This window comes from Salmo salar, unplaced genomic scaffold (genome assembly GCF_905237065.1).
Source record: "Salmo salar unplaced genomic scaffold, Ssal_v3.1, whole genome shotgun sequence".
NCBI lineage: Eukaryota > Metazoa > Chordata > Actinopteri > Salmoniformes > Salmonidae > Salmo > Salmo salar.
The window spans coordinates 381-72,469 of record NW_025549899.1 but is presented as its reverse complement, the minus strand read 5'-3'; the positions used below and the strand labels follow the sequence as shown (position 1 = coordinate 72,469).

Here is a 72,089-nt window from a genome sequence, read left to right as displayed (position 1 = left end):
CTTTTTTGGGCAGGAGAGTCAGAGCCGCCCGACGGCAGCTCATCGGCAACTCTCCTACCCCGACGCATTCACGCAACACGCAAAAGAAGTCCTGTCCAATTATTCCCCAGAATTTTTTATAAAACTCCACTGGGAGTCCATCGACCCCGGTGCACGACCGGGGGACATCTGGGTTACGGCCTCTGCCAGTTCATGGGACAACAGAGGAACGTCGAAATCGTCCCCTCTGTGCCAGAGAGAGTTTAGGGAGTCCTGTGAACAAGACCTGAGCACACAAAGGATCACACTCTTCTGCCCTATACAATTCAGTATAAAACTCCACAGTCCGCTCCCGCATCTCACCCACCACAGAGGTCACCCGCCCATCAGACAGCCGTAGACAATGCATACCTTTGGTTTCACTGCTCTGTCTTTCCAAACCAAAGAAGAAGGAGCTGGGAGCATCCATCTCATTGAGCATGGAGAATCTAGCTCTTACAAGTGCTCCCTTTGCTTTAACCTGGAAAAAACTGCCCAGGTCCCTGCGTAATTCAGCTAAATTAGCCTGGAGGCCTACATTGCCTTGCCCCACCATCTCTACCTCCATCTCACTAATACACCGCTCTAGTTCCCCCAATACTCTCCTAGCCTCTGAGGATGAGAGAGCTGTGTATTGTTGACAGAAAAGCCGAATTTGGACTTTCCCCACATCCCACCATTGGCTCAGAGACTCATACTCCTCTATTTGCTGCCTCCACCTTTCCCAGAAGGTCTGGAAACCTGCGCAAAAAGTGGCATCTTGTAAGAGCTTTACATTGAATTTCCAATAGGATGCCTGCCGGGGCCCTGGTGAAATAGACAGCCGAGCCATGGTTATGTGATGATCGGGAAACCCCACCGGGAGAATGGTAGCGCCCAACAGCCTATTGCTCCGATTCCTAGACATATAAAACCGATCAAGTCGGGCTGCACCCACCCTAGCCCCAAAAACCTTCACCCATGTGTACTGTCTTGTGTTCGGATGTTTAGTTCTCCAAACATCCACTAAGTCGAACTGATTAATAATGTCCCTTAACACTCCCACTGACACTGAATGAGGCTCTTCCCCATTTCTGTCTTTTGTAAAATCCATTGTGAAGTTCCAGTCCCCTCCGACCACCAGTGTCTCCTCAGGCGCTACCTGTGAGAGTTCCTGTCTAAGACTCCCAAATAGAACCCCTTTTTCTCTCCCTGTGTTAGGCGCATACACATTTATAAAGACAAAACCCATGTTGTTAATTTCTGCTTTAACAACAAGGAGCCTACCCCTACACACCTCCTTTGAGGAGCACATTTTTACAGACAGACCCGGTGCAAAAGGACTGCCACTCCTGCACTAAGATTTGTCCCATGGCTCAACACACTTGCCCCTTTCCACCAGAGCCCCCAATCGACTTCATTCAACACATCACTATGTGTCTCCTGCAGAAACAACACCTGTACTTTTTTTTGTTTTACATATTCACCCAACACACTCCTCTTTCCCGCATCTCTGGCGCCATTTATATTGAGCGAGCCTACCCGTAGAGTCTCCATAAGAAGTGGGAGAAAAGCCAGCAGAGAAAAAAGACCAATAGCAAAGCTCAAAAACCCCAGTGTCAGAAAGAAAGTATACATCTAAACAGTGTCTGAAGGTAAACCCTTACGCACTGTTGTGACCCACTTCCTCAACCTAAACCGTTTCCTAGGTGAGAGGACACCATGCCCCTCATTTTTCATAGCATGTTGTACTGATCGTACAAACTTTCTTGAATCAGGGAAAAAAGCCTCAAGATTAACTTTTTTCCCCTTGGTCTCATTCAGGAACTTTGTCAGTTCTCTCAACGTGTACTTAGACCCCTCTGCTTGACTGGCTGTCAGCTCCGGGCCTATTGAAGAGGAGTCTGAAAAAATATCTCCTCATCCTCTTCCTCAGACTCACTTTCCTCCTCATCTCTATCTCCCACCCTGACCACCTGCTCTTCCTCTCTGGTCATGGCATCCCCCACAGCAACAGGCAAAATTTCCATTATGCCTTTAACCACACCCTTTTTCCTTTTCCGCTTGGCACCCTCCTCCTCCCCCCTAGTCTCTTACACTTCCCCACTATACTCTCCTCATCCACTAGCATAACCTGACTAGACCTAGCATCCTCTACACCACCCTCCATAGCATGACTAGGCCCAGCATCATTTACACCATCCTCCAGCCTCAGCTACCCCACCATCTCTAGCCTGACTAGGCTTAGCCTTCACTACCCCACCATCTCTAGCCTGACTAGACCCAGCCTCCGCTACACCACCATCTCTAGCCTGACTAGACCCAGCCTCCACTACACCACCATCTCTAGTCTGACTAGACCCAGCCTCCCTCTACCCCACCATCTCTTGCCTTACTAGACCCAGCCTCAGCTACCCCACCATCCCTGGTATGACTAGGCCCAGCCTCTGCTGTCTGCATCTCATTTCCCCCTGCACTTTGACCTCGATTTCCCCCACCGGCGCTTGTACCCTCACTTTGTCTATGGCCTTTATGTGGGCACGCAAAGCTCTTATGCCCCAAATCCCCACACTCAAAACACCGTAGACTGTCTGTGCTGGCAAACCCTGCATAGAGCCCCTCCCCATGCCTCACTTTAAAATGCACATTTAGCTGTTGCTCATTGTTGTTCAGAAACATAAACACTTGCCTCCGGAACGAAACAACGTGCTTAACAGCAGCTGCCTGAAAACCTGCCGACAGTACACGAAACCCGCTAGCAAACTTACCAAAACGACTCAGCTCTTTCCTGATTTGATAGTCCGTAATAAACGGAGGTAAATTTGCAACAACTACTCTTGTCGAAGGGGTGGAAAGAGGTAAAACTGGCACCAACACATCCCTTACAAATATTCCGCTAGCAATTAGCCTACCAACCAAATTTTCTCTTTTCATGAACACCACCACTGCTTTGTTCATTCTAGAAGCAGAATGTATAAATTCAGCTCCTACCTGTTCGTCGACCGCGAGCAGAACCTCCTCCACCTTAACTCCATTCTCAGGAACACACCTGAATCCATGCCGTATCGACAGCGTCTCCTCCGCGCTAGGCTGAGAAGCCATCGCGCATACCACACCTTGCAAACCCCAGAAACCTTACTCTGTCCTCTTCCACCTTAACTCTGAAAAAAACGGTGGATACCGCTAAAACAAATATTGCATTAACCCTCCACCATAGAAAATAAAATGTAAGAAAAAGATCAAGAAAAGAGTCTAGAAAGTTAGGACAGAGTCCTCCGCACCAAACACTCAAACTCCAAAAAACTCCCAGCATGCACACACACAGAGAGAGAGAGAGAGAGAGAGAGAGAGAGAGAGAGAGAGAGAGAGAGAGAGAGAGAGAGAGAGAGAGAGAGAGAGAGAGAGAGAGAGATTAACAATGTTGTCTCTCTCCCTTAACTACAGACATTGGTCAATTGGTTATGTGGAGTATATGACTATGTCTGGATTGGTCTGACTGACTCTGTTACTGAGGGGACCTGGAAATGGGTGGACGACACACCACTGACCACAAAGTAAGACATTCATGAATTCTGTGTCACTATGACGTCACTGTCTGGAGTAGTAGGTTCAGAGTGGACAGTCTGATTCTATGTGTTGTTTCTCCTACAGGTATTGGAACAGTGGACAGTCTGATTCTATGTATTGTTTCTCCTCCAGGTATTGGAACAGTGGACAGTCTGATTCTATGTGTTGTTTCTCCTACAGGTATTGGAACAGTGGACAGTCTGATTCTATGTGTTGTTTCTCCTACAGGTATTGGAACAGTGGACAGTCTGATTATATGTGTTGTTTCTCCTACAGGTATTGGAACAGTGGACAGCCTGATTCTATGTGTTGTTTCTTCTACAGGTATTGGATCAGTGGACAGTCTGATTCTATGTGTTGTTTCTCCTACAGGTATTGGGACAGTGGAGAGCCTAATGGTGGCGTGGCTGACAACTGTGTGTATTTCTACTCCTGGACATCAGACAAAGGAGAATGGTGGGACTATTACTGTTCCTATAAATACAGATGGATCTGTGAGAAATAGGATTCATCCTCGGTACTCTGAACTGCTAAATAGGATTATGCTAAGTACTATCAATCGTAAACTTTTTTCTGCTTATTCAATTTACCTTGTCAAGTACATACAATATATAACAATACAAATGTATAATACATTATAATAAAAATAACAAAACATATGCAATAACAATACAATGAACTGATAACAGAAGGACTGTTCTCTTTATTGTCGTAGTAATTCACCACTAAGGACTCAAAGTAAAAGGAAATGAATCCTGAGTTGACTGTTCAGCTACTGTAGGTTATTCTCCCATATGGCTGAGTTGACTGTTCAGCTACTGTAGGTTATTCTCCATATGGCTGAGTTGACTGTTCAGCTACTGTAGGTTATTCTCCATATGGCTGAGTTGACTGTTCAGCTACTGTAGGTTATTCTCCATATGGCTGAGTTGACTGTTCAGCTACTGTAGGTTATTCTCCATATGGCTGAGTTGACTGTTCAGCTACTGTAGGTTATTCTCCATATGGCTGAGTTGACTGTTCAGCTACTGTAGGTTATTCTCCATATGGCTGAGTTGACTGTTCAGCTACTGTAGGTTATTCTCCATATGGCTGAGTTGACTGTTCAGCTACTGTAGGTTATTCTCCCATACGGCTGAGTTGACTGTTCAGCTACTGTAGGTTATTCTCCATACGGCTGAGTTGACTGTTCAGCTACATGCTAGTGTAGGTTATTCTCCCATATGGCTGAGTTGACTGTTCAGCTACTGTAGGTTATTCTCCCATATGGCTGAGTTGACTGTTCAGCTACTGTAGGTTATTCTCCATATGGCTGAGTTGACTGTTCAGCTACTGTAGGTATTTCTCCATATGGCTGAGTTGACTGTTCAACTACTGTAGGTTATTCTCCATACGGCTGAGTTGACTGTTCAGCTACATGCTACTGTAGGTTATTCTCCATATGGCTGAGTTGACTGTTCAGCTACTGTAGGTTATTCTCCATATGGCTGAGTTGACTGTTCAACTACTGTAGGTTATTCTCCATATGGCTGGGTTGACTGTTCAGCTACTGTAGGTTATTCTCCATATGGCTGAGTTGACTGTTCAGCTACATGCTACTGTAGGTTATACTCCATATGGCTGAGTTGACTGTTCAGCTACATGCTACTGTAGGTTATTCTCCATATGGCTGAGTTGACTGTTCGGCTACATGCTACTGTAGGTTACTCTCCCATACGGCTGAGTTGACTGTTCAGCTACTGTAGGTTATTCTCCATATGGCTGAGTTGACTGTTCAGCCACTGTAGGTTATTCTCCATACGGCTGAGTTGACAGTTCAGCTTCTGTAGGTTATTCTCCCATATGGCTGAGTTGACTGTTCAGCTACATGCTACTGTACGTTATTCTCCCATATGGCTGAGTTGACTGTTCAGCTACATCCTAATGTAGGTATTTCTCCATATGGCTGAGTTGACTGTTCAGATACTGTAGGTTATTCTCCATACGGCTGAGTTGACTGTTCAGCTACTGTAGGTTATTCTCCCATATGGCTGAGTTGACTGTTCAGCTACATGCTACTGTAGGTTATTCTCCCATACGGCTGAGTTAACTGTTCAGCTACATGCTACTGTAGGTTATTCTCCCATGTGGCTGAGTTGACTGTTCAGCTACATGCTACTGTAGGTTATTCTCTATATGGCTGAGTTGACTGTTCAGCTACATGCTACTGTAGGTTATTCTCCATATGGCTGAGCTGACTGTTCAGCTACTGTAGGTTATTCTCCATATGGCTGAGTTGACTGTTCAGCTACTGTAGGTTATTCTCCCCATATGGCTGAGTTGACTGTTCAGCTACATGCTACTGTAGGTTATTCTCCCATATGGCTGAGTTGTCTGTTCAGCTACTCTAGATTATTGTCCCATATGTCTGAGTTGACTGTTCAGCTACATGCTACTGTAGGTTATTCTCCATATGGCTGAGCTGACTGTTCAGCTACTGTAGTTTACTCTCCCATATGGCTGAGTTGACTGTTCAGCTACTGTAGTTTACTCTCCCATATCGCTGAGTTGACTGTTCAGCTACTGTAGTTTATTCTCCCACATGGCTGAGTTGACTGTTCAGCTACATGCTACTGTAGGTTATTCTCCCATACGGCTGAGTTGACTGTTCAGCTACATGCTACTGTAGGTTATTCTCCCATGTGGCTGAGTTGACTGTTCAGCTACATGCTACTGTAGGTTATTCTCTATATGGCTGAGTTGACTGTTCAGCTACATGTTACTGTAGGTTATTCTCCATATGGCTGAGCTGACTGTTCAGCTACTGTAGGTTATTCTCCCATATGGCTGAGTTGACTGTTCAGCTACATGCTACTGTAGGTTATTCTCCCATATGGCTGAGTTGTCTGTTCAGCTACTCTAGGTTATTGTCCCATATGTCTGAGTTGACTGTTCAGCTACATGCTACTGTAGGTTATTCTCCATATGGCTGAGCTGACTGTTCAGCTACTGTAGTTTACTCTCCCATATGGCTGAGTTGACTGTTCAGCTACTGTAGGTTACTCTCTCATTCTACTGTAAATCACTCTCTCATTCTACTGTAGGTTACTCTCCCATGCTACTGTAGGTTACTCTCCCACGCTACTGTAGGTTACTCTCCCATGCTACTGTAGGTTACTCTCCCAAGCTACTGTAGGTTTCTCTCCCATGCTACTAGAGGTTACTCTCCCATGCTACAGTAGGTTAATATCTGGATTGTATCATAACTCTTGTCTGGTGTGGGATGTGCAGTTCCGGAGTGCAGAGAATAACTTGTACTGATGTGGATTGGAGCAAACAAACCATCTACATAGTGGTGATGTGTACGTTTTAGATTATATTATTACTATTATTTTACTAAGGTTGTATATGTTTTACATTATATTATTACTATCATTTTATTAAGGTTGTGTTCGTTTCACATTATATTATTACTATTATTTTATTAAGGTTGTGTATGTTTTACATTATATTATTACTATTATTTTATTAAGGTTGTGTATGTTTTACATTATATTATTACTATTATTTTATTAAGGTTGTGTATGTTTTACATTATATTATTACTATCATTTCATTAAGGTTGTGTATGTTTTACATTATATTATTACTATTATTTTATTAAGGTTGTGTACGTTTTACATTATATTATTACTATTATTTTATTAAGGTTGTGTATGTTTTACATTATATTATTACTATCATTTTATTAAGGTTGTGTATGTTTTACATTATATTATTACTATTATTTTATTAAGGTTGTATATGTTTTACATTATATTATTACTATCATTTTATTAAGGTTGTGTATGTTTTTGTAGTAAAGGAATATAACGTTCCAGATTAAATGTATCTTTGGAGACAGTGAAGTGTGTGTGGCTTTTACTTTTTAAGTCTTTTGCTTGAATAAAAACCACGCTTACAAATGAATGATGATAACAACCCTTTGCTACTCCATGTCTTAAAGTAAAGTGTTATAAGTCACTGTGGGTGTGAGGGAGCAGTAATAAAATGCTGTTTTATAACCCCTACTTTGCTGTTGTTTCTTTTCACTGGGGTTTTGTCAACTACATTACCCATGTTTATTCTTTGTTCTGTCTTCTAAGCACGGTCCTCTTCACTGACTTTCATGATTCTTAATTCAAGGTGAGTGGTATTAAAGTGACAATGCTTTCTCCTATTATTGTATTACGCATGTGTTACAGGTCCCAGGTGGTGGGGAATAATAAAATGTTATTTGTCACAAGTGCCGAATACAACAGGTGATAACAGCTAGTCTGGGGATATGACTGATAACAGCTAGTCTGGGGATATGACTGATAACAGCTAGTCTGGGGATATGACTGATAACAGCTAGTCTGGGGATATGACTGATAACAGCTAGTCTAAGGATATGACTGATAACAGCTAGTCTGGGGATATGACTGATAACAGCTAGTCTGGGGATATGACTGATAACAGCTAGTCTGGGGATATGACTGATAACAGCTAGTCTGGGGATATGACTGATAACAGCTAGTCTAAGGATATGACTGATAACAGCTAGTCTGGGGATATGACTGATAACAGCTAGTCTGGGGATATGACTGATAACAGCTAGTCTGGGGATATGACTGATAACAGCTAGTCTGGGGATATGACTGATAACAGCTAGTCTGGGGATATGACTGATAACAGCTAGTCTGGGGATATAACTGATAACAGCTAGTCTAAGGATATGACTGATAACAGCTAGTCTGGGGATATGACTGATAACAGCTAGTCTGGGGATATGACCGATAACAGCTAGTCTGGGGATATGACTGATAACAGCTAGTCTGGGGATATGACTGATAACAGCTAGTCTGGGGATATGACTGATAACAGCTAGTCTGGGGATATGACTGATAACAGCTAGTCTAAGGATATGACTGATAACAGCTAGTCTGGGGATATGACTGATAACAGCTAGTCTAGGGATATGACAGATAACAGCTAGTCTGGGGATATGACTGATAACAGCTAGTCTGGGGATATGACTGATAACAGCTAGTCTGGGGATATGACTGATAACAGCTAGTCTGGGGATATGACTGATAACAGCTAGTCTGGGGATATGACTGATAACAGCTAGTCTAAGGGATATGACTGATAACAGCTAGTCTGGGGATATGACTGATAACAGCTAGTCTGGGGATATGACTGATAACAGCTAGTCTGGGGATATGACTGATAACAGCTAGTCTGGGGATATGACTGATAACAGCTAGTCTGGGGATATGACTGATAACAGCTAGTCTAAGGGATATGACTGATAACAGCTAGTCAAAGGGATATGACTGATAACAGCTAGTCTAAGGGATATGACTGATAACAGCTAGTCAAAGGGATATGACCGAGACATGGATGGTAACTAAGAACACACACATTTTCAACCTCTCACTACCTCTTTCTCCTTTTCACACACACACACACACACACACACAGAGAGAGAGAGAAACTCCCATATCTATTAGGTGTGTGTCACCACAGCTGCAAGAATTGTGACCCAGAACGGGACAACCAGTGGAACACAAACACCATCGCAACCTATATTTATCTGTTTCCTTTCATACTTCAACTATTTGCACATTGTTACAACACTGTACCTAGTCAATAATATAACTTTTGAAACGCCTATATTCTTTTGTGAGTGTAATGTTTACTAATGTTGTCTGTTGTTCATTTCACATTCCTCTTGCTTTGGCATTGTAAACGTGTTTCCCATGCCAATAAATCCTTTGAATGTAATTTAATTGAGAGAGAGAGATGGAGAGGAATAAGGTTTTTATTTTACCTTTATTTATCTAGGCAAATTAGTTAAGAACAAATTCTTATTTTCAATGACAGGCTAGGAACAGTGGGTTAACTGGATTGTTCAGGGGCAGAACAACAGATTGTTCCTTGTCAGCTCGGGGATTTGAACTTGCAAACTTTCGGTTACTAGCCCAACGCTCTAACCACTAGGCTACACTGCCGTTGTAATGTAACAAAATGTGGAAAAAGTCAAGGGTCTAAATACTTTCTGAATTCAATGTGTGATGGTGAACCGGAGTCCTGAGGAGGTGAACCGGAGTCCTGAGGAGGTGAACCGGAGTCCTGAGGTGGGGAACCGGAGTCCTGAGGTGGTGTCCTGAGGTGGTGAACCGGCGTCCTGAGGTGGTGAACCGGTGAACCGGCGTCCTGAGGAGGTGAACCGGAGTCCTGAGGTGGTGAACCGGCGTCCTGAGGAGGTGAACCGGCGTCCTGCGGTGGTGAACCGGCGTCCTGAGGTGGTGAACCGGCGTCCTGAGGTGGTGAACCGGTGAACCGGCGTCCTGAGGAGGTGAACCGGCGTCCTGAGGAGGTGAACCGGAGTCCTGAGGTGGTGAACCGGCGTCCTGAGGAGGTGAACCGGAGTCCTGAGGTGGTGAACCGGCATCCTGAGGAGGTGAACCGGAGTCCTGAGGAGGTGAACCGGCGTCCTGAGGTCAATATAAAGTGATACAAATGGTAATGTAAAACATCCAGAGGTGTTGGGGTCAATGGGAGTCAGATGGGCGGGGCACACAGGGAATTCACTCCAATGTCACAGGACTCCCCCGACACACCCCTTATTACTGGTGAAGGAAGGGAGGAATTACACACAGGACTCCCCCAGACACACCCTTATTACTGGTGAATGAAGGGAGGAATTACACACAGGACTCCCCAGACACACCCCTTATTACTGGTGAAGGAAGGGAGGAATTACACACAGGACTCCTCAGACACGCCCCTTATTACTGGTGAAGGAAGGGAGGAATTACACACAGGACTCCTCAGACACACCCCTTATTACTGGTGAAGGAAGGGAGGAATTACACACAGGACTCCTCAGACACACCCCTTATTACTGGTGAAGGAAGGGAGGAATTACACACAGGACTCCTCAGACACAGCCCTTATTACTGGTGAAGGAAGGGAGGAATTACACACAGGACTCCTCAGACACACCCCTTATTACTGGTGAAGGAAGGGAGGAATTACACACAGGACTCCCCAGACACACCCCCTTATTACTGGTGAAGGAAGGGAGGAATTACACACAGGACTCCTCAGACACACCCCTTATTACTGGTGAAGGAAGGGAGGAATTACACACAGGACTCCTCAGACACACCCCTTATTACTGGTGAAGGAAGGGAGGAATTACACACAGGACTCCTCAGACACACCCCTTATTCCTGGTGAATGAAGGGAGGAATTACACACAGGACTCCTCAGACACAGCCCTTGAGAAGTGTAGTACTCTAATCCGAGCCAGGTCTCATGCAAATGATCAACATGCAAGTTACAGTAAGTCGTTTTCCTTTTTCCCAGTAAGTAGCACGTGACACGCTGACTCTCACACATAGCTGTTGTTACACTCATTCACACTTCTGTTCTTAGTGACACCATACTTTCCTCTGATAAACAGGAAGTTGGTAGAGTAGTGTGCAATGCAGTTAGTGTCTCTCCACTTGTTCTGATGTCGATAGAGGATGAGGAAGAGGATATGAGAAGTGAGAGTAATTGTAGACCTTAGGCCCTCTCTGAAAAAAGACAGAGACATCTCTGATTAAATATTATCTCTGGTGTCCATGTCACTCAGGAGACAGTAGTTAATATTGTGAGTGCGCCGTCTTGCATTGAGCTATCTACTGTTCATCTTGCTGCTGGTGTCAACATCATATCAGAGTGTCAGTTTAAACCTCTGCTTACAGTTTAACAGGAAGTGAACCGCCAAAGTTTCAAATGGTGTGAATGTTATCGCCATTGAAAAACCTCTGAGATAGATGCAGACATACATTCTAATACATATCTCTGAATAACTCTCCTCACTGAGACAGTAGAGATTAAAATAACTATACATGGCCATCGATGGTGTGCAAGGTGAAATGTCTTAAACTACTAAGAGTATGAAACTTTAGACTTCTCTGCTGTTTATGTCCTACAGCTATCATGTTGTAGCAGTATGAAGAGTTAGACTAGACTTCTCTGCTGTTTATGTCCTGCAGCTATCACATTGTAGCAGTATGAAGAGTTAGACCTAACTTCTCTGCTGTTTATGTCCTGCAGCTATCACGTTGTACCAGTATGAAGAGTTAGACCTAACTTCTCTGCTGTTTATGTCCTGCAGCTATCACATTGTAGCAGTATGAAGAGTTAGACTAGACTTCTCTGCTGTTTATGTCCTGCAGCTATCACGTTGTACCAGTATGAAGAGTTAGACCTAACTTCTCTGCTGTTTATGTCCTGCAGCTATCATGTTGTAGCAGTGTGAAGCGCACGTGTGCACATGCTCAGTCATTTTTTGCAATACACCGTCTTGCATCTTGTCACGCCATGACCATAGACAGCCCTTGGTTCTCTATGGTGTAGTAGGTCAGGGCGTGACAGCGACGGTCAACGGTCCGGAACCTCTAGAGACCGTCAACAGTCCGGAACCTCCAGCGACGGTCAACGTTCCGGAACCTCCAGTGACAGTCAACAGGCCGGAGGCTTCTTCTGCGACGGTGCCCAGTCCAGGCACGGCGCCCGGTCCCGCTCCATGGCAGGAGCCTTCCTCTACACCGGTGCCCAGTCCAGGCACGGCGTCCAGTCCCGCTCCAAAGCCGGAGCCTTCCTCTGCGCCGGTGCCCAGTCCAGGCACGGCGTCCAACCCAGCTCCATGGCCAGAGCCATCCTTTGCGCCGGTGCCCAGTCCAGGCACGGCGTTCAGCCCGCGCGATGGCCGGATCCAGGGTCTGAGCGGGGCTACGACCTGCACCGGAGCCGCCACCGACACTAATCACCCCTTTCCCTCCCCATTTGGTTTCAGGTTTTGTGGCCGGAGTCCGCACCTTTGGGGGTACTGTCACGCCCTGACCATAGAGAGCCCTTGGTTCTCTATGGTGTAGTAGGTCAGGGTGTGACTAGGGGTGTTTTAGTCTATATTTTCTATGTTGGTGTTTTTTTATTGTTCCCAGTTAGAGGCAGCTGGTAATCGTTGCCTCTAATTGGGGATCATATTTAGGTAGCAGTTTTCCCACCTGTGTTTGTGGGATATTGTTTGTTTTTGTATGTGCTTGTGACACTACGACTTCACGTTCTTTGTAAGTTTTGTTTCTAGTTTCACTGAAATAAAGATTTGGAACCCAACACACGCTGTGCCTTGGTCCACTCATTTTGAAGAACGTGACACATCTAGCTATCTGGAGACAGTAAATGTAGACCTCAGACCCTGTCTGAGAGAGATAGAGACACCTCTGAATAACTATTCTCTCTGGTGTCAATGTCACACAGGACACAGCATAGTGTATAAAACTCTACATGGTCATTGATGGCCGACCACAGAGTGCAAGACTTAATGCAGCATTTCCTAAACTCAGTCCTGGGAACCCCAGGAGGTGCATGTTTTAGTTTTTTCCATAACAATACACAGCTGATACAAATAATTAACTCTTCATCATCAAGCTGTGATTAGTAGAATCCACTAAATATACGAACTAATCTGCACTGTGGTAAACTAAACTAACATAAACTAAATATACAAACTAATCTTCACTGTGGGAAACAAACATGGTTCTCAGAAAATAAGTCTGGAGTCACATGGTGGTGGTTAGTGTCATACTATTGGTTAGACAGTTTCCCCTTTAATGAGGTTGACAGTTAAAACTGTCTCTTACATTAGACTGAGTCACACAGAGGCTCCAGCTGTGCAGAGAACAGACACAAACCTACAACTGAGATAACAGCAGACTTTACAGCAGTAGAAGTTACAACAGTAGAAGTTACAACAGTAGAAGTTACAGCAGTAGAAGTTACAGCAGTAGAAGATACAGCAGTAGAAGTTACAACAGTAGAAGTTACAACAGTAGAAGTTACTGCATTTGAACACACGTGTGTAAAGATGTCAGAGGAAATCTATGAAAACAGCGATGGATTTAGAGGCAAAAAAATAAATGAAATAGAGACCATGGATTTTAATGATCAAATATACAACAACGAAAGACCCATCATGCCCTGCAAGAAGGATGGAGTTGGTGATCAACATTCAGGTAACAGTTTATCCTGGTATAGTGCTTGACACTGACACACACTTACACCCCAACACACACATGCACACACACACACACATGCACCCGCACACACACACAACTTTTTTGCACTACATTTCCTACACTGACTATATGCATACACACTGGATTCTACAACAGGCTCACATGTACTGACACTGACACCACACACAACATAAATACAGACATTTCTCATTTACATAAATATTCACACCCAAGTCAATACATGTTAGAATCACGTTTGGCAGCGATTACAACTGTGAGTCTCTGGGTAAGTTGAATCTCTAAGAGCTTTTTCTTTTCAAATTTCTTCAAGCTCTGTCAAATTGGTTGTTGATCATTGCTTGGCAACCATTTTGAAGTCTTACCATAGATTTGCAAGCAGATTTAGATCACAACTGTAACTCTGCAAACTCCAGTGTAGATTTGGTCTTGTGTTGTTGGTTGTCTGGTGGAAAGCAGACTGAACCAAGTTTTCTTCTAGGATTTTTCCTGTACTGAGCTCCATTCTATAAAACATTTTATCCTGAAAAACTCCCCATTCCTTAACAATTACAAGCATACCGATAACATGATGCAGCCACCACTATGATTGAAAGAAGTACTCAGTAATGTGTTGTGTTGGATTGCCCCCCCTGTATTCAGTACAAAAAGTGAATTGCTTTGCCACATTTCTTTGCAGTATTACTTAAGTGCCTTGTTGCAAACAAGATGCATGTTTTGGAATATTTTTTATTCTGTACAAGCTTCCTTCTTTTCACTCTGTCAAGTAGGTTAGTATTGTGGAGTAACTACAATGTTGATCCATCCTCAGATATCACCCTTCTGTATCTGTGGTGAAATGTGGCAGAGCTAGAGCGATGTTTGTCAGACCATGAGACATCCTGAAAATCGGTCTTCTCTCAAAATCTTACGTAGCATCTGAACGGTTTGGCCTACAAACTATTATAACCACTCTATTGAAAGATGAGACTCTCACAAACGGGATGGGGTTCTCCATTTAGGACGTCCACAAGCCTCACACCACTCTGAAGGTCCCTGGTACCAGTAAAAAGAAAGTGAATGGAAGTATATATGGAGATAGTTTAGTGCCTAAAATAAGGGGATAAATATATGTAAAAAAAATTACATGTTTCCTGATCTTTCTAATATCTCTCAGATTTAGGGCACTTCAGAACAAACATCCTTTTGATATTTTTTGGGGACTATCTGTTGTTCCATGTCGTGAACCTGTTATTCAATGTGTTTCCATTGGCTAATAGCGTAAATGCCAAATTCAATGCTTCATGTAATAATTTTTTTCACATTTGTTTTATACATTAATGGGTCTTAAAATTATAAATCAAATAGCTAAATAATCCTTGGTATCTTAAAACAATTCCATATGTTGGCTCAGACCCTCCCCTCCCCGGCTCAGACTCTAGAGGGTTAAACACTATAATTGCAAGCAGAGGATTCATTGCAACTTATTATGTGACTTGTAAGCAAATGACTTATTATAAATGAGCTTATTTAGGTTGAAGTGGTTGAATACTTATTGAATCAAAACATTTCAGTTTTTCATTTTATATATAAAACCTTATATGGTATAACAGGTCAGTATATAAATATTATGTTATATATAAATATTATATAAACATATATATAAACATAATTCCTCTTTGACATATGGGGTATTGTGTGCAGGCCAGTGATAAAACATCATTTAAAAGTCAGTCAGTAACAACAAAATGTGGAAAAAGGCACTTTTCTGATGGCACTAGCTACCTCTATTACCTCGTACCCCTACACATCAGCTTGGTACTGGTACTCCCTGTACATAGCTACCTCTATTACCTCGTACCCCTACACATCAGCTTGGTACTGGTACTCCCTGTACATAGCTACCTCTATTACCTCGTACCCCTACACATCAGCTTGGTACTGGTACTCCCTGTACATAGCTACCTCTATTACCTCGCTTACACATCACTTGGTACTGTTACTCCCTGTACATAGCTACCTCTATTACCTCGTACCCCTACACATCAGCTTGGTACTGGTACTCCCTGTACATAGCTACCTCTATTACCTCGTACCCTACACATCAGCTTGGTACTGGTACTCCTGTACATAGCTACCACTATTACCTCGTACCCCTACACATCGGTAGGTACTCCCTGTACATAGCTACCTCTATTACCTCGTACCCCTTCACATCTGCTTGGTACTGGTACTCCCTGTACATAGCTACCTCTATTACCTCATACCCCTACACATCAGCTTGGTCCTGGTACTCCCTGTATATACAGTGCATTCAGAAAGTATTCACACCCCCTTGACTTTTTCCAAATTTTGTTACGTTACAGCATTATTCTAAAATGTATTTAACCTGTTATGGATAGGGGGCAGTATTTTCACGGCCGGATAAAAACGTACCCGATGTAATCTGTTTATTACTCCTGCCCAGAAACTAGAATATGCATATAATTGTTTGATTTGGATAGAAAACACCCTAAAGTTTTAAAACTGTTTGAATGGTGTCTGTGAGTATAACAGAACTCATATGGCAGGCCAAAACCTGAGAAGATTCTGTACAGGAAGTACCCTGTCTGACCATTTCTTGGCTTTCTTTGTCATCTCTATCGAAAATAGAGGATCTCTGCTGTAACTTGACACTTTCTAAGGCTCCCATAGGCTCTCAGAAGGCGCCAGAACGTTGAATGATGACTCTGCAGTCCCAGGCTGAAAAACAGTAGCGCATTTGGATAGTCGTCGATCTGAGAACAATGAGACGGGCGTGCACGTGAAGAGTCCATTTTACATTTTCAGTCTTTGAACGAAAACGACGTCTCCCGGTCAGAATAATATCGCTATTTTATGAGAAAAATCGCATAAAAATTGATTTTAAACAGCGTTTGACATGCTTCGAAGTACGGTAATGGAATATTTTGAATTTTTTTGTCACGATATGCGCCGGCGCGTCACCCTTCGTTACCCTTCGGATAGTGTCTTGAACGCACAAACAAAACGCCGCTATTTGGATATAACTATGGATTATTTGGAACCAAACTGTCACATAATCCATCGTGCTGTTGAAAGGAGGACCAAGGCGCAGCGGGAATATGGATGCTCATATTTTAATTTAAAAAAAGGAGTAAAGCATCCACTGAAAAAACAATAAACAAAACAATGAACAGTACTCACGATACGACAGTGTAGCAGGCTAAACCAAAAAAGCAGTGCTCACAACAATTCCCCACAAACACACAGACAAACACACCCAACTAATATAGGAGTTCCAATCAAAGGCAACACCACACAGCTGCCTTCAATTGGAAGTCCACCCCAATTACCTCTACATAGAAACACCCAACCTAGACAGAACAAAGAAAACACAACTTCTTCTGCCACGCCCCTGACCAACACTTATACACCTACTCCACCTGCTGGTCAGGACGTGACATTACCCCCCCCCTAAAGGTGCAGACCCCGAATGCACCTTCAAAAGAAAAAAATACAGAACACCCAAAACAACCCGTAAATTTCCCCTAACTACAGGGAGGGAAGGGAGGGTGGCTGCCGTCAACGACGGCACTGTGCTACATCCCCCTCCCCAACCCACCTATGTTGGAGGCGGCTCAGGTTCTGGCCGTTGCAGGCAGTCAGGACAGTCCGGCAGCTCGGGGCGGTCCGGCCGCTCCGGCGGCTCGGGGCGGTCCGGCCGCTCCGGAGGTTCGGGGCGGTCGGGCCGCTCTGGCGACTGTTGACTGGCGGGCAGCTCTGGCGACTGTTGACTGGCGGGCAGCTCTGGCGACTGTTGACTGGCGGGCAGCTCTGGCGACTGTTGACTGGTGGGCAGCTCTGACGACTGTTGACTGGCGGGCAGCTCTGGCGACTGTTGACTGGCGGGCAGCTCTGGCGACTGTTGACTGGCGGGCAGCTCTGGTGACTGTTGACTGGCGAGGCTGGGTTTACGCACTTGAAGCCTGGTGCGTGGTGCTGGTACTGGGCGTACCAGATTGGGAACACGCACCTCAAGGCTAGTGCGTGTAACGGGAAACACTGAGTCGCACTGGCAGTCTTAAGCGCAGGGTTGGCATCTCCGGTGCTGGCTCGATGCCTACTTTCCCCTGGCACGTGCGGGGTGCTGGTATTGAGCCTACTGGCCTAAAAATACCAGGCCCTACCATGGCACCTACCCCAAAGCACGGGACCTGTCCAGTCTGTTTACTTTTAACAAGGGTACGGGGCGCTGGCCTGGGTTTCCAATCTTGCCCCGTCACACAGCCCTTGTGCCCCCCCCTAAAAAATTCTTGGGGGTGCCTCTCGGTCTCCCTTACCCGTCGTGTTCCCCAGTCCTCGCCAGAATTCTTCCGCTGCTTGGTCCTGTGTTGGTGGGAAATTCTGTCACATAATCCATTGTGCTGTTGAAAGGAGGACCAAGGCGCAGCGGGAATATGGATGCTCATATTTAAATTTTTTTTTAAAGGAGTAAAGCATCCACTGAAAAAACAATAAACAAAACAATGAACAGTACTCACGATACGACAGTGTAGCAGGCTAAACCAAAAAAAGCAGTGCTCACAACAATTCCCCACAAACACACAGACAAACACACCCAACTAATATAGGACTTCCAATCAAAGGCAACACCACATAGCTGCCTTCAATTGGAAGTCCACCCCAATTACCTCTACATAGAAACACCCAACCTAGACAGAACAAAGAAAACACAACTTTTCTGCCACGCCCTGACCAACACTTATACACCTACTCCACCTGCTGGTCAGGACGTGACACAAACCAACATTTGTTGTTGAAGTAGAAGTCCTGGGAGTGCATTCTGATGAAGAACAGCAAAGGTAATCCAATTTTTCTTGTAGTAAATCTGAGTTTGGTGAGCACCAAACTTGGTGGGTGTCAAATTAGCTAGCCCGTGATGGCGAGCTATCTACCCAGAATATTGCAAAATGTGCTTTCACCGAAAAGCTATTTTAAAATCGGACACCGCGATTGCATAAAGGAGTTCTGTATCTATAATTCTTAAAATAATTGTTATGTTTTTTGTGAACGTTTATCGTGAGTAATTTAGTAAATTCACCGGAAGTGTTCGGTGGGAATGCTAGTTCTGAACGTCACATGCTAATGTAAAAGCTGGTTTTTGAAATAAATATGAACTTCATTGAACAAAACATGCATGTATTGTATAACATAATGTCCTAGGGTTGTCATCTGATGAAGATCATCAAAGGTTAGTGCTGCATTTAGCTGTGGTTTTGTTTTTTGTGACATTATATGCTAGCTTGACAAATGGGTATCAGATTATTTCTGGCTGGATACTCTCCTGACATAATCTAATGTTTTGCTTTTGTTGTAAAGCCTTTTTGAAATCGGACAGTGTGGTTAGATAAAGGAGAGTCTTGTCTTTAAAATGGTGTAAAATAGTCATATGTATGGAATCTTCTCAGGTTTTGGCCTGCCATTTGAGTTCTGTTATACTCAGACACCATTCAAACAGTTTTAGAAACTTTAGGGTGTTTTCTATCCAAAGCCAATAAATATATGCATGGGTTTTCATTGAGAATCTAGAATTTTAAGGCAGTTGCTTGCAGTTCCTATCGCTTCCACTGGATGTCAACAGTCTTTAAAAATTTGTTGATGTTTTTCCTTTGTGTAATGAAGAAGTAGCCCTGTTCAGAAAGAGGGTCGAGTGAAGTGTACTGTTTGATAGAGGCGCGTGACCTGAAAAACACTCTCCACTTTGTTTTCCTCCGGTATTGAACGCAGTTTATCCCGTCTTAAATTTTATCGATTATTTACGTAAAAAATAACTAAAGTTGTATTAGGAAAGTTGTTTGAAGTGCTGGGACAAAGATTACAGGTAACTTATGAGAGATTTTGTAGTCATATTGCGCAAGTTGTTACCGGTGTTTCTCCTGGATCAAACGTGGACATTTTGGATATATAACGACGGAATTAATCAAACAAAAGGACCATTTGTGATGTTTATGGGACATATTGGAGTGCCAACAGAAGAAGCTTGTCATTTTTACATTTACGTCATTTAGCAGACGCTCTTATCCAGAGCGACTTACAAATTGGTGCATTCACCTTAAGATATCCAGTGGAACAACCACTTTACAATAGTACATCTATATGTTTTTTTTGGGGGGCGGGGGGTTAGAAGGATTACTATATCCTATCCCAGGTATTCCTTAAAGAGGTGGGTTTTCAGGTGTCTACGGAAGGTGGTGATTGACTCCGCTGTCCTGGCGTCGTGAGGGGAGCTTGTTCCACCATTGGGGTGCCAGAGCAGCGAACAGTTTTGACTGGGCTGAGCGGGAACTGTGCTTCCGCAGCATTAGGGGGGCCAGCAGGCCAGAGGTGGATGAACGCAGTGCCCTTGTTTGGGTGTAGGGCCTGATTAGAGCCTGAAGGTACGGAGGTGCCGTTCCCCTCACAGCTCCGTAGGCAAGCACCATGGTCTTGTAGCAGATGCGAGCTTCAACTGGAAGCCAGTGGAGTGTGCGGAGGAGCGAGGTGACGTGAGAGAACTTGAGAAGGTTGAACACCAGACGGGCTGCGGCGTTCTGGATGAGTTGTAGGGGTTTGATGGCACAGGCAGGGAGCCCCGCCAACAGGGATTTGCAGTAATCCAGACGGGAGATGACAAGTGCCTGGATTAGGACCTGCGCCGCTTCCTGTGTAAGGCAGGGTCGTACTCTGCGAATGTTGTATAGCATGAACCTACAGGATCGGGTCACCGCCTTGATGTTAGCGGAGAACGACAGGGTGTTGTCCAGGGTCACGCCGAGGCTCTTAGCACTCTGGGAGGAGGACACAATGGAGTTGTCCACTGTGATGGCGAGATAAAGGCAAGGCATTAATTATATGTTATTTCTGAGTTTTGTGTCGCGCCTGGCGGGATGAAATATGATTGTCAGTGTTTGTTTGATGGGGTGCTGTCCTCCGATTATAGCATGGTTTGCTTTCGCCGTAAAGCCATGTTGAAATCTGACACGGTGGCTAGAAAAACAAGAAGTTCAGCTTTAATTTGGTGTGTGCACTTGAAAGTTAAATATTTTTAATATTTTTTTTTGAATTTGGCGCTCTGCCATTTCACCGGATGTTGTCAAATCGATCCCGTTAACAACCCTCCAGACGAGCTTCAATGCCATACAACTCTCCTTCCGTGGCCTCCAACTGCTCCTAAATACAAGTAACAACTAAATGCATGCTTTTCAACCGATCGCTGCCTGCACCTGCCCGCCTGTCCAGCATCACTACTCTGGACGGTTCTGACTTAGAATATATGGACAACTACAAATACCTGGGTGTCTGGTTAGACTGTAAACTCTCCTTCCAGACTTACATCAAACATCTCCAATCCAAAGTTAAATCTAGAATTGGCTTCCTATTTCGCAACAAAGCATCCTTCACTCATGCTGCCAAACATACCCTCGTAAAACTGACCATCCTACCGATCCTCGACTTCGGCGATGTCATTTACAAAATAGCCTCCAATACCCTACTCAACAAACTGGATGCAGTCTATCACAGTGCCATCCGTTTTGTCACCAAAGCCCCATATACTACCCACCACTGCGACCTGTACGCTCTCGTTGGCTGGCCCTCGCTTCATAATCTCCGCCAAGCCCACTGGCTCCAGGTCATCTACAAGACCCTGCTTAGGTAAAGTCCCCCTTCTCTCCGCTCACTGGTCACCATAGCAGCACCCACCTGTAGCACGCACTCCAGCAGGTATATCTCTCTGGTCACCCCCAAAGCCAATTCCTCCTTTGGCCGTCTCTCCTTCCAGTTCTTTGCTGCCAATGACTGGAACGAACTACAACAATCTCTGAAGCTGGAAACACTTATCTCCCTCACTAGCTTTAAGCACCAGCTGTCAGAGCAGCTCACAGATCACTGCACCTGTACGTAGCCCATCTATAATTTAGCCCAAACAACTACCACTTCCCCTACTGTATTTATTTATTTTGCTCCTTTGCACCCCATTATCTCTATTTCTACTTTGCACTTTCTTCTACTACAAATTTACCATTCCAGTGTTTTACTTGCAATATTGTATTTACTTTGCCACCATGGCCTTTTTTTGCCTTTACCTCCCTTATCTCACCTCATTTGCTCACATTGTATATAGAGTTATTTTTCTACTGTATTATTGACTGTATGTCAATAATAAGGTGAAATAAAAAATAAAATAAAAAGACGGGCGAGGAGCTGTCCGTTGTGAGCGTTGGAATCAAGGGGTGAATCGAGTGGAACAGTGTCCAAGCCCGACTGTTAACGACACCACAGTCCAGGAAACTCTCTTCGGCGCCTGAGTCAGTGAGAGCAGGCAGAGGGAAAAGCCAGGCTCTGCAACACGAGGGCGCCGTCAAGCAGGGGTCTGGGGGGAGATGGGCCGGCGATTTGGCTCAACAGTATATCCCCCACTACTGCTGAGCACCACTTTTGCTGGACGCAGGGAACAAGTGGAGACAAAGTGACCAACCTGGCCACAGAACAGGCAGCTTCTAGTGCTGATTTGCCGCTGCCTCTCCTCTGGAGAGAGACGGGCCCGGCCGAGCTACACGGAGGCAGCCAGTCAGGAAGGAAATCTTGACCCGTTCACTACCATAAGAGTTGGGCTGTTGCTCGAATAGTGAACATTGTACCAAAAAGGCTCTGTGTCTAGATTGATCAAGACAATTTTTATGGATGAGGGAAAAAAACAATTGAATCCATTTTAGAATAAGGCGTAACAAAATGTAGAAAAAGTCAAGAGGTCTGAAAACTTTCCAAATGCACTGTAGCCATGTTATTTTGACTTGTTATTCTTCTTAGTTTTTTCACTGTGTATTTATTTATTGTGTCGCTATTTTAAATGTTGTATCTTCAACTCGGCATTGTTGGAAAAGGACCCGTAATTCAGCATTTTACTATTAGCATACACCTGTTGTTTACGAAGCAAATGACAAATGAAATTAGATTTTGATTGAAATAGGTGTTGGCAGTCATTTGGGTACCTGGACTCTGCATTATGTTCAAGCCAATAATCTGTTGGAGGTTCTGGAACTCAGTTCTGGTGTTCTGTCCCAGTCATTTGGGTACCTGGACTCTGCATTATGTTCAAGCCAATAATCTGTTGGAGGTTCTGGAACTCAGTTCTGGTGTTCTGTCCCAGTCATTTGGGTACCTGGACTCTGCATTATGTTCAAGCCAATAATCTGTTAGAGGTTCTGGAACTCAGTTCTGGTGGTCTGTTCCATGCGTTTTTCAAAGAGAAACTGGACACATATGTAGACACCAACTACAACGCTGATAAAGAGCAAGTTCTTATGGTAATAATTTGTGCTTCAGTGTTTTGTCAGTGGTGGAAGAGATACTCTGGAGCTGCTGCAGTATGTCTGGGGTTGCTGTGTGTTCTCCTACTGGCTGGGATCATAGGCCTGTTACTCTACCGTGAGTTTGATATGTTCTCACTCAAACATTCTTCATCATCAGTGGTGTAACAACCAGGGTTGAATTACATTTACATTCCAGTCAATTCAATTCAGAAAGTAAGCCAACTTTCAATTCCACATTTTCATGATTTGAAAAGCATTGAAGATAATTGGAATTCAATTAGAATTCCAGTTTATTTCCTGAATTGACTGGAATTGAATGCAACTGACCCCAACCTTGGTAATGTCTGATTAACTTTTCCACTGTTACCTTGTTCAATGATCTCATTATGTCAGAGAGAAACCAATTGACCAGTTACAACACCCTGACCAGAGAGAGACCAGCTACAGACCAGTTACAACACCCTGACCAAAGAGAGAGACCAGCTACAGACCAGTTACAACACCCTGATCAAAGAGAGAGACCAGCTACAGACCAGATACAACACCCTGACCAGAGAGATAGACCAGCTACAGACCAGATACAACACCCTGACCAAAGAGAGAGACCAGCTACAGACCAGATACAACACCCTGACCAAAGAGAGAGACCAGCTACAGAAAGAGACAGAACGTCTGAAACAATCTTTAGTTGAGAAAGGTGAGTCAAATAGTCTCATGACTGTTCTGTTTGACAGTCTCTGTATCAGTTCACGTCACTTACAGACAGGAATTTAACTTAAATTAAATGAAAAATGATGCTTCCAAACCATCCATTAGTTAGTGTCTTCCTTGATACTTAATTAAATGTTGTATTAAAGTGACTAAAGCAAGAAATGTTCAACTTATAGTGTGTCCTCAAGGATGGAAGAAGCTTGGTAACAGTTGTTACTACGTCTCTACTGAGTCCAAATCCTGGGAGGAGAGCAGACAGGACTGCAGAAATAGAGGAGCAGACCTGGTGGTCATCAACAGCCAAGAACAACAGGTGTGTGACAAAGAGAGAGGGTGACAGCGAGAGAGAGTGAGTGAGTGAGTGAGTGAGTGAGTGAGTGAGTGAGTGAGTGAGTGAGTGAGTGAGTGAGTGAGTGAGTGAGTGAGTGAGTGAGTGAGTGAGTGAGTGAGAGACAAAAAGAGAGTGAGACAGGGATGCAGTTTAAGCCCCACCCTCTTCATCATATATATCAACGAATTGACGAGGGCACTAGAGCAGTCTGCAGCCCCGGTCCTCACCATACTAGAATCTGAAGTCAAATGTCTACTGTTTGCTCATGATCTGGTGCTTCTGTCCCCAACCAAGGAGGGCCTACAGCAGCACCTAGATCTTCTGCACAGATTCTGTCAGACCTGGGCCCTGACAATAAATCTCAGTAAGACCATGAATACAAATTCCATCTAGACACCGTTGCCCTAGAGCACACAAGAAACTATACATACCTTGGTCTAAACATCAGCGCCACAGGTAACTTCCACAAAGCTGTGAACGATCTGAGAGACAAGGCAAGAACGGCCTTCTATGCCATCAAAAGGAACATAAAATTGACATACCAATTAGGATCTGGATTTTTTTTTAATCAGTTATAGAACCTATTGCCCTTTATGGTTGTGAGGTCTGGTGTCCGCTCATCAACCAAGAATTCACCAAATGCGACAAACATCAAATTGAGACTCTGCATACATCATTCTTTAAAAAAATATCCTCTGTGTACAACGTAAAACACCAAATAATGCATGCAGAGCAGAAAAAATCCAGAAAAGAGTCATTGAATTCTACAATCACCTAAAAGGAAGCGATTCCCAAACCTTCCATAACCAAGCCATCACATACAGAGAGATGAACCTGGAGAAGAGTCCCCTAAGCATGCTGGTCCTGGGGCTCTGTTTACAAACACAAACAGACCCCGCAAAGCCCCAGGACAGCAACACGATTACACCCAACCAAATCATGAGAAAACAAAAAGATAATTACTTGGCACATTGGAAAGAATTAACAAACAAACTGAGCAAACTACAATGTTATTTGGCCCTAAACAGAGAGACACAGTGGCAGAATACCTGACCACTGACTGACCCAAACTCAAGGAAAGCATAGCCTTGCTATTGAGACAGGCCGACGTAGGCAGACCTGGCTCTCAAGAGAAGACAGGCTATGTGCACACTGCCCACAAAATGAGGTGGAAACTGAGATTCACTTCCTAACCTCCTGCCCAATGTATGAACCTATTAGAGACACATATTTCCCTCAGATTACACAGATCCACAAAGAATTTGAAAACAAACCCAATTTTGATAAACTCCCATATCTACTGGGTGAAATTCCAGTGTGTCATCACAGCAGCAAGATTTGTGACCTGTTGCCACAAGAAAAGGGCAACCAGTGAAGAACAAAAACAATGTTTATGTTTATTTATTTTCCCTTTTGTACTTTAACTACGTGCAAATGATATGACATTTGAAATGTCTTTATTGTATTGGAACTTTTCTAAGTGTAATGTTTACTGTTCATTTGTATTGTTAATTTCACCATTGTTAATTATCTAGTTCACTTGCTTTGGCAATGTTAATATATTTTTCACAATAAAGCTCTTAAATTGAAATGAAATGAATTGAGAGTTAGAGACAGAGAGAGACAGAGAGAGAGAGACACATAGTAATGGCTATGTATTAACAATGTTGAATCTCTTCCACAATTACAGACATTAGTCAATTGGTTATGCGGGGTAAAGAAATATGTCTGGATTGGTCTGACTGACTCTGTTTCTGAGGGGACCTGGAAATGGGTGGACGACACACCACTGACCACACAGTAAGACATTCATGAATTCTGTGTCACTATGACATCACTGTCTGGAGTAGTAGGTTCAGAGTGGACAGCCTGATTCTATGTGTTGTTTCTCCTACAGGTATTGGAACAGTGGACAGCCTGATTCTATGTGTTGTTTCTCCTACAGGTATTGGAACAGTGGACAGTCTGATTCTATGTGTTGTTTCTCCTACAGGTATTGGAACAGTGGACAGTCTGATTATATGTGTTGTTTCTTCTACAGGTATTGGAACAGTGGACAGTCTGATTCTATGTGTTGTTTCTCCTACAGGTATTGGAACAGTGGACAGACTGATCCTATGTGTTGTTTCTTCTACAGGTATTGGAACAGTGGACAGTCTGATTCTATGTGTTGTTTCTCCTACAGGTATTGGAACAGTGGACAGCCTGATTCTATGTGTTGTTTCGCCTACAGGTATTGGAACAGTGGACAGCCTGATTCTATGTGTTGTTTCTTCTACAGGTATTGGAACAGTAGACAGCCTGATTCTATGTGTTGTTTCTCCTACAGGTATTGGAACAGTGGACAGTCTGATTCTATGTGTTGTTTCTCCTACAGGTATTGGAACAGTGGACAGTCTGATTATATGTGTTGTTTCTTCTACAGGTATTGGAACAGTGGACAGTGATTCTATGTGTTGTTTCTCCTACAGGTATTGGAACAGTGGACAGCCTAATGGTGAAGGAGCAGAGAACTGTGTGTATTTCTACTCCAGGTCATCAGACACAGGCGCTTGGTGGGACTATGACTGTTACTATGAATACAGATGGATCTGTGAGAAGTAGGATTCATCCTCGGTACTCTCAACTGCTAAATAGGATTATGATAAGTACTAACAATCATGAACTATTTTCTGCTTATTCAACTAAAATGTTCAAGTACATATATAGCAATATATAGCAATACACATGTATTATACATAATAATACAATAACAAAACATATGCAATAACAATACAATGAACTGATAACAGAAGGACTGTTCTCTTTATTGTCGTAGTAATTCACCACTAAGGACTCAAAGTAAAAGGAAATGAATCCTGAGTTGACTGTTCAACTACTGTAGGTTATTCTCCCATATGGCTGAGTTGACTGTTCAGCTACTGTAGGTTATTCTTCATATGGCTGAGTTGACTGTTCAGCTACTGTAGGTTATTCTCCATATAGCTGAGTTGACTGTTCAGCTACTGTAGGTTATTCTCCATACGGCTGAGTTGACTGTTCAGCTACTATAGGTTATTCTCCCATATGGCTGAGTTGACTGTTCAGCTACTGTAGGTTATTCTCCCATATGGCTGAGTTGACTGTTCAGCTACATGCTACTGTAGGTTATTCTCCATATGGCTGAGTTGTCTGTTCAGCTACATGTTACTGTAGGTTATTCTCCATATGGCTGAGTTGACTGTTCAGCTACTGTAGGTTATTCTCCCATATGGCTGAGTTGACTGTTCAGCTACATGCTACTGTAGGTTATTCTCCATATGGCTGAGTTGTCTGTTCAGCTACTGTAGGTTATTCTCCCATATGGCTGAGTTGACTGTTCAGCTACATGTTACTGTAGGTTATTCTCCATATGGCTGAGTTGACTGTTCAGCTACTGTAGGTTATTCTCCCATATGGCTGAGTTGACTGTTCAGCTACATGCTACTGTAGGTTATTCTCCCATATGGCTGAGTTGACTGTTCAGCTACGCTGTAGGTTATTCTCCCATATGGCTGAGTTGACTGTTCAGCTACTGTAGGTTATTCTCCCATATGGCTGAGTTGACTGTTCAGCTACACTGTAGGTTATTCTCCATATGGCTGAGTTGACTGTTCAGCTACTGTAGGTTATTCTCCATATGGCTGAGTTGACTGTTCAGCTACTGTAGGTTATTCTCCATACGGCTGAGTTGACTGGTCAGCTACATGCTACTGTAGGTTATTCTCCATACGGCTGTGTTGACTGTTCAGCTACAGTAGGTTACTCCACCATATGGCTGAGTTGACTGTTCAGCTACATGCTACTGTAGGTTATTCTCCATTTGGCTCAGTTGACTGTTCAGCTACTGTAGGTTACTCTCTCATGCTACTGTAGGTTACTCTCACATGCTACTGTAGGTTACTCTCCCAAGCTACTGTAGGTTACTCTCCCATGCTACTGTAGGTTACTCTCCCTGTAGGTTACTCTCCCATGCTACTGTAGGTTACTCTCCCTGTAGGTTACTCTCCCATGCTACTGTAGGTTACTCTCCCTGTAGGTTACTCTCCCATGCTACTGTAGGTTACTCTCCCATGCTACTGTAGGTTACTCTCCCATGCTACTGTAGGTTACTCTCCCATGCTACAGTAGGTTACACTCCCATGCTACAGTAGGTTACACTCCCATGCTACTGTAGGTTACTCTCCCATGTTACAGTAGGTCACTCTCCCATGTTACCTTAGGTTACTCTCCCATGCTACCGTAGGTTACTCTCCCTGTAGGTTACTCTCCCATGCTACTGTAGGTTACTCTCCCTGTAGGTTACTCTCCCATGCTACTGTAGGTTACTCTCCCTGTAGGTTACACTCTCATTCTACTGTAGGTTACTCTCCCATGCTACTGTAGGTTACTCTCCCACGCTACTGTAGGTTACTCTCCCATGCTACTGTAGGTTACTCTCCCAAGCTACTGTAGGTTTCTCTCCCATGCTACTAGAGGTTACTCTCCCATGCTACAGTAGGTTAATATCTGGATTGTATCATAACTCTTGTCTGGTGTGGGATGTGCAGTTCCGGAGTGCAGAGAATAACTTGTACTGATGTGGATTGGAGCAAACAAACCATCTACATAGTGGTGATGTGTACGTTTTAGATTATATTATTACTATTATTTTACTAAGGTTGTGTATGTTTTACATTATATTATTACTATCATTTTATTAAGGTTGTGTTCGTTTCACATTATATTATTACTATTATTTTATTAAGGTTGTGTATGTTTTACATTATATTATTACTATCATTTTATTAAGGTTGTGTATGTTTTACATTATATTATTACTATCATTTTATTAAGGTTGTGTATGTTTCACATTATATTATTACTATTATTTTATTAAGGTTGTGTATGTTTTTGTAGTAAAGGAATATAACGTTCCAGATTAAATGTATCTTTGGAGAAAGTGAAGTGTGTGTGGCTTTTACTTTTTAAGTATTTTGCTTGAATAAAAACCACGCTTACAAATGAATGATGATAACAACCCTTTGCTACTCCATGTGTTAAAGTAAAGTGTTATAAGTCACTGTGGGTGTGAGGTAGCAGTAATAAAATGCTGTTTTATAACCCCTACTTTGCTGTTGTTTCTTTTCACTGGGGTTTTGTCAACTACATTACCCATGTTTATTCTTTGTTCTGTCTTCTAAGCACGGTCCTCTTCACTGACTTTCATGATTCTTAATTCAAGGTGAGTGGTATTAAAGTGACAATGCTTTCTCCTATTATTGTATTACGCATGTGTTACAGGTCCCAGGTGGTGGGGAATAATTAAATGTTATTTGTCACAAGTGCCGAATACAACAGGTGATAACAGCTAGTCTGGGGATATGACTGATAACAGCTAGTCTGGGGATATGACTGATAACAGCTAGTCTGGGGATATGACTGATAACAGCTAGTCTAAGGATATGACTGATACCAGCTAGTCTGGGGATATGACTGATAACAGCTAGTCTGGGGATATGACTGATAACAGCTAGTCTGGGGATATGACTGATAATAGCTAGTCTGGGGATATGACTGATAACAGCTAGTCTGGGGATATGACTGATAACAGCTAGTCTGGGGATATGACTGATAACAGCTAGTCTGGGGATATGACTGATAACAGCTAGTCTGGGGATATGACTGATAACAGCTAGTCTGGGGATATGACTGATAACAGCTAGTCTGGGGATATGACTGATAACAGCTAGTCTGGGGATATGACTGATAACAGCTAGTCTGGGGATATGACTGATAACAGCTAGTCTGGGGATATGACTGATAACAGCTAGTCTGGGGATATGACTGATAACAGCTAGTCTGGGGATATGACTGATAACAGCTAGTCTGGGGATATGACTGATAACAGCTAGTCTGGGGATATGACTGATAACAGCTAGTCTGGGGATATGACTGATAACAGCTAGTCTGGGGATATGACTGATAACAGCTAGTCTGGGGATATGACTGATAACAGCTAGTCTGGGGATATGACTGATAACAGCTAGTCTGGGGATATGACTGATAATAGCTAGTCTGGGGATATGACTGATAACAGCTAGTCTGGGGATATGACTGATAACAGCTAGTCTGGGGATATGACTGATAACATCTAGTCTGGGGATATGACTGATAACAGCTAGTCTGGGGATATGACAGATAACAGCTAGTCTGGGAATATGACTGATAACAGCTAGTCTGGGGATATGACTGATAACAGCTAGTCTGGGGATATGACTGATAACAGCTAGTCTGGGGATATGACTGATAACAGCTAGTCAAAGGGATATGACTGATAACAGCTAGTCAAAGGGATATGACTGATAACAGCTAGTCTGGGGATATGACTGATAACAGCTAGTCTGGGGATATGACTGATAACAGCTAGTCTGGGGATATGACTGATAACAGCTAGTCTGGGGATATGACTGATAACAGCTAGTCAAAGGGATATGACCGAGACATGGATGGTAACTAAGAACACACACATTTTCAACCTCTCACTACCTCTTTCTCCTTTTCTCACACACACACACACACACACACACACACACACACACACACACACACACACACACACACACACACACACACACACACACACACACACACACACAGAGAGAGAGAAACTCCCATATCTATTAGGTGTGTGTCACCACAACTGCAAGAATTGTGACCCAGAACGGGACAACCAGTGGAACACAAACACCATCGCAACCTATTTTTATCTGTTTCCTTTCATACTTCAACTACTTGCACATTGTTACAACACAGTACCTAGTCAATAATATAACTTTTGAAACGTCTATGTTCTTTTACAACTTTTGTGAGTGTAATGTTTACTAATGTTTCAGTTGTTCATTTCCCTTTAGTTTTTTTACATTCCACTTGCTTTGGCAATGTAAACATGTGTTTCCCATGCCAATCAATCCCTTTGAATGTAATTTAATTAAGAGAGAGAAAGAGATGGAGAGGAATAAGGTAACAAAATGTGGAAAAAGTCAAGGGGTCTGAATACTTTCTGAAATCACTGTGTGATGGTGAACCGGAGTCCTGAGGAGGTGAACCGGAGTCCTGAGGAGGTGAACCGGAGTCCTGAGGAGGTGAACCGGAGTCCTGAGGAGGTGAACCGGAGTCCTGAGGAGGTGAACCGGAGTCCTGAGGTCAATACAATTTGATACAAATGGTAATGTCAAACATCCAGAGGTGTTGGGGTCAATGGGAGTCAGATGGGCGGGGCATACAGGGAATTCACTCCAATGTCACAGGACTCCTCAGACACACCCCGTATTACTGGTGAAGGAAGGGTGGAATTACACACAGGACTCCTCAGACACACCCCTTATTACTGGTGAAGGAAGGGATGAATTACACACAGGACTCCTCAGACACACCCCTTATTACTGGTGAAGGAAGGGATGAATTACACACAGGACTCCCCAGACACACCCCTTATTACTGGTGAAGGAAGGTAGGAATTACACACAGGACTCCTCAGACACACCCCTTATTACTGGTGAAGGAAGGGATGAATTACACACAGGACTCCCCAGACACACCCCTTATTACTGGTGAATGAAGGGAGGAATTACACACAGGACTCCCCAGACACACCCCTTATTACTGGTGAAGGAAGGTAGGAATTACACACAGGACTCCCCAGACACACCCCTTATTACTGGTGAAGAAACAGGGGAATTACACACAGGACTCCTCAGACACACCCCTTATTACTGGTGAAGGAAGGGAGGAATTACACACAGGACTCCCCAGACACACCCCTTATTACTGGTGAATGAAGGGAGGAATTACACACAGGACTCCTCAGACACTCCCCTTATTACTGGTGAAGGAAGGGAGGAATTACACACAGGACTCCCCAGACACACCCCTTATTACTGGTGAAGGAAGGGAGGAATTACACACAGGACTCCTCAGACACACCCCTTAGTACTGGTGAAGGAAGGGAGGAATTACACACAGGACTCCCCAGACACACCCCTTATTACTGGTGAAGGAAGGGAGGAATTACACACAGGACTCCCCAGACACACCCCTTATTACTGGTGAAGGAAGGTAGGAATTACACACAGGACTCCCCAGACACACCCCTTATTACTGGTGAAGGAAGGTAGGAATTACACACAGGACTCCCCCAGACACACCCCTTATTACTGGTGAAGGAAGGTAGGAATTACACACAGGACTCCCCAGACACACCCCTTATTACTGGTGAAGGAAGGGAGGAATTACACACAGGACTCCCCAGACACACCCCTTATTACTGGTGAAGGAAGGTAGGAATTACACACAGGACTCCCCAGACACACCCCTTATTACTGGTGAAGGAAGGGAGGAATTACAAACAGGACTCCCCAGACACACCCCTTGAGAAGTGTAGTACTCTAATCCGAGCCAGGTCTTATGCAAATGATCAAACATGCAATGTACAGTAAGTGGTTTGCCTTTTTTCCAGTTAGAAACATGTGTCACGCGAACTCTCACACAGAGCTGCTGTTACACCCATCACACTTCTGTACTTAGTGACACCATACTGTCCTCTGATAAACAGAGAGTTGGTAGTGTTTTGCTTGTTTTGATGTAAATAGAGAATGAGGAAGAGGGAAGGAGAAGTGAGAGTAATTGTAGACCTTAGGCCCTCTCTGACACAGCTAGACAGAGTGGGGGGGAGATACAGAGAGAGACACAGCTAGACAGAGTGGGGGGAGAGATACAGAGAGAGACACAGCTAGACAGAGTGGGGGGGAGAGATACAGAGAGAGACACAGCTAGACAGAGTGGGGGGAGAGAGATACAGAGAGACACAGCTAGACAGAGTGGGGGGGGGTGGAGAGATACAGAGAGTGACACAGCTAGACAGAGTGGGGGGAGAGATACAGAGAGAGACACAGCTAGACAGAGTGGGGGGGGAAGATACAGAGAGACACAGCTAGACAGAGTGGGGGGGAGATACAGAGAGAGACACAGCTAGACAGAGTGGGGGGAGGGAGAGAGGGAGATACAGAGAGAAACACAGATAGACAGAGTGGGGGGGGAGATACAGAAAGAGACACAGCAGACAGAGTGGGGGGGGGAGAGGGAGATACAGAAAGAGACACAGCTAGACAGATATGGAGAGAGAGACATTTAGACCCCCCTCCCTCTCTCCCTCCCCGGAAGAGGAAAGGAGAAGTGTGAGTAAACATCTCTGAATAACTATTCTCTCTAGTGTCCATGTCACACAGGACACAGCATAGTGTATAAAACTCTACATGGTCATTGATGGCCGACCACAGAGTGCAAGACTTAATGCAGCATTTCCTAAACTCAGTCCTGGGAACCCCAAGAGGTGCTCGTTTTAGTTCTTGCCACAACACTACAAAGATAATAATTAACTCTTCATCATCAAGCTGTGATTAGTAGAATCCGCTGTGTAGTGATACGTAACCTCTCAGAACTACAGTCATGCTCTGTGATGTGTGTGTGAATTCACAGGGTCCCATTTTACTCCATGTAAATATATTGTCACGTCAATGCTTTAATCACATGGTAAAACATATCTACACTGTGGTAAACTAAACTAATATAAACTAAATATACAAACTAATCTATACTGTGGTAAACAAACATGGTTTTCAGAAAATAAGTCTGTGGTCACATGGTGGTTGTTAGTGTCATACTATTGGTTAGACAGTTTCCCCTTTAATGAGGTTGACAGTTAAAACTGTCTCTTACATTAGACTGAGTCACACAGAGGCTCCAGCTGTGCAGAGAACAGACACAAACCTACAACTGAGTTAACAGCAGACTTTACAGCAGTAGAAGTTACAACAGTAGAAGTTACAGCAGTAGAAGTTACAGTAGTAGAAGTTACAGTAGTAGAAGTTACAGCAGTAGAAGTTACAGTAGTAGAAGTTACAGCAGTAGAAGTTACAGTAGTAGAAGTTACAACAGTAGAAGTTACAACAGTAGAAGTTACAGCAGTAGAAGTTACAACAGTAGAAGTTACAACAGTAGAAGTTACTGCATTTGAACACACGTGTGTAAAGATGTCAGAGGAAATCTATGAAAACAGCGATGGATTTAGAGGCAAAAAAATAAATAAAATAGAGACCATGGATTTTAATGATCAAATATACAACAACGAAAGACCCATCATGCCCTGCAAGAAGGATGGAGTTGGTGATCAACATTCAGGTAACAGTTTATCCTGGTATAGTGCTAGACACTGACACACACACACACACACACACACACACACACACACACACACACACACACACACACACACACACACACACACACACACACACACACACACACACGCACACACATATAAATACAGACATTTCTCATTTAAATTAATATTCACACCCCTGAGTCAATACATGTTAGAATCCCTTTTGGCAGCGATTACAGCTGTGAGACTCTGGGTGAGTCTCTAAGAGCTTTGTACACCTGGACAATATTTGCCAGTTATTCTTTTCAAAATTCTTCAAGCTCTGTCAAATTGGTTGTTGATCATTGCTTGGCAACCATTTTGAAGTCTTATCATAGATTTGCAAGCAGATTTAGATCACAACTGTAACTCTGCAAACTCCAGTGTAGATTTGGCCTTGTGTTGTAGGTTGTCTGGTGGAAAGCAGACTGAACCAGGTTTTCTTCTAGGATTTTTCCTGTGCTTAGCTCCGTTGTAGAATTTTTTTATCCTGAAAAACTCCCCAGTCCTTAACAATTACAAGCATACCGATAACATGATGCAGCCACCACTATGATTGAAAATATTGAGAGGTACTCAGTAATGTGTTGTGTTGGATTGCCCCCCTGTATTCAGTACAAAAAGTGAATTGCTTAGCCACATTTTTTTGCAGTATTACGTTAGTGCCTTGTTGCAAACAAGATGCATGTTTTGGAATATTTTTTATTCTGTACAAGCTTCCTTCTTTTCACTCTGTCAAGTAGGTTAGTATTGCGGAGTAACTACAATGTTGATCCATCCTCAGATATCACCCTTCCGTATATGTGGTGAAATGTGGCAGAGAAGGAGCGATGTTTGTCAGACCATGAGACATCCTGAAAATCGGTCTTCTCTCAAAATCTTACGTAGCGTCCGAACGGTTTGGCCTACAAACTATTATAACCCCTCTATTGAAAGATGAGACTCTCACAAACGTGATGGGGTTCTCCATTTAGGACGTCTACAAGCCTCACAAGACTCTGAAGGTCCCCAGTACCAGTTTAAAACATTTATGGATGTATATATGGAGATAGTTTAGTGCCTAAAATAAAGGGATAAATACATGTAAAAAATATTAGTAAAATGTTTCCTGATCTTTCTAATATCTCTCAGATATAGGACAGACACTTCAGAACAAACTTCCTTTTGATATTTTGGGAGACTATCTGTTGTTCCATGTAGTGAATCTGTTATTCAATGTGTTTCTATTGGCTAATAGCAGTAATGACTATCTGTTATTCCGTGTGTTTCTATTGGCTAATAGCAATAATGACTATCTGTTATTCCGTGTGTTTCTATTGGCTAATAGCAGTAATGACTATCTGTTGTTCAATGTGTTTCTATTGGCTAATAGCAGTAATCTGTTATTCAATGTGTTTCTATTGGCTAATAGCAGTAATGACTATCTGTTATTCAGTGTGTTTCTATTGGCTAATAGCAGTAATGACTATCTGTTATTCAATGTGTTTCTATTGGCTAATAGCAGTAATCTGTTATTCAATGTGTTTCTATTGGCTAATAGCAGTAATGACTATCTGTTATTCAGTGTGTTTCTATTGGCTAATAGCAGTAATGACTATCTGTTATTCAATGTGTTTCTATTGGCTAATAGCAGTAATCTGTTATTCAATGTGTTTCTATTGGCTAATAGCAGTAATGACTATCTGTTATTCAATGTGTTTCTATGGGCTAATAGCAGTAATCTGTTATTCAATGTGTTTCTATTGGCTAATAGCAGTAATGACTATCTGTTATTCAATGTGTTTCTATTGGCTAATAGCAGTAATGACTATCGGTTATTCAGTGTGTTTCTATTGGCTAATAGCAGTAATGACTATCTGTTATTCAATGTGTTTCTATTGGCTAATAGCAGTAATGACTATCTGTTATTCAATGTGTTCCTATTGGCTAATAGCAGTAATGACTATCTGTTATTCAATGTGTTTCTATTGGCTAATAGCAGTAATGACTATCTGTTATTCAGTGTGTTTCTATTGGCTAATAGCAGTAATGACTATCTGTTGTTCAATGTGTTCCTATTGGCTAATAGCAGTAATGACTATCTGTTATTCAGTGTGTTTCTATTGGCTAATAGCAGTAATGACTATCTGTTATTCAATGTGTTTCTATTGGCTAATAGCAGTAATCTGTTATTCAATGTGTTTCTATGGGCTAATAGCAGTAATGACTATCTGTTATTCAATGTGTTTCTATTGGCTAATAGCAGTAAGGACTATCTGTTATTCAATGTGTTTCTATTGGCTAATAGCAGTAATGACTATCTGTTGTTCAGTGTGTTTCTATTGGCTAATAGCAGTAATGACTATCTGTTATTCAATGTGTTTCTATTGGCTAATAGCAGTAATCTGTTATTCAATGTGTTTCTATGGGCTAATAGCAGTAATCTGTTATTCAATGTGTTTCTATGGGCTAATAGCAGTAATGACAATCTGTTCCATGTAGTGAATACAGTGTCATGCAAAAGTATTCATCCCCCTTGGCGTTTTACCTATTTTGTTGCATTACAACCTGTAATTGAAATAGATTTTTATTTGGATTTCATGTAATGGACACATACAAAATAGTCGAAATTGGTGAAGTGAAATGAAAAAATGACTTATAAAAATGGAAAAGTGGTGTGTGCATATGTATTCACCCCCTTTGCAATGAAGCCCCTAAATAAGATCTGGTGCAACCAATTACCTTCAGAAGTCACATAATTAGTTAAATAAAGTCCACCTGTGTGCAATCTAAGTGCCAATTAATCTTTCACGTGATCTCAGTATATATACACCTGTTCTGAAAGGCCCCAGAGTCTGCAACACCACTAAGCAAGGGGCACCACCAAGCAAGCGGCACCATGAAGACCAAGGAGCTCCCCAAACAGATCAGGGACAAAATTGTGGAGAAATACAGATAAAAAATATCCGAAACTTTAAACATCCCGCGGAGCACTATTTAATCCAATATTACAAAATGGAAAGAATATGGCACCACGGACCAGGCAAGGAGGGCATTAATCAGAAAGGCAACAAAGAGACCAAAGATAACCTTGAAGGAGCTACAAAGCTCCACAGCGGAGATTAGAGTATCTGTCCATAGGACTACTTCAAGCCGTACACTCCACAGAGCAGGGCTTTAAGGAAGAGTGGCCAGGAAAAAGCCATTGCTTAAAGAAACAAATAAGCAAACACGTTTGGTGTTCGCCAAAAGGCATGTGGGAGACTCCCTAAACATATGGAAGAAGGTACTCTGGTCAGATGAGACTAAAATTTAGCTTTTTGACCAACAGGGAAAACGCTATGTCTGGCGCAAACCCAACTTCTCTTATCACCCCGAGAACACTACCCCACAGTGAAGCATGGTGGTGGCAGCATCATGCTGTGGGGAGGTTTTTCATCGGCAGGGCCTGGGCTACTGGTCAGAATTGAATTATGGATGACGCTAAATACAGGGAAATTCTTGAGGGAAACCTTTTTCAGTCTTCCAAAGATTTGAGATTGGGACGGAGGTTCACGTTCCAGCAGGACATTGACCCTAAGCATACTGCTAAAGCATAAATGTTTAATATCCATAATTTTTATGATTATTTATTTGAATTGCGCGCCCTCCAAATTCACGGGATGTTGTCGACAGGTGTCCCGCTAGCGAGAGGCCTAGCCTTAAGAAGTTTAAACAATAAAAAATATTTAGCATCTACAAAGTGATAGGCATGTTGTGTAAATCAAATGATACAAACCCCCCAAAAATCTATTTTAAGGTTGTAAGGCTGCTAAATAGGAAAAATGCCAAGGGGCGGTGAATACTTTCGCAAGCCACTGTATGTTATTCAATCCGTTTCTATTGGCTAATAGCAGAAATGCCAAATTGAATGTTTCATCCAATAATTTTTTGAAATTATTTACTTAAAATTCTAAACCAAATAACTAAATATGACCATCTTAAAACAATTCCATATGTTAGTTTAGAACCCCCCACCCAGCTTAGACAGGGCTCAGACTCTAGATGGTTAAACACTATAATTATTTTGGTTTGCCATAACAAAGTGGTTGAATACTTATTAAAACAAGACATTTCATATTTACATTTTTTATATATGTATATAACAAACATAATTCCTCTTTGACATTATGGGGTATTGTGTGCAGGTCAGTAACAAAACATCATTTAAAATTCAGTCAGTAACTACAAAATGTGGAACAATGCACTTTTCTGAAGGCACTAGCTACCTCTATTACCTCGTACCCCTACACATCAGCTTGGTACTGGTACTCCCTGTACATAGCTACCTCTATTACCTCGTACCCCTACACATCAGCTTGGTACTGGTACTCCCTGTACATAGCTACCTCTATTACCTCGTACCCCTACACATCAGCTTGGTACTGGTACTCCCTGTACATAGCTACCTCTATTACCTCGTACCCCTTCACATCAGCTTGGTACTGGTACTCCCTGTACATAGCTACCTCTATTACCTCGTACCCCTACACATCAGCTTGGTACTGGTACTCCCTGTACATAGCTACCACTATTACCTCGTACCTCTACACATCAGCTTGGTACTGGTACTCCCTGTACATAGCTACCACTATTACCTCGTACCCCTACACATCAGCTTGGTACTGGTACTCCCTGTACATAGCTAACTCTATTACCTCGTACCCCTACACATCGGTAGGTACTCCCAGTATATAAAGTGTGTTCGGAAAGTATTTTTCCATAATTTGTTACATTACAGCCTTATTCTAAAATGTATTAAATAAAACATTTTCCTCATCAATCTACACAAAATACCCCATAACAAAGCAAAAACAGGTTTTTAGACATTTTTGCAAATGTATATATATGAAAAACACAGAAATACCTTATTTACATAATTATTCAGACCCTTTACTATGAGACTCAAAATTGAGCTCAGGTGCATCCTGTTTCCAATGATCATCCTTGAAATGTTTCTACAACTTTATTGGAGTCAGCCTGTGGAATATTCAATTTATTCAACATGATTAGAAAGGCACACACCTGTCTATATAAGGTCCCAAAGTTGACAGTGCATGTCAGAGCAAAAACCAAGCCATGAGGTCGAAGGAATTGTCCGTAGAGCTCCGAGACAGGACTTTGTTGAGGCACAGATCTTGGGAAGGGTGCCAAAAAATGTCTGCAACATTGAATGTCCCAAGAACACAGTGGCCTCCATCATTCTGAAATGGAAGAAGTTTCGAACCACCAAGACTTCCTGAAGCTGGCCATCCGGACAAACTGACCAATTGGGGGAGAAGGGCCTTGGTCAGGGAGGTGATGATCACTCTGACAGAGCTCTAGAGTTCCTCTGTGGAGATGGGAGAACCTTCCAGAAGGACAACCATCTCTGCAGCACTCCACAAATCAGGCCTTTATGGTAGAGTTACCAGACGGAAGCCACTCCTCAGTAAAAGGCACATGACAGCCCACTTGGAGTTTGCCAAAAGGCACCTAAAGACTCTCAGACCATGATATTCTCTGGTCTGATGAAACCAAGATTAAACTCTTTGGCCTGAATGCCCAGCATCCCGTCTGGAGGCAACCTGCCACCACCAGAGCAAAGTACAGAGAGATCCTTGATGAAATCCTGCTCCAGAGTGCTTAGGACCTCAGACTTGGTGAAGGTTCACCTTCCAACAGGACAACGACCCAAAGCACACAGCCAAGACAACACATGATTGGGTTTGAGACAAGTCTCTGAATGTCCTTGAGTGGCCCCGCCAGAGCCCGGACTTGAACCCGATCTAACATCTCTGGAGAGACCTGAAAATAGCTGTGCAGTGACGCTCCCCATCCAACCTGACAGAGCTTGAGGATCTGCAGAGAAGAATGGGAGAAACTCCCTAAATACAGGTGTGCCAAGCTTGTAGCGTCATACCCAAGAAGCAAACATTTCAAAACATCTGTTTTTGCTTTGTCATTATGTGGTATTGTATCTAGATTGTTGAGGAAAAAAAACAATTGAATCAATTTTAGGATAAGGCTGTAACGTAACAAAATGTGAAAAAAGTCTAAGGGTCTGAATACATTCCAAATGCACTGTAGTCATATTTTTACAGGTTATTCTTCTTTGTTATTCACTGTGTATTTATTTATTGTGCCACTATTTTAAATGTTGCATCTTCAACTCAGAATTGTTGGAAAAGGACCCGTAATTCAGCATTTTACTATTAGCATACACCTGTTGTTTACGAAGCAAATGACAAATGAAATTAGATTTTGATTGAAATAGGTGTTGGCAGTCATTTGGGTACCTGGACTCTGCATTATGTTCAAGCCAATAATCTGTTGGAGGTTCTGGAACTCAGTTCTGGTGTTCTGTCCCAGTCATTTGGGTACCTGGACTCTGCATTATGTTCAAGCCAATAATCTGTTAGAGGTTCTGGAACTCAGTTCTGGTGTTCTGTTCCATGTCAACCATACGTTTTTCAAAGAGAAACTGGACACATATGTAGACACCAAATACAACGAGTTCTTATGGTAATAATTTGTGCTTCAGTGTTTTGTCAGTGGTGGAAGAGATACTCTGGAGCTGCTGCAGTGTGTCTGGGGCTGCTGTGTGTTCTCCTACTGGCTGGGATCATAGGCCTGTTACTCTACCGTGAGTTTATGTTCTCACTCAAACATTCTTCATCATCAGTGATGTAATGACCAGGGTTCAATTACATTTACATTTCAGTCAAATCAGAAAGTAAACCAAATTCCAATTCCAAGATTTGGAAATCAATTGGAATTCCAGTGTACTTCCTGAAATGCAACTGACTCCAACCCTGGTAATGTCTGATTAACATTTCCACTGTTATCTTGTTCAATGATCAAATTATTTCACAGAGAGAAACCAATTCACCAGTTATAACAGCCTGACCAAAGATGGAGACCAGTTACAGACCAGCGGCAACAACTTGACTGAAGAGGGAGACCAGCTACAGACTAGCAACAACACCCTGACCAAAGAGAGAGACCAGCTACAGACTAGCAACAACACCCTGACCAAAGAGAGAGACCAGCTACAGACCAGATACAACACCCTGACCAAAGAGAGAAACCAGCTACAGCCCAGTTACAACACCCTGACCAAAGAGAGAGACCAGCTACAGACCAGCTACAACACACTGACCAAAGAGAGAGACCAGCTACAGACCAGCTACAACACACTGACCAAAGAGAGAGACCAGCTACAGACCAGTTACAACACACTGACCAAAGAGAGAGACCAGCTACAGACCAGCTACAACACACTGACCAGAGAGAGAGACCAGCTACAATCTTTAGTTCAGAAAGGTGAGTCAAATAGTCTCATGACTGTTCTGTTTGACAGTCTCTGTATCAGTTCACATGTCACTTACAGACAGGAATTTAACTTATATTAAATTAAAAATGTGAGAAAAAATGTATGACTTCCAAACCATCCATTAGTTAGTGCCCTGTCTTCCTTGAGTGTGTGATTGATACTTAATTCAATGTTGTATTAAAGTGACTAAAGCAAGAAATGTTCAATTTATAGTGTGTCCTCAAGGATGGAAGAAGCTTGGTAGCAGTTGTTACTACGTCTCTACTGACTACAAATCCTGGGAGGAGAGCAGACAGGACTGCAGAAATAGAGGAGCACACTTGGTGGTCATCAACAGCCAAGAGAAACAGGTGTGTGTGTGTGTGTGTGTGTGTGTGTGTGTGTGTGTGTGTGTGTGTGTGTGTGTGTGTGTGTGTGTGTGTGTGTGTGTGTGTGTGTGTGTGTGTGTGTGTGTGTGTGTGTGTGTGTGTGTGAGAGAGCGTGTGAGAGTGAGTGAGAGAGTGTGAGAGTGAGTGAGAGAGAGAGTGACAGAGAAAGAGAGAGAGAGATTGACAGGGAGAGAGAGAGAGAAGTGTGAGAGTGAGCGAGAGAGAGAGAGTGACAGAGAAAGAGAGAGAGAGAAATTGACAGGGAGAGAGAGAGAGAGAGATGCAGCTTAAGCCCCACCCTCTTCAACATATATATCAACGAATTGGCACTAGAGCAGTCTGCAGCACCCGGTCCTCACCATATTAGAATCTGAACTCAAATGTCTACTGTTTGCTGATGATCTGGTGCTTCTGTCCCCAACCAAGGAGGGCCTACAGCAGCACCTAGATCTTCTGCACAGATTCTGTCAGACCTGGGCCCTGACAGTAAATCTCAGTACGACCATGAATACAAATTCCATCTAGACACCGTTGCCCTAGAGCACACAAAAACGATACATACCTCGGCCTAAAAATGAGCGCCACAGTTAACTTCCACAAAGCTGTGAACGATCTGAGAGACAAAGCAAGAAGGGCCTTCTATACCATCAAAAGGAACATAAAATTTGACATACCAAATAGGATCTGGCAAAAAAATAATAATGAATCAGTTATAGAACCCATTGCCCTTTATGGTTGTGAGGTCTGGGTCCGCTCACCAACCAAGAATTCACAAAATGGAACAAAAAATCAAATTGAGACTCTGCATGCAGAATTCTTAAAAGATATCCTCTGTGTAAAACAGCAAATAATGCACGCAGAGCAGAATTACCGTAATTTCCGGACTATTAAGCGCACCTGAATATAAGCCGCACCCACTGAATTTAAAAAATAATATTATTTTGAACATAAATAAGCCGCACACGTCTATAAGCCGCAGGTGCCTACCGGTACATTGAAACAAATGAACGTTACACAGGCTTTAACGAAACACGGCTTGTAACAAAAATAAATAGTAGGGTGACCATATTATAGTTTTCAAAAAAGAGGACATGTCCGGGAAAAAGAGACCAGCTACAGAAAAAATAGTATGGTCACCCTAGTATCAGCTGTCTCATTTGGAGTGTTTTTAACTTCGACTAATTTACTTTGCACGCCACCATTCTTCCAATCAAAATACTGAATAAGCAGAGGGAATATTTTCACAGCACCGTGTTTGCTCCCATCAGTAGAAACACCACAGTAAGGTATGTCTTCTAGTGCTTTCAGAACTATGTCGACAGAAGGTGGTGCTATCACAGCGTTAACCTGTTTAGGATAGGGAGCAGTATTTTCACGGCCGGATAAAAAACGTACCCGATTTAATCTGGTTATTACTCCTGCCCAGAAACTAGAATATGCATATCATTATTTTATTTGCATAGAAAACACCCTAAAGTTTCTAAAACTGTTTGAATGGTGTCTGTGAGTATAACAGAACTCATATGGCAGCCAAAACCTGAGAATATTCCATACAGGAAGTGCCCTCTCTGACCATTTCTTGGCCTTCTATAGCCTCTTTATGGAAAACAGAGGATCTCTGCTGTAACGTGACATTTTCTAAGACTCCCATAGGCTCTCAGAAGGCGCCAAAACGTTGAATGATGACTCTGCAGTCCCTGGGCGGAAAACAGTAGGGGATTTGGATAGTGGTCGATCTGAGAACAATGACACGGGCGCACGCGTGCACGTGAAGACACCATTTTCTTCTTTCAGTCTTTGAACGAAAACAACGTCTCCCGGTCGAAAAACAAAACCACAGCTAAATGCAGCACTAACCTTTCATGATCTTCATCAGATGACACTCCTAGGATATTATGTTATACAATACATGCATGTTTTGTTCAATCAAGTTCATATTTATATAAAAAAAACAGCTTTTTACATTAGCATGTGACGTTCAGAACTAGCATACCCCCCGAACACTTCCGGTGAATTTACTAAATTACTCACGATAAACGTTCACAAAAAACATAACAATTATTTTATAGATACAGAACTCCTTTATGCAATCACGGTGTCCGATTTTAACCTCTTACATCTAGACGTTCCGCTAGCGGAACACCTGCTCCAATATCCAATGATAGGCGTGGCGCGAATTACAAATTCCTCAAAAATACAAAAACTTCAATTTTTCAAACATATGACTATTTCACAGCATTTTAAAGACAAGACTCTCCTTTATCTAACCACACTGTCCGATTTCAAAAAGGCTTTACAGCGAAAGCAAAACATTAGATTATGTCAGCAGAGTACCAAGCCAGAAATAATCAGACACCCATTTTTCAAGCTAGCATATAATGTCACAAAAACCCAGAAGACAGCTAAATGCAGCACTAACCTTTGATGATCTTCATCAGATGACACACCTAGGACATTATGTTATACAATACATGCATGTTTTGTTCAATCAAGTTCATATTTATATCAAAAAACAGCTTTTTACATTAGCATGTGACGTTCAGAACTAGCATACCCCCCGCAAACTTCCGGGAATTTGCTAACAATTTACTAAATTACTCACGATAAACGTTCACAAAAAGCATAACAATTATTTTAATAATTATAGATACAGAACTCCTCTATGCACTCGATATGTCCAATTTTAAAATAGCTTTTTGGTGAAAGCACATTTTGCAATATTGTAAGTACATAGCCCAGCCATCACGGGCTAGCTATTTAGACACCCGGCAAGTTTAGCACTCACCAATATCAGATTTACTATTATAAAAGTTTGATTACCTTTTGTTGTCTTCGTCAGAATGCACTCCCAGGACTGCTACTTCAATAACAAATGTTGGTTTGGTCCAAAATAATCCATCGTTATATCCGAATAGCGGCGTTTTGTTCGTGCGTCCCAGACACTATCCGAATGGTAAAGAAGGGTCGCGCGCATGGCGCAATTCGTGACAAAAAAAATCTAAATATTCCATTACCGTACTTCGAAGCATGTCAACCGCTGTTTAAAATCCATTTTTATGCCATTTTTCTGGTAAAAAAACGATAATATTCCGACCGGGAATGTCCATTTAGCTAAACGGTCGACGCGGGCACGAGCCTGAGTCTCACAGTACTGTAACCAGCCACTACCCAAACGCGCTACTTTGTTTCAGCCAGAGCCTGCAAAGCCATGATTCAGCTTTTTACCGCCTTCTGAGACCCTATGGCAGCCGTAGGAAGTGTCACGGGACAGCTAAGATCCTCACTCTTCAATAAACAGAGACAAGAGGAACGACACCTTGTCAGACAGGCCACTTCCTGCATGAAATCTTCTCAGGTTTTTGCCTGCCATATGAGTTCTGTTATACTCACAGACACCATTCAAACAGTTTTAGAAACTTTAGGGTGTTTTCTATCCAAAGCCAATAATTATATGCATATTCTAGTTACGGGCAGGAGTAGTAACCAGATTAAATCGGGTATGTTTTTTATCCAGCCGTGAAAATACTGCCCCCTAGCCATAACAGGTTAAAATAGCTTTTCGGTGAAAGCACATTTTGCAATATTCTGAGTAGATAGCCCTGCCATCATGGCTAGCTATTTTGACACCCACCAAGTTTGGTACTCACCAAACTCAGATTTACTATAAGAAAAATTGGATTACCTTTGCTGTTCTTCATCAGAATGCACTCCCAGGACTTCTACTTCATCACCCAATGTTGTTTTGGTTCCAAATAATACATAGTTATATCCACATAGCGGCGTTTTGTTCGTGCGTTCAAGACACTATCCGAAGGGTAACGAGGGTGACGCGCCCGGCGCGAATCGTGACAAAAAAATTCGAAATATTCCATTACCGTACTTTGAAGCATGCCAAACGCTGTTTAAAATCAATTTTTATGTGATTTTTCTCGTAAAAAAGCGATAATATTCCGACCGGGAGTCGTTGTTTTCGTTCAAAGACTGAAAATGTAAACATGGAGTCGTCTCGTACACGCGCGCACACCTGTCTCATTGTTCTCAGATCGACCACTTACCAAATGCGCTACTGTTTTTCAGCCAGAGACAGCAAAGTCATCATTCAACGTTCTGCCGCCTTCTGAGAGCCTTTGGGAGCCTCAGGAAGTGTCACGTTACAGCAGAGATACTCTGCTTTGGATAGAGATGGCAAAGAAGGCCAAGAAATGGTCAGACAGGGTACTTCCTGTACAGAATCTTCTCAGGTTTTGGCCTGCCATTTGAGTTCTGTTATACTCACAGACACCATTCAAACAGTTTTAGAAACTTTGGAGTGTTTTCTATCCAAAGCTAATAATTATATGCATATTCTAGTTTCTGGGCAGGAGTAATAACCAGATTAAATCGAGTACGTTTTTTATCCGGCCGTGAAAATACTGCCCCCTATCCATAACAAGTTAACAATTGCTTCGGTCTTAGTACGAGCACTTGAACATTTTCGCGCAGTCTCAGAATCAGGGAAAGCCTTTTTAACAAGGCAGATGTGCAGTCCATTGATCTGTACCTAATGTGATGCTTCGTGTTGTGGAATGCAAAAACTCCCTCCACAGCAGTAACAGCATCTTCTGTTTTACCTGCTCTCACGAAATAGTCAGTTAATTTACCTGAACGAACTCTCTCCTTTAGCTGCAATTTTGTGTTTTGCGGAGCTTATGTGGGCTTCTAGGTCGCTAGGACCTTTATTTGACACTGACACGTACCTGCCAGCTTTGCAGGTCATGCATTCTGCTTCACACGTTATCCCGACCAAGACGAAAACACGGGAACTTTCTCTGTAAATCGTCTGTGAATTTACATTTGCGTTTGGGCATTTTTACGCTGTTCTGGAGCCATGTGCCACTGTTGACAAGCAAGCTGCTGCTGTCTCTTGGCTGTTGCCATGGTGAGGGTAATGATTGAGATGCAGTTTGACCAATGTTTGCGTAGGCCTACATGACCCACCAATGGTGGCGTGTGAGAAGGCGGGACCTAAAGAGAAAGGTCAAAGCAATGCAAAAACCCTCAAAACGCACACAATGAATGTGCGTAGACAGTAGAAAGCAAAAGCCGAATCCCGGACATTTTGGGCGATTTAGAAATCCCGGCAGGACGCATTTTTTTAGGTCCAAAAAGAGGACATGTCCGGGAAAAAGAGGACGTATGGTCACCCTATCAATAGGCTTTAACGAAACATGGCTTGTAACAAAAATAAATAGGCTTTAACGAAACACGGCTTGTAACAAAAATAAATAGGCTTTAACGAAACACGGCTTGTAACAAAGATAAATAATTTGCAGTAAACAGTAGCCTACCAAGAAAGTCATTGGTCACTATCTTCCTCCTCCTGTGCACTGAAGTCATCTCCTTCGGTGTCGGAGTTGAATAGCCTCAGAATTGCTTCATCCGATATTGGATCGTTTTCATTGTCGCTCTCGTCACTTTCATCCTGAGGCAAATCCCCCGCTGAGCCCTCTTCAACACGCAGCAGTCCAGCCTTTCGAAACCCGTTGATGATAGTGGATTTTTTGACAATGCTCCACGCTGTCAGGACCCACTGGCAGACTTGACCATAAGTTGCTCTTCGCATGCGGCCCGTTTTAGTGAAGTATTTTAAAAAAGAATTTCCCCCAAAAAATTGAAAGCGGGAAAAATCCATATATTAAGCCGCGAGGTTCATAGCGTGGGAAAAAGTTGCGGCTTATTACCCAGTAATTATCAAAATCCAGAAAAGAGTTGTTAAATTCTACAACCACCGAAAAGGAAGCGATTCCCAAACCTTCCATAACAAAGCCAGCACCTACAGAGAGTTGAACCTGCAGAAGAGTCCCCTAAGCAAGCTGGTCCTGGGCTCTGTTCAAAAACACAAAGACCCCACAGAGCCTCTGGACAGCAACATAATTAGACCCAACCAAATCATGAGAAAACAAAAAGATAATTACTTGACACATTAGAAAGTATTAACAAAAAACTGAGCAAACTAGAATGCTATTTGCCCTAAACAGAATACCTGACCAATGTGACTGACCCAAACTTAAGGAAAGCTTTGACTATGTACAGACTTAGTGAGCATAGCCTTGCTATTGAGAGAGGCAGACCTGGCTCTCAAGAGAAGACAGGCTATGTGCACACTGCCCATAAAATGAGGTAGAAACTGAGCTGCACTTCCTAACCTCCTGCCAAATGTATGACTCTATGAGAGACACATATTTCCCTCAGATTATACAGATGCACAAAGAATTTGAAAACAAAGCCAATTTTGATAAACTCCCATATCTACTGGGTGAAATACCACAGTGTGCCATCACAGCAGCAAGATTTGTGACCTGTTGCCACAAGAAAAGGTCAACCAGTAAAGAACAAACACCATTGTAAATACAACCCATATTTATTTTCCCTTTTGTACTTTATCTACTTCCTCATAATATGACACTTGTAGTATCTTTATTGTTTTGGAACTTTTGTAAGTGTAATGTTTACTTGTATTGTTTATTATCTAGCTCACTTTCTTTGGCGATGTTAATGTCCCATCGTTCGTCGGAAGGAGCGGACCAAAGTGCAGCTTGTGTATCGTTCCACATATTTTATTGAACTGTGAAACTATGCAAGATACACAAATGAACTAAAGAACAAAAACAACAAACCGTGACGAAGCGGTGCAACATACACTAACTCAAAAACAACCTCCCACAAACAACTACTTAAGTATGATCTCCAATTAGAGACAACGATGACCAGCTGCCTCTAATTGGAGATCATCCCAAAAAGCCCAACATAGAAATACAAAAACTAGAACATAACATAGAAAATCTAAACAAGAAAAAAACCCTGTCACGCCCTGACCTACTCTACCATAGAAAATAACAGCTTTCTATGGTCAGGACGTGACAGTTAACATATGTTTCCCATGCCAATAAAGCTCTTAAATTGAATTGAAATTAAATGACAGAGAGAGAGAGAGAGAGAGAGAGAGAGAGACAGAGAGAAAGAGAGAGAGACAGTGAGAGAGAGACAGAGAGAGAGAGACAGAGAGAGAGATAACGAGTAGTAATGGCTATGTATTAACAATGTTGAATCTCTTCCACAATGACAGACATTAGTCAATTGGTTATGTGGACGAAAGAACTATGCCTGGATTGGTCTGACTGACTCTGTTTCTGAGGGGACCTGGAAATGGGTGGACGACACACCACTGACCACAAAGTAAGACATAAATGAATTATTTTTCACCATGACATCAATGTCTGGAGAAGTAGGTTCAGAGTGGACAGTCTGATTCTATGTGTTGTTTCTCCTACAGGTATTGGAACAGTGGACAGTCTGATTCTATGTGTTGTTTCTCCTACAGGTATTGGAACAGTGGACAGCCTGATTCAATGTGTTGTTTCTTCTACAGGTATTGGAACAGTGGACAGCCTGATTCTATGTGTTGTTTCTTCTACAGTTATTGGAACAGTGGACAGTCTGATTCTATGTGTTGTTTCTTCTACAGGTAACGGAAAAGTGGACAGCCTGATGCTATGTGCTGTTTCTCCTACAGGTATTGGAACAGTGGACAGTCTGATCCTATGTGTTGTTGCTCCTACAGGTATTGGAATAGTGGACAGCCTGATTCTGTGTGTTGTTTCTTCTACAGGTATTGGAACAGTGGAGATCCTAATGGTGGAAGAGCTGAGAACTGTGTGTATTTCTACTCCAGGTCATCAGACACAGGAGAATGGTGGGACTATGACTGTTCCTATAAATACAGATGGATCTGTGAGAAATAGGATTCATCCTCGGTACTCTGAACTGCTAAATAGGATTATGATAAGTACTATCAATCGTAAACTATTTTCTGCTCATTCTATTTACCTTGTCAAGTACATACAATATATAACAATGCAAATGAATAATACATTATAATCAAACCAACAAAACATATGCAATAACAATACAATGAATTGATAACAGAATAACTGTTCTCTCTGTTGTTGTGGAAATTCACCACTAAGGACTCAAATTCAAAGGAAATGAATCCATCTTTATTATCTCAGTCATCGAGGTTCACTGACTCAACACAAGCCTGATGTTAATTTTTATTATTATTACTTTTTAGTTTAGTCTACTTGCTAAATATTTTTCTTAACTCTTCTTGAACTGCACTGTTGGTTAAGGGCTTGTAAGTAAGCATTTCACGGTAAAGTCTACACTTCTTGTATTCGGAGCATGTGACTAATAAAGTTTGATTTGATTTGAGACCCTTTAAACTGCGACACAAACAAGTCATATAAGCACGGTTGGTTCCTGCATGAGACTGACTGATACCACACCAGGCTTCTTACCTTGAAACTGAGATACTCCTTTTGGTTCCCAGAGCAATGTTCTGGCTGTACTGGGAAATTGCTTATTCAGTGATAGTGTGGATTCCTCCCATGTACAGTCAATCAGTTACACACATGAACCCAACAAAGTTGGTTATTAGAGAAGCAGCATTATTCTAAACATACGAGTGGATAAACACAGAGAAAATGTCACACTGTATTATATAATAGTTGATCAAACATGGAGTCTAGAAGGACTGTTCTCTACTGTATAATAGTTGATCTAACATGGAGATGTCATAACGTTGGCTGACTCTCTATCGTTCGTGTCTGTGGACGATCATTAATGGGAACACTTATGTTATCAAATCAATTCTCTGTGTAATTACTGCACAATTAAACTAATCATGTAAACAGTAATTAACTAGGAAGTCGGGGAACCAGGTGAAAATGTTATTTAAAGAGTTACATTTTTGAAAATTTTAACTCTCTTCAGATATTTTCATATCTTATCGATTACCTTCACAACTTAATGTATTATTACCTCATCAGTCATATTCTGAATGTCGCAAACCCTTGGATATGTGTACGAAGCCTAGCATAAATGATGAATCAGGGATTTACAAATTGTCTTCATTATTTATTTACTAACTAACTAAATAATCACACAGAATTACATAAAAACACACAGGATAGATTATTCATTGGTTACTAACACAAAGCCATGAAATGTCCCTAGTGGACTAAATCGATATGACGGCTTGGTAGACAATAGAATGGGAGGGGCAGGTAAGAAAGAGCAGGAGAACAGACGAAGGACTCCACTATCGTACACACATCTGTTATCTAGGCTCATGGAAATGCTAACCCTTTGCACATAAACGGCCGCTCATTCGAAAATAAATTGCAAGTTACATATTTACGAGTGTAGACCTTTGTGGCCTGTCCGTCTGCTGGAGAGTCAGTCGACAGAAAGTCTCTGGTTTGTCCACCAGAGATCAAAGTCTTTTGTAGTTGTAGTTTGTTATAATGGATTTGTCAGGCGTACCAATGGTCGTTCAATAGGGAAATGTTCTCCTCTCGTCTTCGGTCGAGTTTCCTAGACTATTGTACATATACAGCTGGCGACTAAATGTGTAGTCTTGTCGAGATTTTCTTCTTAACCATTTGTTTCGTATTCAGCTGGCGCTGCACGTAACTGGTCTGTATTTAAATTGCCAACCATTTCAACATGTAGCTACTGCTCCATGCTCTCTGGTCTCTGGAGTGGTAGCCATTTCAACGTGCGGATGATCCTCCGTTCTCCGATCTAATGTTAATTTTGTCCCAAGTCCTTTTATTAACTCTGTGAAAAGGGGTGTTCCATGACGTTTTGTCGTAATGTCTGTGCTCACGTGGGTGTGGTTCCTGACTGGATAAACTTAACATGAAAAAACATTATCTCATTTAGAAGACTCAAGTCACATTTCTATCTTTTCAAAAGTAGTCATACTTATTCATTTTATGCAACATTCAGGTAGAAATCTAATAACTGAGGAATGTTGTAACAGTCGTCGTATATACTGGACCAAGGCGCAGCGGGTTGAGTGCTCATTTTATCTTTTATTAGAACACTTAATAAACAAAACAAGAAAACGTACGAACGAACAGTATTGCAAGCTAACACAGCAGTGCAACAACAACTTCCCACAAGGGACATGTGAAAACAGGGCTACCTAAGTATGACTCTCAATCAGCAACAACGATGTACAGCTGTTCCTGATTGACAGCCATACCAGGCTAACACAAAGAAATACACAACATAGACAGAGCATAGAAATACAAAACATAGAACATAACCAAAACCCCCGGAATACTCTAAACAAACACCCCTCTACATAAACACACACCCTAACAAACCCCGAACCACATAAAACAAACACCCCCCTGCCACGTCCTGACCAAACTACAATAACAAATAACCCCTTTACTGGTCAGGACGTGACAGTACTTCCAAAGGTGCAGACCCCGGATGCACCTCACACAAAAATAAACCCCAAAATAAAGCCCCCGACGGTTCCCGTGCTACACCCCCCTCCCCAATACTCCTACTGTGGAGGTTGCTCAGGCTCTGGCCTTAGTTCCCCACCTAACCTGTCCACCCCCGCTGAATACCTCGGGCTGAAGCGCGTCGCTGTAGACCTCGGGCTGAAGCGCTTCGCTGTAGACCTCGGGCAGAAGGGCGACTCTGGGAGCTCCGGACCGTAGTGCGACTCTGGGAGCTCCGGACCATAGGGCGACTCTGGCTGCGCCCGTTCCGGACTGTAGGCCATCTCTCGGTTCCGGACTGTAGGCCGTCTCACTCGGTTCCGGACTGTAGGCCGTCTCACTCGGTTCCGGACTGTAGGCCGTCTCACTCGGTTCCGGACTGTAGGCCGTCTCTCTCGGTTCCGGACTGTAGGCCGTCTCTCGGTTCCGGACTGTAGGCCGTCTCTCGGTTCCGGACTGTAGGCCGTCTCTCTCGGTTCCGGACTGTAGGCCGTCTCTTTCGGTTCCGGACTGTAGGCCGTCTCACTCGGTCCCGGACTGTAGGCCGTCTCCTCGGTCCCGGACTGTAGGCCGACTCTCTCGGTTCCGGACTGTAGGCCGTCTCACTCGGTTCCGGACTGTAGGTCGTCTCTCTCTCAGTTCTGGATTGTGGGCCTTCTCTAGACGGGGCACTGTTGCCGGACACTCTGGACGGGGCACTGTTGCCGGACACTCTGGACGGGGCACTATTGCCGGACACTCTGGACGGGGCACTGTTGCCGGACACTCTGGACGGGGCACTATTGCCGGAAGCGCTGGACGGGGTACTGTCATCAGAAGCTCTGGACGAGGACTGTGCACTTAAAGCCTGATGCGTGGGGCTGGTAGTGGAGGTACCAGACTGGAGACACTCACCCCAAGGCTAGTGCGAGGAGCAGGAACAGGACGAGTTGGACTGGGCTGACGCACTGGAGTCCTGGGCGTGGGGCTGGTAGTGGAGGTACCAGACTGGAGACACGCACCCCAAGGCTAGTGCGAGGAGCAGGAACAGGACGAGTTGGACTGGGCTGAAACACTGGAATCCTAATGCGTGGTGCTGGCTTTGGATACGCCAGACTGGATACACGCACCTCAGGACTGGTGGGAGGAGCGGGAACAGGATACACTGGGCCGTGAAGGCGCACTGGCGGTCTCGAGCACAGTACTGGCACCACCCTTACTAGCTGGATGCCCACTTCCCCTGGCAAATGCGGGACGCTGGCACCGCACACACCGGCCTATGAATGCTCGGCCTCGACGCGTGCGCATCTCCCCATAGCATGGGGCCTGACCAGTAACATGCTGCCTCCGGTAAGCATGGGGAGTTGGCTTGGGACTTAACCCTGCCCCAGCCAAACTACCCGTGTGCCCCCCCAAAACATTTATTGGGGCTGCCTCTCAGGCTTAAATGCCAACCGTGTACCAATTTAACAGTCCCAGTCCTCTTCGCTCCATTTTCGCCATTCCTCCCTCGCTGTCTCCACCTGTTTCCATGGCAGGGTCTTGTCCCCTGCCATTACCTCTTCCCATGCCCAAGATGTCCTCCACTCCCTTCTCTCCCTGGCCCAGGATCCTTGCTCCTCCTGGGCCCGCTGCTTGGTCCATTGGTGGTGGGAAGTTCTGTAACGGTCGTCGTATATACTGGACCAAGGCGCAGCGGGTTGAGTGCTCATTTTATCTTTTATTAGAACACTTAATAAACAAAACAAGAAAACGTACTGAACGAACAATATTGCAAGCTAACACAGCAGTGCAACAACAACTTCCCACAAGGGACATGTGAAAACAGGGCTACCTAAGTATGACTCTCAATCAGCAACAACGATGCTGATTGAGAGCCATACCAGGCCAACACAAAGAAATACACAACATAGACAGAGCATAGAAATACAAAACATAGAACATAACCAAAAACCCCCGGAATACTCTAAACAAACACCCCTCTACATAAACACACATCCTAACAAACCCCGAACCACATAAAACAAACACCCCCTGCCACGTCCTGACCAAACTACAATAACAAATAACCCCTTTACTGGTCAGGACGTGACGAATGTACACTTCCAAAATTACAGTTATATTGGTCTACTGTCTTTCATGATGTCACAAAATAAAACAACTTCAACAGGATCGTTTCTTTAATTTCCCACCGACCGGTTCCACATTCTCAAAAATAGAAATATTGTTTAATTCTCCACATTTGGGGACGTAGGAGTTTTGGCAGGAGAAGATCCTTTGTCTCAAAGAGGTTTCTTTCCCCTCAAACCTGCCAAACCCAAAGTTCCTACCTGGTGTTTACGCCATAAAACTGTGGAGAGAGAAAGAGAGAGAGAAAAGGGGGTTGGCAGCCTATGACTCCCCCCCACCCATCCACCCAAAGGCACATGATGACAAGAGTCAATAAGCAACAGGAGAGATTTAGACCAGTCACCCAACAGCAGGATAACACGGAAGAGAGTATGAGTAACGTGAGTTAGAAAACTCCCAGTATGACCCACCATGGTACTCTTACCTAGCTGATGAGTCTGCTCTTTTACTGGACAGGTGGATATGTAATGCCCTGTAGCATGCACAATACAGGCAACTGTTGTAGTTCAGCCCCTGGAGACCTTCCGTAAGGTTCTGAAATAGCTCCTCATGTTTTCAATGGTGACTCCCTGCAGGCAGGTTCGAGGTCAAGGCAGGCTGAATGGTCAGGCAGGTGGGCTCAGTGTCAGGGCAGACAGGCTTGAGGTCAAGGCAGGCTGAATGGTCAGGCATTCGGGCTCAGTGTCAGGGCATGCAGAACGGGTCAGAACCGGGAGGGCTAGAAAAACAGAGACTAGGAAAGCAGGAGCATGGAAAAACACGCTGGTAAGCTTGACAAGACAAGACGAACAGGCAACACACAAACAGAGAACACAGGTATCAATACACTGGGGATAATGAGGAAGCTGGGCGACACCTGGACGTGGGTGGAGACAAGCACAAAGACAGGTGAAACAGATCAGGGAGTGAAAGTAATACACATGACTAGACATGTTCCATTACAGAACAGTATGTTGTTCTGCTCCACCATAACAGGAGGATGGACAGACTAGACATGTTCCATTACAGAACAGTATGTTGTTCTGCTCCACCATAACATGATGGACAGACTAGACATATTCCATTACAGAACAGTATGATGTTCTGCTCCACCATAACAGGAGGATGGACAGACTAGACATGTTCCATTACAGAACAGTATATTGTTCTGCTCCACCTTAACATGATGGACAGACTAGACATATTCCATTACAGAACAGTATGATGTTCTGCTCCACCATAACATGATGGACAGACTAGACATGTTACATTACAGAACAGTATGTTGTTCTGCTCCACCTTAACATGATGGACAGACTAGACATGTTCCATTACAGAACAGTATGTTGTTCTGCTCCACCATAACATGATGGACAGACTAGACATGTTACATTACAGAACAGTATGTTGTTCTGCTCCACCTTAACATGATGGACAGACTAGACATGTTCCATTACAGAACAGTATGTTGTTCTGCTCCACCATAACATGATGGACAGACTAGACATGTTATATTACAGAACAGTGTGTTGTTCTGCTCCACCATAACAGGATGGACAGACTAGACATGTTCCATTACAGAACAGTATGTTGTTCTGCTCCACCTTAACATGATGGACAGACTAGACATATTCCATTACAGAACAGTATGTTTGTTCTGCTCCACCATAACAGGAGGATGGACAGACTAGACATGTTCCATTACAGAACAGTATGTTGTTCTGCTCCACCATAACATGATGGACAGACTAGACATGTTCCATTACAGAACAGTATGTTGTTCTGCTCCACCTTAACATGATGGACAGACTAGACATGTTCCATTACAGAACAGTATGTTGTTCTGCTCCACCATAACAGGAGGATGGACAGACTAGACATATTCCATTACAGAACAGTATGTTGTTCTGCTCCACCATAACATGATGGACAGACTAGACATGTTACATTACAGAACAGTGTGTTGTTCTGCTCCACCATAACATGATGGACAGACTGGACATGTTCCATTACAGAACAGTATGTTGTTCTACTCCACCATAACAGGAGGATGGACAGACTAGACATGTTCCATTACAGAACAGTATGTTGTTCTGCTCCACCATAACAGGAGGATGGACAGACTAGACATGTTCCATTACAGAACAGTATGTTGTTCTGCTCCACCATAACATGATGGACAGACTAGACATGTTCCATTACAGAACAGTATGTTGTTCTGCTCCACCATAACAGGAGGATGGACAGACTAGACAAAGATGTGTCTGGGAGACAGGATTCGTGATTGGTGCTCTGGCTCTCTAATGTTATGATGGACTGAAGACCCTGTTAACTATGTTATGATGGACTGAGACCCTGTTAACTATGTTATGATGGACTGAGACCCTGTTAACTATGTTATGATGGACTGAGACCCTGTTAACTATGTTATGATGGACTGAGACCCTGTTAACTATGTTATGATGGACTGAGACCCTGTTAACTATGTTATGATGGACTGAGACCCTGTTAACTATGTTATGATGGACTGAGACCCTGTTAACTATGTTATGATGGACTGAGACCCTGTTAACTATGTTATGATGGACTGAGACCCTGTTAACTTATGTTATGATGGACTGAGACCCTGTTAACTATGTTATGATGGACTGAGACCCTGTTAACTATGTTATGATGGACTGAGACCCTGTTAACTATGTTATGATGGACTGAGACCCTGTTAACTATGTTATGATGGACTGAGACCCTGTTAACTATGTTATGATGGACTGAGACCCTGTTAACTATGTTATGATGGACTGAGACCCTGTTAACTGTGTTATGATGGACTGAGACGCTGTTAACTGTGTTATGATGGACTGAGACCCTGTTAACTATGCTATGACTGCGCACACAGAAATAGAAAGTAGCCAATGTGCATGCCCCGGTCCACCTGAGGATCTGTCTTTTTTCAACCATCTATTTCCTGTATTTGAGGGGTGGGACTTCCACTTGTCACTTAAATCTCTCTGGTTTGATTGCTTTCATTGTACTCCTGTGACTCTTCCATATTCTTGCTTGTGCCTATAGTTTTCCCCGGCAACATTACGACCGTAAAAGGTTTGTAATTACCTGTCAGGCTAAATCTTAGTCTGGAATTTAACCCACCGTCTCGACACGTGCATCACGAGAAAGAGAAGAAAGATAACTTTCTTTTTTGATCGGTGTTCATTTTTGGGGGATTTTAATACGGTTTAAATGTTTACAAACTAGATGCTCTGAAATGAAAGCAACTTCTGAAAAGTTATATTACGCTGGCCCGGGTTGAATCGAGGACGACGGGGAGGGAGGAACGCTTTACTCAACTCCAAACTGTAATCGGTCATGTTGTCATCAAGGCAGCTAGGTGCATCATCCAGAAACATCTCTTTCCATGAAATAAATGTTTTAATTCATTGGGAAGGCAGATAAATCGTTCTTATCAAAATCAATAACCTTTGCATGTGAAAACACAGAATGCTACTCATTACTCCTCGAGCTTAATTACCTAACTTTTTGTTTTGAGCCAATTTCACCGTCTTCCAAAGCGGAGCACCTGGCTCACGCCCAGGAGGCAGCCCTGCTCCAGAACGAATGCAGTCACTTTTCCCCCAGTTCAAATTCTTCCCACCGGGTAACCCGGGCCAGATAAACAAATCTCCTCACTGACACACTTGTTGAATTATGCAAGAGAGCGTGACAACACTTTAATGACTGAGACAGTCTAGACGGCGCAGGCGAGTGCAGTTAGGGTAGATAGAGCAAGTGTTTGGAGGTTGCAGTCATACCCCTCCCCTTTATGTTAATTTATTCATATATGCAACTCCGCCAAGTATATTTATATAAATTAGGCACATATAATTTTCTTTCTTTTAATACAAATTTAAAAAAATACCTGATAGAATAAGAACATTTATATATGAATACATAACATTTATATATGAATACATAACATTTATATATGAATACATAACATTTGTTGTGACATTTCACAATACATGTACATCCTACCTCAATCTCTGAACTTTGTCATTGCCATGTTCTATAACTCAGTAAATAACTGATGTATTCTAAAAAATAAAACAATTACTTAATTTATTAGAATTGTTTTAACACCTTAAAGTAATTTAGATGACCGTTGCTATAGAAAGAGGAAACATCCTCTGCTTTCACGTTCTCATTCACTGTAAAATAATTAAACGCTGGGTTTTCCAGGGGAAGAGGGGCGAAGACAGGGAGGGTTTGATTGATTCAAAGGGTCGGTGGGTGGGGCGGGATGTGACCAGAATTTCTCCCGTTGAGTGAGTGGAGGTCTTCGGTTGGATAAGACACACCAGCAAGTAGACCCCCCATTATACATTAATTTTCCCCTGAGCCAGCTTTGAAGGTGTCACGTCCTGACCAGTATAAGGGTTATTTGTTATTGTAGTTTGGTCAGGACGTGGCAGAGGGTATTTGTTTATGTGGTTCGGGGTGGTGTTTTATGTAGTAGGGTGTTTGATTTATTATTTCCGGGTTTTTGGGGTTATATGGACGATTGTGAGAAGTGGACGTGGGAGGAGATTATGGCAGGAGAAGGTCCATGGAGGAAGTGGAGCGATGACAGGGAATGCTACAGGGGAACACGACTGGCTTTTAAGCCCGAGAGGCTCCCCAAGAATGTTTTGGGGGGCACATGGGTAGTTTGGCTGGGCGAGATTGAGCCCCAGGCCAAATCCCCATACCTTTTCTGGGCAACCAGTGACTGGACAGGTCCCGTGCTTCGGGGTAATGGGTACTGTGGCGAGGCCAAGTATTTTTAGGCCGTGCACGCGCAATACCAGCGCCCGCATTTGCCAGGGGGGAAGTGGGCATCCAGCCAGTAAGAGTGATGCCAGTTCTGCGCTCGAGACCGCCAGTACGCCTCTACGGTCCAGTGCGTCAGCCCTGTCCGACTTCGTCCTGTTCCCGCTCCCGCACTATCCCTGAGGTGCGTGTTCCCAGGCTGATACCTCCAGTACCAGCACCACGCATCAGGCTTCCAGTCTCAGCCCAGTCCGACTCGTCCTGTTCCCGCTCCCGCACTAGCCCTGAGGTGCGTGTTCCCAGGCTGATACCTCCAGTACCAGCACCACGCATCAGGCTTCCAGTCGTCAACCCAGTCCGACTCGGCCTGTTCCCGCTCCCCACACTAGCCCTGAGGTGCGTGTCCACAGACTGGCACATCCAGTACCAGTACCATGCATAAGGCTTGCAGTGCAAGCGCGTCAGCCCAGCCTCGAGAGTTCGGCAATAGTGTGCAGTCCAGAGTGTCCGGCAACAGTGTGCAGTCCAGAGTATCCGGCATCAGTATGCAGTCCAGAGTATCCGGCAGCAGTGTGCAGTCCAGAGTATCGGCATCAGTATGCAGTCCAGAGTATCCGCAACAGTGTGCAGTCCAGAGTATCCGGCAACAGTGTGCAGTCCAGAGTATCCGGCAACAGTGTGCAGTCCAGAGTATCCGGCACCAATGTGCAGTCCAGAGTATCCGGCAACAGTGTCTAGTCCGGAACCGAGGAGTCTGCCTGCGACCCAGAACCGAGGGAGTCTGCCTGCGACCCGGAACCGAGGAGTCTGCCTGTGACCCGGAACCAAGGGGAGTCTATCAGCAACCCGGAACTAAGTAAGTCTGTTGACGATCCAGAACTAAATAGGATTAACTATGTATCAAATGAGTCTTCCTACAGTGTGGAACGGAAGAGGTCTGCCTACGATCTGGAACGATGGAGTCTGCCTACGGCCCGAAACTGATCAAGTCTGTCTGCATTCTGGAGGACAGTAGGCGGAGCCAGAACCACCTCCTGTATAGGTGGGTTGGGGAGGGGGTGTAGCACAAGTGCCGTCGGTGACGGCAGCCACCCTCCCTTCCCCTCCCTTTAGTTTAGGGGATTATTGTTATTGTTGTTGTTGTTTTGTTTTTTTATTTTATGAGGTGCATCCGGGGTTAGCACCTTTAGGGGGTACTGTCACGTCCTGACCAGTATAAGGGTTATTTGTTATTGTAGTTTGGTCAGGACGTGGCAGAGGGTATTTTGTTTATGTGGTTCGATGGTGTTTTATGTAGTAGGGTGTTTGATTTATTATTTCCGGGTTTTTGGGGTTATGTTTTAGGTTTGTATTTCTGTGGTCTCTAGTCTTTTGTATTTCTTTGTCTAGTTTATTGGGGTTGGACTCTCAATTGGAGGCAGGTGTTTTCTTGTTGCCTCTGATTGAGAGTCCTATATGGGTAATTGTTTGGTGTAGTGTTGTGGGAGATTGTTTCTTGTTTTGCTGAGTGTGCCTGACAAGACTGTTTTGTTGTTCGTGCGTTCTTCGTTTGTTATTTTGGTGTTCTCTTTATTTCCAAAATAAAATACAAGATGAGCATCCACATTCCTGCTGCGTTTTGGTCCTCCATTCCCGACGACAACCGTTACAGGAGGCTCATATCTGTGTGTGTGTATGTGAGTGTGTGAGGTTTGTGGAAACACACACACACACATTTTCAACCTCACTTCCTCTTTCTCTCACTCCTATTCTCTCTCTCTCTCACACACACACACACACACACACACACACACACACACACACACACACACACACACACACACACACACACACACACACACGTTGAGAGGCCATCAAGGTTGGATATATAACTAACTGTCCACTATCTGATGACAGGATCAATAACTAACTGTCCACTATCTGATGACAGGCTCAATAACTAACTGTCCTCTATCTGATGACAGGATCAATAACTAACATGTCCTCTATCTGATGACAGGATCAAAAACTAACTGTCCTCTATCTGATGACAGGATCAATAACTAACTGTCCACTATCTGATGACAGGATCAATAACTAACTGTCCTCTATCTGATGACAGGATCAATAACTAACTGTCCTGTATCTGATGACAGGATCAATAACTAACTGTCCTGTATCCCTGATGCAGGATCAATAACTAACTGTCCTCTATCTGATGACAGGATCAATAACTAACTGTCCTGTATCTGATGACAGGATCAATAACTAACTGTCCACTATCTGATGACAGGATAAATAACTAACTGTTCACTATCTGATGACAGGATCAATAACTAACTGTCCTGTATCTGATGACAGGATCAATAACTAACTGTCCTCTATCTGATAATAGGATCAATAACTAACTGTCCACTATCTGATGACAGGATAAATAACTAACTGTCCACTATCTGATGACAGGATCAATAACTAACTGTCCTCTATCTGATGACAGGATCAATAACTAACTGTCCACTATCTGATGACAGGATCAATAACTAACTGTCCTGTATCTGATGACAGGATCAATAACTAACTGTCCTGTATCTGATGACAGGATCAATAACTAACTGTCCTCTATCTGATGACAGGATCAATAACCTAACTGTCCACTATCTGATGACAGGATCAATAACTAACTGTCCTCTATCTGATGACAGGATCAATAACTAACTGTCCTCTATCCGATGACAGGATCAATAACTAACTGTCCACTATCTGATGACAGGATCAAAAAACTAACTGTCCTCTATCTGATGACAGGATCAATAACTAACTGTCCTGTATCTGATGACAGGATCAATAACTAACTGTCCACTATCTGATGACAGGATCAATAACTAACTGTCCTGTATCTGATGACAGGATCAATAACTAACTGTCCACTATCTGATGACAGGATCAATAACTAACTGTCCACTATCTGATGACAGGATCAATAACTAACTGTCCTCTATCTGATGACAGGATCAATAACTAACTGTCCTGTATCTGATGACAGGATAAATAACTAACTGTCCTGTATCTGATGACAGGATCAATAACTAACTGTCCTGTATCTGATGACAGGATCAATAACTAACTGTCCTCTATCTGGTGACAGGATCAATAACTAACTGTCCACTATCTGATGACAGGATAAATAACTAACTGTCCTCTATCTGATGACAGGATCAATAACTAACTGTCCTCTATCTGATGACAGGATCAATAACTAACTGTCCACTATCTGATGACAGGATGAATAACTAACTGTCCACTATCTGATGACAGGATCAATAACTAACTGTCCTCTATCTGATGACAGGATCAATAACTAACTGTCCTCTATCTGATGACAGGATCAATAACTAACTGTCCACTATCTGATGACAGGATCAATAACTAACTGTCCTGTATCTGATGACAGGATCAATAACTAACTGTCCACTATCTGATGACAGGATCAATAACTAACTGTCCTCTATCTGATGACAGGATCAATAACTCAACTGTCCTCTATCTGATGACAGGCTCAATAACTAACTGTCCTCTATCTGATGACAGGATCAATAACCAACTGTCCTCTATCTGATGACAGGATCAATAACTAACTGTCCTCTATCTGATGACAGGATCAATAACTAACTGTCCTGTATCTGATGACAGGATCAATAACTAACTGTCCTGTATCTGATGACAGGATCAATAACTAACTGTCCTCTATCTGATGACAGGATCAATAACTAACTGTCCTGTATCTGATGACAGGATCAATAACTAACTGTCCTCTATCTGATGACAGGATCAATAACTAACTGTCCACTATCTGATGACAGGATCAATAACTAACTGTCCTGTATCTGATGACAGGATCAATAACTAACTGTCCACTATCTGATGACAGGATCAATAACTATCTGTCCTGTATCTGATGACAGGATCAATAACTAACTGTCCTGTATCTGATGACAGGATCAATAACTAACTGTCCTGTATCTGATGACAGGATCAATAACTAACTGTCCACTAACTGTCCACTATCTGACGACAGGATCAATAACTAACTGTCCTCTATCTGATGACAGGATCAATAACTAACTGTCCTGTATCTGATGACAGGATCAATAACTAACTGTCCACTATCTGATGACAGGATCAATAACTAACTGTCCTGTATCTGATGACAGGATCAATAACTAACTGTCCACTATCTGATGACAGGATCAATAACTAACTGTCCTCTATCTGATGACAGGATCAATAACTAACTGTCCTCTATCTGATGACAGGCTCAATAACTAACTGTCCTCTATCTGATGACAGGATCAATAACTAACTGTCCTCTATCTGATGACAGGATCAAAAACTAACTGTCCTCTATCTGATGACAGGATCAATAACTAACTGTCCTGTATCTGATGACAGGATCAATAACTAACTGTCCTGTATCTGATGACAGGATCAATAACTAACTGTCCTCTATCTGATGACAGGATCAATAACTAACTGTCCTGTATCTGATGACAGGATCAATAACTAACTGTCCTCTATCTGATGACAGGATCAATAACTAACTGTCCACTATCTGATGACAGGATCAATAACTAACTGTCCTGTATCTGACGACAGGATCAATAACTAACTGTCCACTATCTGATGACAGGATCAATAACTATCTGTCCTGTATCTGATGACAGGATCAATAACTAACTGTCCTGTATCTGATGACAGGATCAATAACTAACTGTCCTGTATCTGATGACAGGATCAATAACTAACTGTCCACTATCTGATGACAGGATCAATAACTAACTGTCCACTATCTGATGACAGGATCAATAACTAACTGTCCTCTATCTGATGACAGGATCAATAACTAACTGTCCCTGTATCTGATGACAGGATCAACAACTAACTGTCCCACTATCTGATGACAGGATCATAACTAACTGTCCTGTATCTGATGACAGGATCAATAACTAACTGTCCACTATCTGATGACAGGATAAATAACCAACTGTCCTGTATCTGATGACAGGATCAATAACTAACTGTCCACTATCTGATGACAGGATGAATAACTAACTGTCCACTATCTGATGACAGGATCAATAACTAACTGTCCTCTATCTGATGACAGGATCAATAACTAACTGTCCTCTATCTGATGACAGGATCATTAACTAACTGTCCACTATCATAACAGGTGGTGAATCGGTGTCTTGAGGTCAATGCAAACACAGGACTCCCCCAGACACACCCCTTATTACTGGTGAATGAAGGGAGGAATTACACACAGGACTCCTCAGACACACCCCTTATTACTGGTGAAGGAAGGGAGGAATTACACACAGGACTCCTCAGACACACCCCTTATTACTGGTGAAGGAAGGGAGGAATTACACACAGGACTCCTCAGACACACCCCTTATTACTGGTGAAGGAAGGGAGGAATTACACACAGGACTCCCCAGACACAGCCCTTGAGAAATGTAGTGCTCTATTCTGAGCCAGGTCTTATGCAAATGATCAACATGCAATTTACAGTAAGTGGTTTGCCTTTTTTCCAGTAAGAAACATGTGACAGATAGCTGTTCTTATACCCATTATCACTTCTGTACTTTGTGACACCATACAGTCTTTGATAAACAGGGAGATGTTAGTGTGCAGTGCAGTTATTGTTCTCCAACTTCTTTGATGTAGATAGAGAATGTAGGAGACAGTACATGTGGTCCTTAGGCCCTCTCTGAGAAAGATAGAGACATCTCTGAATAACTAATATCTCTGGTCTCAATGTTTCACAGGACAGATAGACAGAGTGGGGAAAAGAGAGGGAGATACAGAGTGAGACAGATATGGAGAGGGAGAGAAAATATTTCTGAGAACCTTACATATTTAGCCCTCCCCCTCCTCCCATCCACAGAAGAAGAAAGAAGAAGTGTGTATAAATGTCTCTGAATAACTCTTGACTCTGGTGTCCATGTCACACAGGATACAGTAAATATAGACCTCAGGCCCTCTCCGAGAAAGACAGAGACATCTCTGAATAACTATTAGTTACATTACATATACCCGAGACCCCTCTATGAAAGATCAAACACTCTCTAGTGTCCATGTCACACAGGAGACAGTATAGAATGATACAACTCTACATGGTCATTGATGGTCGACCACAGCTGGCCAGACTCAGTCCTGGGAACCCCAAGGTCTGCATGTTTTAGTTTTTGCCACAACAATACAAAGATAATAATTAACTCTTCATCATCAAGCTGTGATTAGTAGAATCCACTGTGTAGTGATACATAACCTCACAGAACTACAGTCATGCTCTGTGATGTGTGTGTGAATTCACAGGGTCCCATTTTACTCCATGTAAATATATTGTCACTTCAATTCTTTAATCACATGGTAAAAGGTATCTACACTGTGGTAAACTAAACTAATATACACTAAATATACAAACTAATCTACACTGGTAAACTAAAGTAATATAAACTAAATATACACACTAATCTACACTGTGGTAAACTAAACTAATATAAACTAAATATACAAACTAATCTTCACTGTGAGAAACAAACGTGGTTTTCTGAAAATAAGTCTGTCGTCACATGGTGGTGGTTAGTGTCATACTATTGGTTAGACAGTTTCCCCTTTAATGAGGTTGACAGTTAAAACTGTCTCTTACATTAGACTGAGTCACACAGAGGCTCCAGCTGTGCAGAGAACAGACACAAACCAACAACTGAGATAACAGCAGACTTTACAGCAGTAGAAGTTACAACAGTAGAAGTTACAGCAGTAGAAGTTACAACAGTAGAAGTTACAGCAGAAGAAGTTAACAACAGTAGAAGTTACAGCAGTAGAAGTTACAACAGTGAAGTTACAACAGTAGAAGTTACAGCAGTAGAAGTTACAACAGTAGAAGTTACAACAGTAGAAGTTACAACAGTAGAAGTTACAACAGTAGAAGTTACAGCAGTAGAAGTTACAACAGTAGAAGTTACAACAGTAGAAGTTACAACAGTAGAAGTTACAGCAGGAGAAGTTACAACAGAAGTTACAAGACTAGCAGTTACGAGTTGAAGACAAATAACCTAATTAAATAAATACCATGGATATTGATGATTGTATATATGCCAATCAAAGACCCATAAAGCCCCACAAGAAGGATGGAGTGGGTGATCAACATTCAGGTACAGTTTATCCTGTTATAATGCTAGACATACACACACACACTTACACCCCAACACACAAACACACACACACACACACACACACACATATAAATATAAATACAGACATTTCTCATTTAAATTAATATTCACACCCCTGAGTCAATACATGTTAGAATCCCTTTTGGCAGCGATTACAGCTGTGAGTCTCTGGGTGAGTCTCTAAGAGCTTTGTAGACCTGGACAATATTTGCCAGTTATTCTTTTCAAAATTCTTCATGCTCTGTCAAATTGGTTGTTGATCATTGCTTGGCAACCATTTTGAAGTCTTACCATAGATTTGCAAGCATATTTAGATCACAACTGTAACTCTGCAAACTCCAGTGTAGATTTGGCCTTGTGTTGTAGGTTGTCTGGTGGAAAGCAGACTGAACCAGGTTTTCTTCTAGGATTTTTCCTGTGCTTGGCTCCGTTCTAGAATTTTTTTATCCTGAAAAACTCCCCATTCCTTAACAATTACAAGCATACCGATAACATGATGCAGCCACCACTATGATTGAAAATATTGAGAGGTACTCAGTAATGTGTTGTGTTGGATTGCCCCCTGTATTCAGTACAAAAAGTGAATTGCTTTGCCACATTTCTTTGCAGTATTACTTTAGTGCCTTGTTGCAAACAGGATGCATGTTTTGGAATCTTTTTATTCTGTACAAGCTTCCTTCTTTTCACTCTGTCAAGTAGGTTAATATTGCGGAGTAACTACAATGTTGATCCATCCTCAGATATCACCCTTCCGTATCTGTGGTGAAATGTGGCAGAGCAGGAGCGATGTTTGTCAGACCATGAGACATCCTGAAAATCGGTCTTCTCTCAAAATCTTACGTAGCGTCCGAACGGTTTGGCCAACAAACTATTATAACCACTCTATTGAAAGCTGAGACTCTCACAAACGTGTTGGGGTTCTCCATTTAGGACGTCTACAACCCTCACCAGACTCTGAAGGTCCCCAGTACCAGTTTAAAACATTTATGGACGTATATATGGAGATAGTTTAGTGCCTAAAATAAGGGGATAAATACATGTAAAAATATAAATAAAATGTTTCCTGATCTTTCTAATATCTCTCAGATATAGGACAGACACTTCAGAACAAACTTCCTTTTGATATTTTTGGGGACTATCTGTTGTTCCATGTAGTGAATCTGTTATTCAATGTGTTTCTATTGGCTAATACTAGAAATGCCAAATACAATGCTTCATGCAATCGTTTTTTTTCACTTTAAAAAAAAAGACTTTAATGTGTCTTAACCTCTTGGGGCTAGGTGGGGACGCTAGCGTGCACCCGTGGTGCACTCCATCAACAGCAGGTGCATTTCAAGAGCGGCAAATTTGAATCCAAATAAATGTCAAAATTCACCATTTTTCAAAAAATACAACTATGTTACACCATTTGAAAGATAAACATCTCCTTAATCTAACCACGTTTTACGATTTCAAAAAGGTTTTACTGGCGAAAGCATAAATTTAGAGTATGTTAGGACAGTACATTTACAAGAGTTGTGTGTAATGTTTTGTCAAGTCAAAGACAGGGTCACCAAAACCATAAAACCAGCTAAAATGATACACTAACCTTTTACAATCTCCATCAGATGACACTCCTAGGACATTATGTTAGACAATGCATGCATTTTTAGTTCTATCAAGTTGATATTTATATCCAAAAACAGCGTTTTACTATGGCATTGATGTTGAGGAAATCGTTTCCCTCCAATAACCGGCAGTCAAGTCAGCGTCACAAATTAAATAATTAAAATTAGAAAACATTGGTAAAATATTATATTGTCATTTAAAGAATTATAGATTTACATCTTTTGAACGCAATCAACTTGCCAGATTTAAAAATAACCTTACTGGGAAATCACACTTTGCAATAATCTGAGCACTGTGCCCAGAAAAATACGCGTTGCGATACAGACTAGACGTCATGTTGGGGAGATCTAAAATCGAAAATACTATGTAAATAATCCATTACCTTTGATTCTCTTCATCAGATGTCACTTCCAGGTATCACAGGTCCATAACGAATGTAGTTTTGTTCAAAAAAGCTCATCATTTATGTCCAAAATCTCCGTCTCGTTAGCACATGATGTAAGCCAGCCGGACTTCTCGTCATGAACGAGGGGAAAAAATATATTTCCGTTCGTTCAAACATGTCAAACGTTGTATAGCATAAATCATTAGGGCCTTTTTAACCAGAACATGAATAATATTCAAGGTGGACGAATGCATACTCTTTTATAACGTATTGGAACGAGGGTACCCAACATGAAGTAGCGCCCAGGTGTCTAATGGGACATCACCGTTCCATGGCTCTTGTTCGGTCAGATCTCCCCTCCAGAAGACTCAAAACACTTTGTAAAGGCTGGTGACATCTAGTGGAAGCAATAGGAAGTGCCAAAATATTCCTAAACCCCCTGTGTTTTTCAATGGGATAGGTTTAAAGTCAATACAACACATCAGGTATCCACTTCCTGTCAGAAAATGTCTCAGGGTTTTGCCTGCCAAATGAGTTCTGTTATACTCACAGACACCATTCAAACAGTTTTGGAAACTTTAGAGTGTTTTCTATCCATATATAATAAGTATATGCATATTCTAGTTACTGGGTAGGATTAGTAACCAGATTAAATCGGGTACATTTTTTTATCCAGACGTGCAAATGCTGCCCCCTAGACCCAACAGGTTAAAATTCTAAATCAAATAGCTAAATAATTCTTGGTATGACCATCTTAAAACAATTGCATATGTTGGCTCAGACCCTCCCCCTCCCCCAGCTCAGACCCTCCCCAGCTCAGACCCTCCCCGGCTCAGACCCTCTCCCAGTTTAGACTCTAGAGGGTTAAACACTATAATTGCACACACAGTGATTCATTGCAACTTATTATGTGACTTGTTTAGCAAATGATTCCTGAGCTTATTTAGGTTGAAGTGGTTGAATACTTATTGAATCAAAACATTTCAGTTTTTCATTATATATAATATAATATATAACATTAATATATATAACAGGTCAGTATATATATTATAGTATATTATGTTATAACAGGTCAGTATATATATATATATATATTGTGTAAACATAATTCCTCTTTGACATTATGGGGTATGGTGTGCAGGTCAGTGACAAAACATCATTTAAAATTCAGTCAGTAACTACAAAATGTGGAACAATGCACTTTTCTGATGGCACTAGCTACCTCTATTACCTCGTACCCCTACACATCAGCTTGGTACTGGTACTCCCTGTACATAGCTACCTCTATTACCTCGTACCCCTACACATCAGCTTGGTACTGGTACTCCCTGTACATAGCTACCTCTATTACCTCGTACCTGTACACATCGTCTTGGTACTGGTACTCCCTGTACATAGCTACCTCTATTACCTCGTACCCCTTCACATCAGCTTGGTCCTGGTACTCCCTGTACATAGCTACCTCTATTACCTCGTACCCCTTCACATCAGCTTGGTACTGGTACTCCCTGTACATAGCTACCTCTATTACCTCGTACCCCTACACATCGTCTTGGTACTGGTACTCCCTGTACATAGCTACCTCTATTACCTCGTACCCCTACACATTGGGGCGGCAAGTAGCCTAGTGGTTAGAGTGTTGGACTAGTAATTGGAAGGTGGCAAGATTGAATCCCCGAGCTGACAAAGTAAAAATCTGTTGTTCTGTCCCTGAACAAGGCAGTTTAACCCACTGTTCCTAGGCTGTCATTGAAAATAAGAATTTGTTCTTAACTGACTTGCCTCGTTAAATAAAAATACATTAAAAATAAAACATCAGCTTGGTACAGTGCATACAGTAAATATAGACCTCAGGCCTTCTCTGAGGAACATAGAGACATCTCTGAATAACTATTCTCTCTGTTGTCCATGTCACACAGGATACAGTAAATATAGACCTCAGGCCCTCTCTGAGGAACATAGAGACATCTCTGAATAACTATTATCTCTGGTGTCCATGTCACACAGGATACAGTAAATATAGACCTCAGGCCTTCTCTGAGGAACATAGAGACATCTCTGAATAACTATTATCTCTGGTGTCCATGTCACACAGGATACAGTAAATATAGACCTCAGGCCTTCTCTGAGGAACATAGAGACATCTCTGAATAACTATTATCTCTGTTGTCCATGTCACACAGGATACAGTAAATATAGACCTCAGGCCTTCTCTGAGGAACATAGAGACATCTCTGAATAACTATTATCTCTGTTGTCCATGTCACACAGGATACAGTAAATATAGACCTCAGGCCTTCTCTGAGGAACATAGAGACATCTCTGAATAACTATTATCTCTGTTGTCCATGTCACACAGGATACAGTAAATATAGACCTCAGGCCCTCTCTGAGGAACATAGAGACATCTCTGAATAACTATTATCTCTGTTGTCCATGTCACACAGGATACAGTAAATATAGACCTCAGGCCTTCTCTGAGGAACATAGAGACATCTCTGAATAACTATTATCTCTGTTGTCCATGTCACACAGGATACAGTAAATGTAGACAACAGGCCCTCTCTGAGAAAGATAAAGACATTTCTGAATAACTATTCTCTCTGGGGTCAATGTCACACAGGACACAGCATAGTGTATAAAACTCTACATGGTCATTGATGGCCGACCACAGAGTGCAAGACTTAATGCAGCATTTCCCCAAACTCAGTCCTGGGAACCCCAAGGTGGGCACGTTTTAGTTCTTGCCACAACACTACAAAGATAATAATTAACTCTTCATCATCAAGCTGTGATTAGTAGAATCCACTGTGTAGTGATACGTAACCTCTCAGAACTACAGTCATGCTCTGTGATGTGTGTGAACTCACAGGGTCCCATTTTACTCCATGTAAATATATTCAATGCTTTAATCACATGTATATACATCAAAATGTATATACATTGTGGTAAACTAAACTAATAGAAACGAAATATATAAACTAATTCACACTGTGGTAAACTAAACTAATATAAACGAAATATACAAACTAATCTTCACTGTGGTAAACTAAAGTAATATAAACTAAATATATAAACTAATCTACACTGTGGTAAACTAAACTAATATAAACTAAATATACAAACTAATCTTCACTGTGGTAAACTAAACTAATAAAGAGTAAATATACAAATGAATCTACACTGTGGTAAACTAATATAAACTAAATATACAAACTAATCTACACTGTGGTAAACCAAACTAATATAAACGAAATATACAAACTAATCTACACTGTGGTAAACTAAACTAATATAAACTAAATATATAAAACTAATCTACACTGTGGTAAACTAAACTAATATAAACTAAATATACAAACGAATCTACACTGTGGTAAACTAAACTAATATAAACTAAATATACAAACTAATCTACACTGTGGTAAACTAAACTAATATAAACTAAATATACAAACTAATCTACACTGTGGTAAACTAAACTAATATAAACTAAATATATAAACTAATCTTCACTGTGGTAAACAAACATGGTTTTCTGAAAATAAGTCTGCAGTCACATGGTGGTGGTATGTGTCATACTATTGGTTAGACAGTTTCCCCTTTAATGAGGTTGACAGTTAAAACTGTCTCTTACATTAGACTGAGTCA

At 42.5% G+C, this 72,089-nt stretch overlaps 1 protein-coding gene and 2 long non-coding RNA genes across 3 annotated transcripts in view; all 3 read left to right on the top strand.

Annotated features, from left to right (window-relative positions):
• Positions 1-4,366, top strand: part of LOC106610428 (CD209 antigen-like protein E) — an 18,798-nt gene extending 14,432 nt beyond the window's left edge. The window contains exons 5-6 of the mRNA XM_045713580.1: positions 3,442-3,551; positions 3,937-4,366. Of these exons, the coding sequence (XP_045569536.1) occupies positions 3,442-3,551; positions 3,937-4,069 (243 nt within the window). The 3' untranslated portion in view covers positions 4,070-4,366. The remainder of the gene's footprint in view (positions 1-3,441; positions 3,552-3,936) is intronic.
• A 19,108-nt stretch (positions 4,367-23,474) lies between these two features.
• On the top strand, positions 23,475-25,948 carry LOC106610411 (uncharacterized). The gene is made up of 3 exons (XR_006767586.1): positions 23,475-23,687; positions 23,878-24,014; positions 25,723-25,948. It is a non-coding gene; the product is annotated as an uncharacterized lncRNA (long non-coding RNA).
• Positions 25,949-41,526: 15,578 nt separating this feature from the next.
• LOC123738996 (uncharacterized) lies at positions 41,527-50,923 on the top strand. Its single transcript, XR_006767587.1, has 4 exons — positions 41,527-41,613; positions 41,837-41,973; positions 49,097-49,206; positions 49,640-50,923. It is a non-coding gene; the product is annotated as an uncharacterized lncRNA (long non-coding RNA).
• The last annotated feature ends 21,166 nt before the right edge of the window (positions 50,924-72,089 follow it).